Source organism: Vulpes vulpes, chromosome 10 (genome assembly GCF_048418805.1).
Source record: "Vulpes vulpes isolate BD-2025 chromosome 10, VulVul3, whole genome shotgun sequence".
NCBI lineage: Eukaryota > Metazoa > Chordata > Mammalia > Carnivora > Canidae > Vulpes > Vulpes vulpes.
Genome location: NC_132789.1, coordinates 3,709,980 through 3,782,068, shown reverse-complemented (window position 1 = coordinate 3,782,068; position 72,089 = coordinate 3,709,980).

Below are 72,089 nucleotides of genomic sequence, written 5' to 3'. Positions count from 1 at the left end.
ATCCTTCCACCCCAGTTTCTTTAGTCTATTGGCTCATTTGTCACCTTATGCCACAAAATGGCTGCCAGGGCTCCTAGCATCACATCCTCAAACAACCATATTTAAAAGCAGGGTAAAGTCAGGGGTCTCTGTAATTAGTGGAAAATATCTTTGCAGAAGATATTTCAGACTGTTTCCGTCCCCCATCAGACTTCTTCTCTGGTAATTTTGGCAAGGATTCAGTCCCATGCCATTGACAAATGAGGACAGAAAGACTCTCAAGGTGGTGAGTTCTTTTTTTTTTTTTAAGATTTTATTTTATTTATTCATGAGAGACACAAAGAGAGAGAGAGAGAGAGAAAGAGAGAGGCAGAGACACAGGCAGAGGGAGAAGCAGGCTCCATGCAGGGAGCCCGACGTGGGACTCGATCCCGGGTCTCCAGGATCAGGCCCTGGGCTGAGGGTGGCACTAAACTGCTGAGCCACCCGGGCTGCCCAAGATAGTGAATTCTATCAGAAAAATTGAGAGGTAGAGTAGCTGGGGACAGGCAAGAGAGAGCCTTCCATATATTTCTAGACTTGATGAAAGCATCCTTTGCTATAAATCCTTTGACCCATAGACCTCACTAATTCAAATGCCCTTAATTTGAAATCCTTAGTTATTTGGACAAGTAAAAGTTATAAATTAAGAAAATATCTGGTAACCAATGAAAAGGTGTCTAAAATAATAGCATAAAATGACAAAAATACAGAAATACCACAACCTCTCCCAAGAGGTGAATAAACAGGCCCTATTTTTCCGATAAGGCAGTGTCAGTGTGGTCTGTTCTAGTCATTAAAAAGGTCTGAGAAAAAACAAAACTGGGATTTAATGCTGTTCAACCTTCTCTGAAATACCCAGGTGCCATATCAACGGTAATTATATTTGATCTCAAATCGTTAATAATTTAAATTGAAACTAATGGGAATTCGTGTTTCCCCAGTTAGAGTGGTGTGAAATTGTGCTGTACTTGTGATTTGAATTCTCAAGAGTTCTCTTTGAAAAGGCAGGAAATAAAAATCCATAAAATGGGAAACTTGACTCTGTTTTCACTAATTGGTACTTGGTCCCACCGTGCCTGACCCAAGACTTATAAACAGATTTACACTTTGGCATGAAACCTCAAACCCAAGAAGAGGAAAACAAGCACAGAGGTGGGGAGGCAAAGGGGTGGGCAAATCACTCCCACCTGGAAGGATGAGCACCTGTCGTATGTTCCTCCCTGGGGAACAGCCTTACTTCTGCTGCCCTCTGCATCCTGGTTACCACCTCAGATACACAGAATGATGTTGGGATACAGGGATTGTTCACGTAGGATAGGTTAAGCATCTCTCTGGCAAAGAAAGGATATAGATTAAGAAAAACACTAAGTCTTACTTTACCTACTCTTTTAGGTCCTGGGGTCTCTCTAATTTTCTAACTCTGGACTGATTGCCCATAAAGTTTAAGTATATACACCCACACACATCCCCCAAGCATCAGAGATGCAAGAGCCATAGCCAGACCTTCGCCATAACCACTCCTTACCGCGCACCCACACACATCACCTTCTACGGTGCACTGCTTCTTCAGATCAGCTCCAGCTTTTCTGTCTTTTGTCACTGTCATAAGTGCAAGTTAAACACAAAAATAGAGAACAAATAATAGAGCCCACTCTATTCATTGCCAACCCAAAGCCTTTTTTCCTCTTTCCCTGCTAACCAATCCCAGTTCCATGCCATGGGGCCAGACATCTCACCTCAATTCCTGAGGGTGGAAGATGTACGGTGCCATCACCCCTGTTGACCATGATTGGTCTACAGATAAGCAAGGGACCCGGAAGAAGCCAGAGAGGCAGAAAGGGAAGCCAGAAAACAAATTTAAAAAGGTGAAACAAAATAAAGACACAAGCCAAAAAAGGAAAGGAAAAAAACTTTCCAAGAAAGAAAAAAAAAAAAAGAAGAAGAGCTTTTCAAAAAGAGAGATTCTCCTTTTCTTGTTCACCTTCTTCCTGCTTGGAAGGATGACGTGTAAGCATTTCACGTGTGAAGCTCAAACATTGTTTGTGGCCAAGTAAGAAAAACCACAAGTATTGCACAAGCTCAGACCAGGACCGCGGGACCTGAGCTCCCCCAGACCACCTGCTCTGTGAGCTAATCATCATCTGTTCATTCAGATGTTCATTGTAGCTACCCGGTCCAATGGGTACAAAGAAATGTACTTAGATCCTGATTCTCACCCAGGGTGCAGGGTATGATGCACAGGGTGTCTCTGATTAATAGGAAAACCAGTAGATGCTGGAGACGTCAAAGACATTCCATCCTCAAGATGAGACGTTCTCCACAATGTAATGGCAAGGATTGTTGGAAGAAAATCGAAATGGGAAACCCAAGGAAATAAAATTAATGTTTTCTGGGCATTGCTTGAAGTTATATTGCATGTTGCTAGTGGGGCAATCCACACTCTGTAAAGCATCAATAAAATGGGTGCTCACCAGAATCAACACTTTTATGCCTCTGAGTCTAGTTTAAAAATATAAGATGAAGCAGATTTTTCTGGGTAGGAAATATTGAGGTTACTCACCATGTTTTTTTTAGAATAGTTTTTGTTTGTATGCGCCAGAGATTAAGAAACACTTTTAAAACACTGTGTGTGCACTTAAGTATATGTGTCTTGTATACACATATGCATTTGCCCATGAATTCTATCATTTCGGTTCCAAATTTAATAATAAAAAACCAATTGATGGTTAATAATGGCCTGGAATACATCAGGCTGTCTTCAGAAATAATGCTAATTGTGGCAGCAGTTAACCACAAGTGCCTTGGTTGGCTCAAGTGAATTTTGAAACACAGTATTTTGATGTTTGAATCTGCAAAAATTTGTGTGTTTGGAGATTTTCTGCAGTGGTGAGGTGCTGTTGGAAAGAAGAAAAATTTGGCATTGAGCTTATATTGTTGCATATTTTGCTTGCTTTCAAAATTAATCTAAAGGCAGCTTTCAGGTTTTCCTGGTGGGCCTAGTTGCACTGTAGACTTGTTTCTCTCTCAAACCTTCTTTTTTGCTAATCTTTAAATAACACCTATTTTTAATATTCTGTTGAATATTCCTATAATTTTTCCTAAAATCACAATATTTGTACTATTATCTACATAATATTTACTTTAAAAGTCTTATTTTCCTCAAATAAATGCATCTGAAACTGAAATTTCTGAATGGAAACTATGAATGGAAAACCAACCACTTGTCAAAAATAGTAGGTAACTATGGAAATACATAAAATAAATACAAAATACTATGGCCTAGATGCTGCTACCTACATGGGAATTTGAGCATGAGTTCTGTTTCCTTTATGTCTGAAAGAAGATTCTGAAGAATGAGGAAGGATTTACAGATACACTCATGTACCTCAAACAGACCAGAAGGACATAGAATCGTGGAAAGTGAATCACTGAGTCACCATGACACTTATTGTCACATTCCCCAGAATGATGCTTGAGCACCTGGAGTAGAGAGAGGTCTCCACCTCCCCTGACCTCTGTCTCTCCATCCTATTGTAGAGTTCTAGGAGGAGGATGGGAAAGACGATCGGGGTCCAGGACCTTGATGACAAAACCAATTTTGAACTCACCTCCAGACTTCTAAAGTAAAAAAATATATATATTCAGATGGTTTAGGGAACTGTTGGCTGAGTTTTCTGTGCCCCAAATCTGGACACATTTACAATCAATACACTGTCTCTCGTTCATTCCAAGTGTCTGATTTTCTTCATCCCGTGATCCTGTACTCTCCACTAGCATAGACTTCTTCTCCCTGTCCTGTACTAATCTCACACTTTTAGCTTCAAAAAGAGGGTGCAAGGAAAACTTGTATGGGTATGAAATCTCTCGGGATGAAACCGTGATAAAACAAAAATATGACACAAACAATGGGAAAGACATCCTTTAGGATATTGTATCGGTGTACCTATTGCATCCTTCTATGTCAGGAAAGTAGCCTGTAAAATTGTTACAGGTAACGGGGTTTAATACGGGAATTGGACTGTGGCTGGAGCGGGAGGATCAGAGGCTAAGTCACCAGTGACGTCATTCTGAAGCAACAGAGAAAGGCTGAGCTTGAGGAGTCTGCCAAGATGCTTGAGCTTGTCCGGAGCTCCCCGAGGCTGCCACATTTATCTACTTCCCAGTGATAATGGCTTTTGCCTCATTTTCATCTTGTTTGCTCTCCTGTCACTGGAAGACATCTCTGAAAAGTAGTCCTCAGGCTTAGAAGGGAGTAGGGCTGGGGTTAAGTTGGCAAAACAGAAACAAAAACAAAAACAAAAACACGGATGTGTGTGTAGTAAAGGAGGGGGGAAAAGAAGTCTGGAACATTCTTCCTTCCTTCTTTTATTTTGTTTTTGTTTTGTTTTGTTTTTCCCTTCATGAAATATTGGGTAATTATGTACCACATGCCAGTCACTGTCCTATATTTGGGACGGCAGTTGCTATGGGTAGCGTTGTCTTCTGCCCAAATTCCCTAGCCCCCTTGTGATGGCATTTGGGGGTGGGACATCTGGGAGGTCATTAGATTTAGATGGGGTCATGCGGGCAGAGCTCTCATGATGGCATTGGTGGCTTTAGAAGCAGGAGACCAAGCTTCCTCTTGCTCTGTCTTCCTGCCATGTGAAGATGCAGTAAGAAGTCAAGGTGTGGGATCCCTGGGTGGCGCAGCGGTTTGGTGCCTGCCTTTGGCCCAGGGTGCGATCTTGGAGACCCGGGATCGAGTCCCACGTCGGGCTCCCGGTGCATGGAGCCTGCTTCTCCCTCTGCCTGTGTCTCTGCCTCTCTCTCTCTCTCTGTGACTATCATAAATAAATAAAAAAAAAAAAAGAAAAAAACTTAAGAAGTCAAGGTGTCTGCAAGTCAAGAAGAGAGCCTCACGGGAGACTGAATGAACTAGAACCTCACAGTGTACTTGGTAAGGACTCACAGAGACTTTTGTTTCCCTGAGACATAGATTGCATGACCCCTTTAGAGTTGTCCACTGTCCAAAAGCCCATTTTGGATCACTGATGCAAAATTTTATATGTGATCCTAAGCTAGGTGGGGGCTTGGAAGCAGTGAGATTTTTTTTTTTAAGTAAAGTAAAAGTAAAACACTATATGTCCTTGGGTTTTTTTTTTTTTACTTTCTTATTTTGTCCCCTGGAAGTCAGATTTTTGTGGCATCAATTTTCTCTAGGTTCCAGAAAGCCTCGCCAAGACACAAGAGGTGTGTGGTGCTCAGCAACAACTTCGATGTTTATGTGTGATAGAGTTTAGAGGTATCACCTAATGTTTGAACTTTTCTCTATTTTTTACAGTGTCTATTTTCACTGGCAACGCGCTAGCCATGTTGGGATAGCCCAGGATCTAGGCTTACCTGCAGACTAGCCAAGAGAAAATGCACACTCCTTTCGAGAAGAAAGGCGGTCATCAGACTTAGACACTCCTCTCAATGCTCAGGACGAGGAAATTGCACACAGTTCTCAAGCAGGGTTTCCGAGTTTGCTTTGAGAATTTTACATTCTTGCATCAGAGTCTCCTGCAGCAAATGCCTAGATTTAGGTTCAGATTAAACACACAGGGAGGAGGCGCTGACAGGCTGCACATCCTGTGCTGCCGTGAAGGACACATCCCTCTGAATCTCTGCTTTAAGGTTTCTGTCTTAGTGGATTCCTGACACCACAGAGCTGGGGGAATAAATGAGGATAAACACCTTCTAAATGAGAATGGCTGAGGATAGGAGGCTCCTGCCACTTACTGGATTAGCTCTAGAACCTCACACAAGCCGGTGATTTTCATCTCGCTGCGGCGTTGTGTCTGATGCAACGAAGAGGTACACTCAGCAGATGTTCCTCTGATTTCTTCCCCCTTTTTATTCTGCTGGGGGCGGGGATTATTCTAGTCGGTGCCAGAAATGAACACCACGCTCCTGTGGGAAACAAAAACGAAGGGCAGGACATAGAGGTCTTTTGGCCTCCGGACAATAACTCTGTTGATTGAGTTAAGTGCATCTACTTCTGGCAAAGACAACCACCTGCGTGAAGTCATCATGGATCCTAGCAGCAAATGGGAGCATGTTAGCAGCTAAGCTAGCAGGAGAGAGAGATGGAGAGAGAGAGAGAGAGAGAGAGAGAGAGAGAGGCTGGTAAACCAGATGTCCCAAGCTCCTGCGTCTGTATTTTTAGTGTCCTGGAACTATTTGTAGGTATTGGCAGATTGAAATTCATAGATCTCTCCAGCTCACAGATATTGTGATATATTTCCAAAGTCGCCAAGTTAATTTATAACTGAAGATAGAATTTCAGTCACTTATTCTATATAGTTGGAAAGCCAGCTAGTGAATCCATCTGTGTTCCTGGGGGGCATTTTGAGGACATTTGCTGAGAATTACAAATACTTCCAATACTGTTTTTCTCCACATCTATAACCGTGTTAAGAGGAGGCATCTGGGATTCGAGCATCTCACATCTAACGGCATTCCCTCGAATGTCACAGGCCCACGGCCTTCAGACATGATTGCATGACTCTGCATGGAATTTAAGGCAGTCTTTTGCCTTAAAAAGAAGGCTTGCTGCTGAGGAATAAAAAAAAAAATAGCTCTCCAAATTGGCAATGTCATTAGATGTCGTAGACATCATTCATTCCAGTTTCCCACTGCATGAAAAAAAAAAAAAAAGAAGAAGGCTCTTTGAGAGAGACTAAGAAGAAAATGCATACAGGTGATTGACCCAAGTGACCTCAGCTGCATCACAAAGAGTAGAAATTAGGACTGTACCATTGGAGAGAAAAGCAGAAAATAGGCCTTGTGAACTGCACTCTTCCAGCAGAGAACCTCCTCTTCGTCTTCTTCCTCGTCCCCAGGGCAGCACCCTCCTATTCCCCCTACTATGCTCACACAGCCTTGGGGGTTGTCATTTGTTTACGTATCCAGTATTTGTTGCAAAGAAAAGAGCATACCACCCACGGAAAAGGGAAATAAAGAATATTTTCTGGGGTGATTTAATAAATGTTGCTGTGGTCTTTCAGGGATAAAAAGGAAGCTGATATGTTTCTAGCATTCTCTCCCGTTTAAGGCTGGCTGCTTCCTTCATGTGCCAAACCATTCCATACGGGAGCTGGAGAGAGTGGAAATTCGGGGACACTCTAGAAGCAGCCAAAGTATGACCTCTCCTGTAAGACAGATGACTTGGAGGAACTTGTCTTTCCTACTAAGGATATGCTTTTTGTTGGCTTTTTCCAGTTCTCCGGATGCAAAACCAAAATGGGAGCAGAGCAGTTACCTGGTATAAACTGACGATGCTGCGGACCTGAAAATGAGATCAGGGATGGTGTCATCCTGGAGCTTCCAGGGTGATGGTGACGGGTTCTGCTCTGTCCTGTGAGGCCTTCCCCTGTGCCCTGGATCTCATCCCTGTTTCCCCACCAGAGAAGACGCGGGACACAGGACTCCCAGTCAATGGTCACCTCTCTGCCCTAACCCATTCTGTACTGGATCCAGCCATTTCTGACAGACCCCACAGCTTGGGAAACAAAGGATGGAGGGGACATGTGTTCCCCTTCATGGGGCAGGGATCTCAAATCTCAGGATGCGTTACAACTGATTAGCCCTAAGTGAAATAAATCAATAAGAGAAAGACAGTTATATAATCTCACTCATAGTTGGAATTCAAGAAACAAAAGAGAGAATCATAGGAGAGGGAAGGAAAAGTAAAATAAGACGATATCAGAGAGGGAGACAAACCATAGAGACTCTTATCTACAGGAAACAGTCCCTGGGGAAGGGGGTGGGGAGACGGGGACCTGGAGGATTGGCATTCAGAAGGGCATGTGATATAGTGAGCACTGGATGTGATATGCAACTGATGAGTCACTAAACTCTGCCTCTGAAACTAATAATGCACGAGATGTTAATCAATTGATTTGAAGTAAATAAATAAATAAAATTGATCAGCCCCTGGAAATGACAAAAATTGTGACTGATCCTTGGTTCTCCCATGTGCTGAGTCTGTCCTGCTTGCTCTCAGATACAATCCCTACTCTTCTGCTCTGGTCTGCATGACAGGGCTGAGCCTCCCAGACTCTGAGGCTGATGATTCTGTACCCACGTCTGCGTGGGTTTGACCAGCAGAGTCAATGATGGAAGGTGGGAAGATTAAGGTAGGGAAGCCATCAGAGCATTTCTCCCGGCATGCTCTCTCAACTCTGGGAGTCTTTCCAGCATCAGCTCTGCTCTCTGTCATGCCCAGTTCCCCCTGGGTGGCCACCTCCCCCTGGTCCTGACTCCAGCTGGTAGATTTCCCACACTGGATCTGGCTTGGGGTAGGTGCTGCCCTTATTTCAGGGCTTAACCCTCCTTCAGGGTCCCGGATCCTTGGCTTGGTCCTGCCAGCCCTGATGGTACAGGCAGTTTTCTGACACTGTTCCTCTCCCAATTGCCTCACTTTCCTGTGGACTGAGCTTTTATGGAATTTCCTCTGTAATGAGCTCCCATGTAAATTATCTCTGTTGAACTATGTGGACCGGTTCTGTTCTCCCAATGGGACCCCATGAACACATCCGTGCCTGGGATGACAAGTTCATTGTGAAGAGTGGCAGCAATTATAAAAAAACAAGTATGGAATGGCTCATTTGGATTTTCATCCAAGGTTTGCTCCTTGATCATTGGCTTTGGGTCAGCCACGGGAGAGAGAGGTGAGTGAGACTCTGCCCAGGCCTGCAGACACTTTGAGTCAGATGGCGAATGCAGTCATGAGCATAATCCCGTCATAAAACATGTCGACAGCTAGCAGCCATGGGTAGGAACCAAACCTAGCCTGTCCTTACTGGTCCAGTATCCAAAGTTTTTGATGAACAAAAGAGAAGTCACACTGGATACCCACCTCACAGAGTGATTGAAGAGTCACAGGCAACAGCATATTGCCCACCATCGTATACAAATGGCGGATATGTGACGGTCTTTCATCTTGCTTCATTATTGGTATTGGAAAGGCATAAAATGCACACGGTTGCATTCCCCACAGGTGAGGTCACCCTGGGTGGCTGGAATAGAGGATTCCCAGGGAACAAGGGTGTGTGGCAAGACTGGCTGGCGGGAGCCAGACAGTGATGGGTCTTTTGGATGATTGCTAAGCTATTGGTTTTTCCCAGTGGAACATAGGAGCTATAAAGAGTTTCAAGAAGATGATTGGCATGAACATATTAGTGATCCCAAAGGCATCCATTACAGCCTCCAAGTAGGAGGGCTTGGACACGTGAAGTTGTGCCCTTGTCCCTCCTGCCCATGCTGGGCAGCAAGGACAGGTGAACACAGTTCTTCTGACAGGGAAATCATGAGGTCAGGATCTCTTCTAGGCTCTGACGCCTGCCAACCACCCCAGCCAGTGCCCCCCACATCCCCCTCCATTGGGGGCAGCCCACCAGGTTTTGGACACATTTGCAAATATCTTCTTTTGTTATTTTTTTTAAAAAATTGTGCATTTCCTTTTCTTCTTTGCAACTGTTCTTTTTTTTTTTTTTTTAGATTTTTTTTTATTTATTTGAGAGAGAGAGCACAAGCAGAGGGAGTGGCAGAGGGAGAGGGAGAAGGAGACTCCCTGCTGAGCAGGAAACCCAGTGTGGGGCCCCACCCCAGGACCCTGAGATCAGGACCTGAGCCGAAGGCAGATGCCTAATCGACTGAGCTACCCAGGCATCCCTCTTTGAAACTTTCTGTGTGTATACAAGAAAACCGTATCACTTGAATTATACAAGCTCTGCACACCCAGAAAAAAATCCAGAATGTTGCCAGGGCTCCAGAAGACCTCTCAGATCCCCTTCCTGTCACTAATTCCTCCAAAAGTCACACAAATACCCTCCCTTCCAACACTCTATGACCCAACAGAAGAGGGAGCATATAGCTTGAACAGGCACCTCACCAAGGAGGCTACGTGGCCAAGAGACCATGAAAGGTTCTTGACTCTCCCGAGAATGCCATACAACTTCACTCACACCCACCAAGATGGCTAAAGTGTGTGGGAGAAAGAGGCAAAGTGTTCACAAGAATGTGGAGTGAGGACACTCATCTTCTGCTGATGGGAGTCAATCAGTACAAGCCCTTTTCCCAGATTCTTTGGGAATATCTATGAAAGCTGCATGTGTGTACACCCATGACTCTATGGTCCATGTACACCCTGGAAATGCATACAAAACCCCCAAGATCCACACCTTAGCCCCAAATAGGGAAGCATCCAAACTCATACTGACCGTAGAATGGATGGATACACACTCCTTCAGTGTCTGTTCCCTCAGTGCGAGACCCACACCACTTAAAAGGACCCAAACTGTCATCTGCAGTCAAGGAGCAGGTGCTCGGGCATCTAAGCCAAGGAAACTGGGCACCAAAGAAATCATGATATAGGATTGTATTTAAATGAATAAATGGATAAAGGAAATTTTATATCTCTCCCAGAAATGGAAATACTCGCTACACACACACACACACACACACACACAAATTTTCTCCAAATATGTAATGGGTGCAAAATAATGTCACTAAATTTCAGTTTGGTTGGCTGACAAAAGCCCTGGCCTAAGATCACTTTTTCCTCATTAAAAAAGTTTGATGGTTCTTTTTCGAGCCCTGGGTGGCGATGGCAGCAGTGTGTGTGCCCCGCTTCTGTGAGGCACAGCCCTCGGGGAATGTGGCTGGTCACCCTGACCTCCTGGGGACAGTGAGAGTCCCCGGTTCCAAGACCCTCTCTCTCAGATAAGAATGCGTGTTCCTGACAAAAGACAAATGAGCCATTGAAATGAGCACAAATGATTTCTGACCATCCTGTGACCCTACCATAAACCATTATTTCTGAAAACATAAATTAACAAGCTCTTTTCAAATGAGTTGTAATAAAGTCTTGCCCTTGGGTAAAGGAGATGGATGAGTTCACATTTGATGCTGCATGAAGTTCTTCCTTACAATTTCCCCCATAAACTCCATCCTAAACAGAGAAGTCTCTGCTTGCAGGAAACCCATGCCCGGGAGTTGCCAAGGAGGAGGTGGCTTCTTGCAAGGGCTTGGTCAGGAAAACACCTGCTGTCCTTCCTTTCTGCTCTGCCCATCGGATTCGGGCGCCGTCACTACACCTCTCATAAAAGGGAAAGTTAGTAACATTCACCAGTCTCATCTCTCTTCCAGTCTTCATTTTATCTTTTTCCTTTTTTGTGTTGCTTTCCCCATGTTGGGACCCAGAGAATAAGCTTAGGGAAATTTTGAAATCTCAGTTTGAAAACATTTCTAAAAACAAGGCCTTTTAAAGTTTCCTCCAATTAAATAGCAGCTATTTCCATAACTGCGTCTCACTATTTTTATACCAGGCTGGGGTGGGGTTAGGGGACCTCTTCTCGGAATGCCCTTTGTGGTGTTATATGAGATGCGATTGTGGGATGAGGAATTTAAAGCTGTAAATTCAGATTAAATTTCAGATTAAGGAAGAGCAAAGAGAAGAGTAACCTTCATCCTAATAAAACATGCTATGGACATATAATTTTGTCAAGAACGCTATAACATAAAAAAAGAATGCTCTAACATGCTCAAATATCACGTATCAACCCATTGACAAGTAGACTTGGGTCCAATACTTAAAAATAAGAAGAAGGGGCACCTGGGTGGCTCTGCAGTTGAGCATCTATCTGCCTGTGGCTCAGGTCGTGATCCCGGGGTCCTGGGATGGAGTCCTGCATCGGGCCCCCCGCATGGAGCCTGCTTCTCCCTCTGCCTGTGTGTGTCTCTCACTAATAAATAAATAATTAAATCTGAAAAAAATAAAGATAATTTCTGTTACCATCAGGGTGGGGAGATGTCTTATTGCAAGTGTTCAAAAAAAATAGTAAGTGAAAGAAAGAACAATGAGAATAGAAAGAACAAAGGTAGGGGTGCCCTGAGTGGCTCAGGCACTTAAGCAACTGACTCCTAGTTTTGATTCAGGTCATGATCTCAGGGTCATGAGATCAAGACCCATGTCAGGCTCCACACTCAGTGGGGAGTCTGCTTGAGAGTCTCTGTCTCAGGACACCAGGGTGGCTCAGTGGTTAAGCATCTGCCTTCGGCTCAGGGCATGATCCTGGAGTCCCGGGATTGAGTCCCACATCGGGCTCCCTGCATGGGGCTTGCTTCTTCCTTTGCCTGTGTCTCCGTCTCTCTCTCTCTCTCTCTCTCTCTCTCTCTCTGTGTGTGTCTCTCATGAGTAAATAAATAAAATCTTTAAAAAATTTTTCAAAAAAGATATTCTCTCTCTCCCTCTGCCCATCTTTCTGCTCTCATGTGGTTTCTTTCTAAAATAAATAAATAAATCTTTTTTAAAAGGAGAGAGAATGAAGGTGGTCATAGCAAGACCCTCGACAGACATATCACTAAACAGCTGTTATCTCTGGCTCCTCATGACCCTGCAGTGAGTCCTGTGTCCCCAGATTCATCCCCTGCCACTGAATGAGCTTATGGGACACGGTTTTTTCCCAAGGCACCAGTTTGGGGCATCAGGGGTTCAATCACTGTCCTCTTGTGAGCAGATGGCCTCAATTCCAGATGATGGCTGGAAAACAGAGGACCCTGGGACAGCCTCCTGCACATAGTTGGGGGTGGTTGAAAAGCTGAGAAACTAGCAACATGTAAATATTCCTGAGACACTTCACAGGCCCGGCAGGGGAATAGCTTCTGACTTTTTCTGCACCAAGGATGACTTTGATTCTTTCCAGGCATCTTAGCCATGATTTTTTATTATTATTTTAAATATTTTTTTTATTTACTTGAGAGAGAGAGAGAGAGGAGAGGCACAGAGAAAGGGAGAGAGAATCTCAAGATTCCCCACTGTACAGGGAGCCCGCTGTAGGACTCTATCCCATGATCCCGAGATCATGACCTGAGCTGAAACCAAGAGTCAGACACTTAACTGACTGAGCCACCCAGACTCCCCTATTTGCTTCATGCCTCATCATAATGATGGCATCAGTATGAATAACGAGCATCCTTTATTGAGCTCCTTACATGCACCAGGAACTCTTCTTAGAGCTTTATATGTTTATACATTTATTAACTTCACCACAAGCCTGTGGATTGCTCCTATTATGACCCCTGTGCCCTGGTGCAGGACAGGAGGCAGTTCCATGACCTCACCTCACCTAGCCCGCGGGCCGTGGATGCAGGACCCTAGAGCCATCTACACCGTTCCAGACTGATAGTTTTATCTACTCCACACGGCATTGCAGGGAGGGCACAGGGACAGGGCATCAGAGCCCAGGTGCTGGACCAGCTGCCCACCCCCCTCTGGTCACCACCTTGTCCCTTCAGCTCATTGCCTGCAAGACTGGGGTGAGCTTCTTAATTCTCTGCTCCTCAGTCAGTCTCTTTACCTGTAATATGAAGGATCAGTGAAGTAAACTCTGGGGTGCAGTGACTGGCGCATAGCCAGGGCTCTACAGTGTGGTTAATTGCGATTTCCATTTTGTAATTCTGCCTTTTGGTTGCTACACTGATTTACTCCAAAGGGATCACCTTCTCGCTGCTGAGGAATTCCTATTTCCATAAGTTGTACCCCCACCCACTAGCCACACTCCCTCTGCTTCTTCCTCGCTTTGCTCTTAGCAATGGCCCTTCTGTTCCTGATACGCCGTGGATGTTACTAATGCACTTGGTTGTCGTCTGTGTCCCTCGCCTGAATGTAAGTCCCCTGGCAGCAGGGATTTTCCTCTGTCTTCCCTCATGTTTTATCCCCAGGGCCGAGGCAGTACCTGACACATAGCAGATGCTCAGCAGAGAGTTGTTGTCTTCTTAATTAATGTAGCTAACTGTCAACTTCAGGCCAAACCATCCACAACTCTGAGAAGGGAGGACAGTTATGTTCGTCTTGTGCAATCCATCCTGCCTCCTGGAAAAGGTTCTCCAGTCAACAACGGTACCACCCTCTACTGCGTCCAGCACAAAGACCTCTCCAGCACCCCCGTGAATCACACTGTCTGCATGTGGGGGCTGAACTTCACCTGCCTTTGCATCTCCAGCAGGACATCCCCATGTTAGATTCTCCAAGATCATGGTCAGTGCAAGTGAAAATGTTGGCCTGGGATGACATGTCTTCAATTTCTGGATAACCAGGTGGTGATTCCAATATCCTGAGGAGATAAAGTATGGCTATTGAAGACTCAAGCAGGGAGACTTCCGAAACAGGATGAGGGGACCCAACCATGTCTGTAAATGCTTAGCTGGGGGGTGGGAGGTCCACTAACGCTGTCACAAGACAGGGTGATGGTGGGTGAGGGAGAGGTTGAGCTTCTTCCTAATAGGGAGCCTCTGTGGGCCCCTCCCCGTGGGAGCCCACACGTACTTTATCCTTCACAAGGCTTTGGGCTTACTGGGCTTGGAGGTATAAGGAGCCGGCCCCTCGGACCCTATCCCTGGAGCTGAATGCGATCTTGTCTGGCCTCTCCTTGTGCTTCTGCTTCACAGTCAAGCTTAGTTTCCTCATTTATAAAATAGACACAATAATAGCATCTGTTATTATTAGCACCCACTATTAGCGCTTGGATTTGGGGTTGATTTATAACTAAGTATCTAAATGCAGGCTTTTTTCTTTATGATTTATTTGCAGCTTTCCTGTCTCTTGGTTCCTTTCCACATCTGCCCTGGCTTCTCTCCTTGCTATGCCATTGGGGTCTCATGTATCATCTCTGACCCCAAGTCCACTTGATTTTGGACTTCAGCTCCTACCGCTCACTGCTGCAGTGATCCCAAAAGAGGAAGGATCTGCTTGCCCAATCCTGAGGCACCCCCTGAACACAAAGTGAGAGTCATCTCAGCGGTCAGTTGTGGGTTTTAGACAAAATGTACGCATGTCAGTTGTAACATGACCTATTTCTAGAAATCCAGAATTTTAGCCACCAGGAAGATCAGATGGACAGACTGGCTTTGCAGGTCCCTGGAAGGGTGGTTGGGCCCCCAGAGGCTGCGTTCAGACCCTTCCACTGCACATGCACATTGCACACCTCAGTGCCTGCAGCTATCGTCCCACATTGCGGAGGCCTCATCAGTGCCCTGACTGCCCCCAGAGTGTGAGCTCTTGGAAGGAGCAATGCTCTCCCTGGCACAGGGCTGGAGGAAAGGTATCGCCCTGCAAATATCTGTTAAATGAATCAATGAGTATACAGATGTGTGAATGAAATCTACCGCTCCAATAAAACAAACCCTGCAGGGGAGTGGAAGTGCATCCATTACAGGTGCCTTTTTGTGGCTGCCATGAAGGTGTGCCACCTTGATTTCCATAGGTTGCCACTTAGCTGACAGTTCCCACCTGTTGCTTTCTGGATATCCTTTGGTGTATCCCTCTTTCCAGGCAGCCAGCCAATGGCTAAGCAAATCACAGCAAGGATACAGTGACTGGTGCTCTGCCCCATGTGCAAGACTCGGCTAACAGGCAAACTCTGCTCTGGGCCTCCAGCTCTGTTGGCTGAAACTTTCTCAGGCCAGTTTCCCGAATCCTCTCTGCCCAATCCTGCTTCCTTCCGCTTCTAAGTTCCACAGGCTTTGCCCTCCATAAACTGCGTGTACTCCTAACTCATCTTAGCATCCACTTCCCAGAGAACCAAACTAGCAAAATGCCCTTTCCCACTGATACATCAGAGATTCCAAACTAGCAAGGATATTTTGAAAAATGGAAATATTTGACAACATGTAAAATCTGGAAGCCCGGAAACTACAGCCTCCTAGAAGCCAGTTGTGCCCTCCAGCCACACACTCTGGCCACATGTCTGTGCCCATCGGCTCTGGTTATCCCATAATAGGAGACGGGAAGCATGTCAGGGTTTTGTTCACAGTTTCTGCTCCTGGAGATGTGGAAAGTTCACTAACCCTGGACACGATGAACGTAGTAGCCACCGAGCTAACCTGTCTGATAAATCCAAGTTCTTGACTTCAGGGTGGGGGTTCTGCAGTCAAGACTTCTCTGATGAGCTGGAGAACTTGAAACCTTTGCCCAAAGCCTCATAAAAGAATGAGCTCAGAGCATGATACAAGTCATCAATGCACAAAGAAGAAGGTTCTGGAGAACCTCCTTGCCAACGGAGCTGACTTCATCATTTTGAATGAGACATAGTGAAACATCCCATGAGATAGCTACTGGTGAGTGTGGTAGACACAGTCACCCAGCAGCCAGCACAGATCAAGACTGAAGTGAAGTTCCCCTGGGCTGCCAAGGACACTCGGGAGGCAAACCTGGTGAACCAGAATGAGAGAGTGACAGAAGGTGTCTTCCCTCAGACCCTGAGCATATCATGAGCAACGAGGTTTGTGTCCAAACATTCCATCACACTTCTGGTCATTGTTCCCAAACCCAGCTACACACAATGACAGAACTGTGAGTCCATCTCAGACACGGTGGTCCCTTGGTCAACCAGACTCATTGCAGAGGATGAGAGTGTTGTGAAGAGCAATTCATAATGTCAAAGCCAAAGTCAAAGAAGACAAGTACACTGTTGGTGGATTTTACTGGGATTAAATATAAATTAAAAGGGAAAGAGAAGGGGTGCCTGGGTGGCTCAGTGGGTTAAGCATCTGCTTTCAGTTCAGGTAGGTCATGATTTCAGGGTCCTGGGATTGAGCACCACATTGGGCTCCCTGCTCAACAGTGAGCCTTTTCCCTCTCCCTGACCCCTGTTCATGCTTTCTCTGTGTCTCAAATAAATAAATAAAATCTTTTTTAAAAAAAGTCGGGGGGGGGGGGGGAAGGAAACTGCAGTATCAAACTTCCCGTGTTGCCCTTGTAAAGGGATTGTACACCTGCCAGGATCACCAGTTGAAGGGCACCAACTACCTGGCTTCGGGTGAGCTTCAACCAAGTCTTCACTGCCTAGGTTCACACAAAGGCCCTGAGAGTATTTGTGGATTCCATGCCCAGGGATGGGCAAACTGTGGGTTTTCAGGAAATCCCCTACAGCCTCGTGTGAAGCTCCCACAAAGTTGGAGAGGTTCTAAACTCCACCCTCAGCCATTTGGATGAAGCAGTAGCTACAAGTCTACTGGATGCCTCTGTGGAGATCTCTGGAACGCACCTCAGTAACCAGGACTACTTTCTTCATGTTTATTACCTAATTGACTTTGGTCTGCCTGCCTGGGAAGGTCAGCGTTACCACTCAGGGTTCATATCCATGCAAACAGCTACTGATGCTTCTTTCCCTGAGCCAGAGAGTAACTTCAATATCCTACAGAATTCAGAAAAATTGCCCACAAACGTTAGTTACGGTTGTGTGTATATGTGTCTGTTTTAATTTGTAATAAAAAAATGCTCAGTCCCTTGGGGAAAAAAATTGGAAGACCACATGTACAAGTAGATATTTTCCATCTTCTCTTGTAAACATGGACAATCTGGCAACAGGGACTCACGTTCCTGCCTGGCAGCGAGTGGTGAGTGTGGGAGATGAGGTGGCCTTCACAAGAGGTACCTCCAGTGTGCCCAGGTCCCCACTCCTCACTGTTTACCCTGATATCCAGGGTGAGTGGAAAGTACATTTTCCATGATGTTCACACTATGTTATTTCTTGTGCAAGTGTTAAGAGGAAATTCAGACTTTTTTTGGAGGCCACGTCTTTATCCAAAGTGGGAAAATGAAGGATAGAAGAAGGGGACCTGTTATTTCTAGAGAGATGGGAGAGCCCACACTGGTTTGGGGAAGCAGTACATGCAGACCAGGAGGTCTCCCAGCATGCTCCATTCCTTACCACCCACCTGATCTCATGACTCCTGGTCATCCAAGCTTTCTATTTCTACATGAGGTGGACCCCAACACCATCTCTGGGCCATTGATGAGATGAGGTTGTTCCAAGTTCCCTGAACATGTTGGCCAGGTACCGACATGGTGGTGGACAAAAGGTTAGGTCAAGGTTAATGCTTCCCCACCCTTGCTCTGGTTGCTCTTCAAACCTGGAGGGATCAATCAAGTCTCATTTAGGAAAATTGTTTTATTTGAACACAGTGTTGGAATGTGATCCCAGGACAAGCTCACAATGGCAGCTGTCTCCTAGTCCAGAGTCTGGACAAGCTGGTGTGTCCTCTCTCTCAACTTTACAGAGTTCACCATATCTGGAAACTTGCAGAATTAAGTATTTGGCTGAAGGCTTTATTTCATTACATCTATTGATGAACATTAAGGAAGAAAATTAAACTTGGGTAAAACTCAAAACTCTGATTTCACTAATGAGAGACATCTGTTTATTGCTTTTTGGGGTAAATGTACATTTGCTTAATAGGTCCTTTAAAAAAAAAAACACCACCACCACCAAGCAAAGGGGTGCCGTGACTTTGAAAAATTTATCAGAATCATGGCCATTTTTGTCATTAAACATACGTTTAGCAAAGCTGCTGATGTTTACTGGGAGGAGGAAGACAGAGGGAGGCAGGAGCAGGTTCAGGAGAAATTTGGGGCTTAGTAAGGTGTGTCTCTGTGAGAGGCAGAACAGCGCCCCTGACAGATGGTCACGTCCCCATCCACATGTGAACGCTTTACCTTATGAGCCAAGTGGGACTCTACAGAGGTAGTTACGAATCTCGAGATGGGACAATTATCCTGGTTTGTCCACATGGGACCAATCTAATCACAAAGGTTCTTAGAAGAGGGAGGTGGAGAAGATGTGATGATCACAACAGAGGTCATAGAGATGGCAGAGCAAGAGCCCAGGAGTGAAGGCAGGCGCTAAAACCTGGAAAAGACCCCAACACTTTTCTCCTTGAGTCTCCAGATGGCATGTAGCTGTGCCCAAACCAGGATTTTAGGGCTTCCGATGTCCAGAACTATCGGATAATACATCTGTGCGTTTCCTGAAACTGTTGAGTTTGTGGGGGTGTTTGTGATAGCAGCAGTCAGAAGTGAATCCTATGCCTAGGATGCTAGCAAGGAGAGCCAATATTAGAAGCGTGTGCTAGCAGAAGGACCAGGAGGAGTACAGCCATTCACAGCATGCTGGAATTATCCTGGAGCAGGATAAGGGCAATCAAGCTCACCTCCACGTGATGCTTCTCGTGGATCCAGGTGCTCCTACCACACTTTACCTACAGCAGCTCGATTAGTCCTCACAACAAATGTGGGGCATGATCATCATCTCCATCCAAAAAATGAACAAATTTAGGCCCAAAGACTCAGAAATGTCTGGTCCGTGTCCCCTCTCTGAGGTGGCTGCAGCTTCGTCAAGGCTAAACAAAGACCTGGATTAAAAATACAGAGTTGTGTTTTTTTTTTTCTTTTAAGATTGTATCTTTCTATTTGACATACAGGGAGAGTGAGCACAAGCAGGGGAAGCAGCAGGAAGAGGGAGAGAGAGAAGCAGACTCCTTGCTGAGCTGAGAGCTGGACAGGGGACTTTATCCCGGGACCCTGAGATCATGACCTGAGCTGAAGGTGGATGCCCAACCAACTGAACCACCCAGGTGCCCAAAAAATTCAGAGTTTGTTTATTTATTTATTTATTTATTTATTTATTTATTTATTTATTTATTTATTTATTTCAGAGTTTAAATGAAACTTCCCCTTCACGTTGCCAAGAAGGTTCTCATTTGGTTCAAATAGTTGAGATCAGCCTTGCATAGCATTTCACCATTTCATGGTACTGATTTGTCACATCCACATTTGTCTTCATTAAAATCTTGCTTGGGCTCAAGGAACAGAGGGAATTTCCTAGGCTCTGGGGTGGCCTCAGGACACTGGGCAACACACCACCTCCGCTGTTCATCTCTGACAGGTAACTCTGCAGATTTGCTGGATGACATCCTTTGAGCTTTAAAAGGAAAGTAACATCCTATGAGACAGATCTTTGTTCTGTGCATCAAAAGCCAATGAAAAACCCTTTCCCTCTCTTGTTCCCTTAATTCTGGAGTAAGCATAAGCTCTTTGGGAAATTCAAGTATTTTCCTCACCATCTGTGCTACTATGGGCACCATATACCGGCCCGGGTCCTCACCATTACTGAAGCATCTTGGCAATGATCAGCTGGGAATTGGGGACAGTTTCTGTCTATGCAGGATTTAGGGAAATTGGTTGCCTGTTATTTTCCCCAGAATTTTACTATATCCTATTTTGCTCAATTCAATTCAAGCAAATTCTTAAAAACGATTAAATGACACCAAGTCTGTGCCTGGCTTTGTGATAGGTGCTAGGGACACAGGGATCCTCATGGTCTAGGCAAAGAGATGGCCACGGAGAGAGGGAAGCCCCTTGGACTTGCAAAATCCACTCTGGAATTGTCGTAGGCTCGCCAATTCACTGAGGGTGAATTTTTAAGTAGTTATTCTATATTTCTAGTAATTTATCTTTGGAGGCTCAATTGGGTAAGACTGAATGTCTAGTAAATTAGTCAGTGCCAATATGACAAGACACTGTCAAGTTCACAGTAGGCCATCTACCATTTGGGTCATTGCTATCAGGTCTTCTTGACCCTTGTTCATTGCTTATAATTAATTACAGATCTTAAAACCAAAGCACCTATCAGAGAGATGAGTAACAGGAACCTTTCTGTTGGAGTCTCTATTTTTATGTGTGTGAATTCCCTTCCCATCCACCAGAGAGTTCCTGGACCGAGTCTTTGTGTGCAAAATCTAATTGTCATTCTTAGATCTCATAAGCCTCTTTTCTTCCTGCACCAGGCAAAATTCTTATTTCTTCATTACTCTCTACTATTCAAACACAAAAGAAACAATTAAGTGAACAATGACCTCAGCATGAACAGAACATTATCATTGGGGTAAATGCCAGAGTGCCTTCAGATGCCATCAAAGAAATGATTGTTCTACTTCCAAGTGCAAAGTTGTGCATAAAAAAATAAGAAGAAGAGGAAGGTACCTACCATTCAACCACAGAGCTGGAATAGGACCAGTTCTGGGGACTGGCTTTCTGAGAAAGGGTGTTCTGCTAAGAACTGAGGAAGATTCTCATGCTAACGGTCTTGTGATTTGTGCTTTTGATGTAAGGGCAGAGCTATGTGAAGGTGGCTGATCTTGAAAAGTCAGCTTTTGATCCGTGAAGAAACTCACTAAGACCATTAGATAAGAGATAATTGATTTATGGGAACATGGTAAAATTCCTAGTTCTCGTGGCAATTGGGGTGAAGTCCTGAGCATGTTCTTCTCCTTCTCTGGACCTCATTAGCCCTCGTTGGTAAACTGAGGGCCGGGTAAGACCCAGGTTCCCCATGGAGATCAAAGCTCTTCTTGCACAGTCAATGCAGGGAGATCATGTGTGCTGTACCCCCTCTTGGAGTTTCAGGAGATGTAATAAAATAGTAATTATTCCGAAAAGCCCTGCTGATTCTTCATTGGTTTATCTACTTCTTTCTCAAGTATCTGCTAGTCGTTTAAAAAAGTATGAGAGAGAACATATGCCCACAATGTAGTTATTTACATCGTTTAAACACCTGACTTCTCATACCAATCTGAACACAATTGTTATAGCTTTGGAGTGGCCCCTGTCACCAAGGCTAACTCTCAAGTGGTGGTCTTGCCAGGAGCCGGTGACCACAGGTGGAGTCAGATGGCAGGGACTGAGCCCCAAGTGACATTCTATCTGCGGGAATTATTAAAAGGCATTGGATTTAACAACAGCTTAGCACCCCAAATGGGATAGAATACCCAAGAACACAGCATACATTTTCTTTTCTTTTTTTTTTTTTTTAAGATTTTATTTATTTATTCATGATAGTCACACACAGAGAGAGAGGCAGAGACATAGGCAGAGGGAGAAGCAGGCTCCATGCAGGGAGCCCGCCGTGGGATTCGATCCAGGGTCTCCAGGATCGCGCCCTGGGCCAAAGGCAGGCACTAAACCGCTGCGTCACCCAGGGATCCCTGCAGACATTTTCTTCCTAGTCACTATTATTCATTTAAGGGAATGAAAAATTTGAAAAAAAATTTATATCTGTAAATTATGGCCGAACTTGACACTTAAAAATTCTTTCTCAGGATGCCTGGGTGGCTCAGCGGTTGAGCGCCTGCCTTCAGCTCAGGGCCTGATCCTGGAGACCCCTGATTGAGTCCCACATCGGGCTCCCTGCAGGGAGCCTGCTGCTCCCTCTGCTTGTGTCTCTGTCTCTCTCTCTGTCTGTGTGTCTCTCATGAATAAATAAATAAAATCTTTAAAAAAATTCTTTCTCAGACAATAGCTCTGGTGAGCCTTTTCCATTGTTTTTTCCATATTTTGAGATCTGAAAAAAAAATGTCTTTATCCCATTCTGGATTTTTAAGTGACCACATCCTTTTAAGATGAAATACTAGTTTCGGTTATCTTCTGAATAATGGTGCATTCTGGTTTTTCTTCTTCTTTTTTTCCCCCTTTAAATGAGCATTCTGTTAACATCAAAATCGCATTCATTTGAATGGAACCCTCTTTTCTGTCTCCGTGTCTCTCCTGTATCATCCATCCCTTGAGACATATTTGTGTTAATTCCTCAGAAATGATTCAGGAATTGGGGGGATACAAAATTTTTGAACTCTGGGTTCTGTAGCATTTCTTTTCCGTGTGTTATAATATGTAGAAAAGTAATATCCAAACCATCCTTAGAACATCAAGTTCTATGGGATTCTGATTGAGCAAGCAATGACCCAACACAGCTATCATCTGCCAGGAGAAGTTCCATGCCTGGCTATCGATGTTGAATTTATATTGCTGAGCATAAAGTCATAAAAAGTCCCAGTTGCACTGTTTTATCAAAGAGGTGTTTCTTTATTGGTCTCTCATGAACGATTAAACTTCAAATTGGCATCAATTCACAGGGTAAGTGGGATGGGCCGCTCAGTAACTGAGACTTAATTATATCATCTGGTCCATTAGATGGCATTATCTGAAGTGATTTCCCGGATACATCTAAGGCATGTACCAAGTGGGAAATCTACTGTCATACATTTGGGAAGCTACTCAAAACGTTTCTAGATCTTGTCAACTGGGAAATCAGTAAAGTGTGTGTCACAGGGAAACAGCTGCTCTTCCTGTTCTGGCATTAAGAGATCACTTGCAAAGGATGAATGTTCAATTAGAACCAGAGAGTTCCTTTTGTGGATCTTTCCTGGCAGAGCTGGAAATGTACAGCAGTTCAGGTTGTTCACTGAGTAAGAGACTCCAGGTGAAGGGGCAAGGAAGGACTGAGATTTAAGCATCATTGTATATGCTTGAACAAAAGTCAGTTTCAAATTCTTTCCCATCACTCCTATGGAGAGGTGGGGTTTATGTCCCTGAATTTTTAATCTTGGCCGACTCTAGCCCTTTGGCCATTGGTTACGGGGGAGTGATTCTGTTTCAGTTTCCTGGCCTAGGCATAAAGAAGAGCTTCAACTGTGTCTTGCTTGAGACATTTGTCCTGCTGTTGAGGGCAGCTCCCAGGGATGTTAATGCCTCAGCACAAACTGCTGGATCTAGGATGTGAGTCAGCAAACATTTTCTCTAACAGGCCACAAAGCATGTATTTTAGGTTCTATGAGCCACATATATATATATTTTTTGTTGTTGTTGCTTCTTGTCCTCCCCGCCCTCTTCTTCCTTCTCCTCTGTCATCAAAGTTGTTCCCTGCTCCTCTCTCCACCTCTTCCTCCTGCTCGCCCTCTTCTCCTCCTCCTCCTTCATCCTGTAAACATTGAAAATATAAATAAATAGGTAGACACACAAGTAAATAAATCTGTGTGTGAAGCTTCACACACATGGAGCTGTACAAATGCACAGAGATACCCAAGAGCGATTTATCGCCAGAATAATAACAAAAACAGCCATTTCTAACCCCTGGGCACAGTATGATATGATTACTTCTCTGCCCCATGCCTTGTGTTTCATGCGGCTGAGACCACCCAGTCGGTAGCCCAGTGGAGGAAGGTAGTGTTATTACTATCACTTTGCAGGTGGAAAAATTCAGGCCAAGAGAGGGGGAGTGAGTTCCCCCAAGGTTTCGGGAAAACACAAGGGATGGAGGCAGGATGGATACCTACCTCATTCAGACCCAGAGCCCATTAAACCTAGACATCAACGAACATTGAGTTCAAAATGGCACTGGTCTTCCTTCCACCTCCAGACACAGAATCGGGGAGTAGAAGGTTAAGCCGATCAGATCTAGTAGTTTGCTAGAGTAAATTTGATCCCATTTTGGACAACGTTATTATTGACTGCTGGGCAATGTTTTTAAAGCTTTTTGAACTCCTGTGATAATTCTGGGTGCATGAGAGGTAGTAAGTGATTCGTATTTGGAGAACATTAGCGAGAACAATTGAACTAATAGTTTCAATTGGGAGGAAGGGTCAATTATGAAGAGCCAGAGATTGCAGGAGAGAAACATTTTGGTGTTCACACATTCTGTGCTAATGCGACAGATGATTTGCTCTTTATAGCTTAATAGAGAGTAAAGTAAATTGCCCATAAAAGCAAAGCAAAGATTTCCTCTAACAAGGAATGTATTAAGTATGCAAATATTTGAATACATAATGGAGCAGACAATAAAACGAGTTTGGTGCATTTCTTGGTGGAGGGCTTATAAGGCTGTTATAGAAATTTTGGCTGGTGTTTCATTTTTAAGGTTTTCCTCCATCAAGTTCTGCAGCCTCTGCTTCTACTGATTCACGCCATAATCAATGTCGTGATGGATACTTAAACATTGATAGCCAAGATTTGGGGGCTGCTGGAATTATCTTTTTAAATAAAATACATCTGGACCTTCCTTCCTTTCTTTTTTCTTTCTTTCTTTCTTTCTTCATTGGAAGTGAGGCCTTTAATTCACCCTGGAGACCGCATTGCTCCGACTGGCAATGACTATCATTCACAGCTGCCTTCCACTAATGTTGTCTGCAATAAAGCTAAGTCCTGCAATATTAGCTGTTGAAACAAAATAGGCATATTTTTAGTCTAATTGTCTACATGGGTGGCGTGATGCTCTGTTTCGCATAGCCACCTGGGGCTCCAAGCCTCCCACTTTATGGCTCCTCCATCCTCCATGATGCTGGCGGGGTCCTCTGTGTTGGTCAGCAGATGGGGAGAGAGAAAGAGAGAGACAGAAAGCACAGGACAGTGAATTATTTGGGCCAAACCTGGGAGTAGCCTACCCAGCTTCTCTCCATAGTCCACTGGCTCGAACCCAGTCCCATGATCGCACCTAGCAGCAATGAGGACTGGGGAGTAGAGTCCATGCTTACATCCAGGAATAAGGGAGTTTAATTTTTTAGATCCATGTATGTTTTGCTCACTCCCTTACTGTGAATCCATCTTCTCCAGACAAAATGCAGCAGTAACCATCACAATTAACTGTCTTTACCAGAATCACTGCCATGATGGGCAACACCTGGGACTTGGAACACAACGACCAAGCACTTCTGCATGAGACCAGCAAGGATGTCACCTACCTGAGGCAACAGACAGGTGAAGTGCAAGGAATCTATTTGGTGGATGCTCCCCATCAACCGCAGCATAGGATGTAGTTTGTTCCTTGATTTCCACAAAAGCCTCATTCCACAGGGGAATTTTGTGATGTCGGGGACTCTCCTGAAACCGGGAGGCAGTTGGTGAGGTGCAGAAGAAAGGAAGGGTTTCACTGTGGATTGCAAACAGCTTCGAATTGATCGATAAGCAAACATATACCTACACCTGCTCTTAGTATGCCTTTGTTTCTCCTCAGTCATGGAGACGTTCCCCAGGACACCAAAACGGAGAGGTGCGCTCTTAGGAGGGTTTTTGCTATTTGCTATTGAGAGGACACAAATTTCACTATCTTTTTCATTCTTATTTTTTTCTCCTTTCATAACTTCTTCAGAGTTGCCCTTTTTTTCTTTAAGATTTTTTTAAAAGATTTTATTTATTTATTCATGAGAGAAGGGGGCGGGGACAGAGACACAGGCAGAAGGAGAAGCAGGCCCCATGCAGCGAGCCCGATGTGGGACTTGATCCAGCATCCTGGGATCACGCCCTGGGCCAAAGGCAGATACCTAACTACCAAGACACCCAAGCAACCCTAAAATTTTATTTTTTAAGACATCTGTTCAGGGCAGCCCTGGTGGCTCAGTGGTTTAGCGCCGCTTTCAGCCCAGGGTGGGATCCTGGAGACCTGGGATCGAGTCCCATGTCAGGCTCCCTGCGTAAACTGGAGCCTGCTTCTCCCTCTGCCTGTGTCTCTGCCTCTCTCTCTCTATATATATCTCTCATGCATAAACAAATAAAATCTTAAAAAAAAAAAAAGACATCTGTTCATACACTCAACGTGGGTGAGACTCAAACTCATGACCCAGAGATCAAGAGTCCCATGTTCCATCGCCTTGAGCCAGCCAGGAGCTCAGAGTTGCCTTTTTTTTTATCCCCTCTTCCTTACTGGTTTGGAAACTTTACATGCCATTTCTATTATTTCAGTTGTTGAAATTTCCCCTTGTCAGACCTAAGTGTTAATCGTCTTCCAAAATGTGGTTGACTGATGATCAGTCCCAAACTGCCAAGGGCATTTCTGGAGGAATGGGGGGCAGCATCCAGATATTTTCCCCCGAGGTGCCAACAGCCCAGGAGAAGAAGCTCTCTGCAGAAGCCCCTCCTGGGCTGTCTTCCTCCCACATTCATTTTAGTTTGCTTCTTGGTAACACACCACTGGGCAGAGCGCCACACCTTCCACTAGGCTGAGCAATCACCTGGAGGGGGAGCCGCTCACATTCACGTGCCCCAACCTCACCTGCCCAGCTCATTAGGACAGCGCTGGTCAGCCCCATGCCCCGTGTTTCTGACCCCGTGGCCCTGGGTAGGGCCTGATGATTTGTCTTCCTAATGCCTTCTCTGGAGATTCCTGTGGCTCTGGGGACCACATGCCGAGAACTGCTGCATCAGAGAAGGGCCTTCAACATTATTGCCCGAGATCATAAACCTTAAAGACGCTTTTGAAGAAGCCTGCGTGGAGACACTGCCTTTATACCGACGCTGCACTTTAGGACTTGAAATAAACAGTAGAAAACATAAAACGAACTGCATGTCCACATGCCTCCAATGGCCTCTTCCCTCGGAATTGGGCATCTTAGGTCATCCTACCTGAAGTCTCCACTTGCAGAGCCACCCGGGACTGCCGACTCTGGAGTGGGGGTGAGGGCATGGGGCTGTGGAATAGAAGTGAGCAGTGGGCATCATGTCCTGCACCTGCGTGCATGTGGCCAGCTGTCCCCTCACCCCCACTTCTGTTTTGTCTTCTATCTTTTGTCTGTCCTTGCATGTCAATACCTTGAAAATAAAACAGCTTGCTGCTATTTTAGTGGCATACGAAGAAGAGGTGAAAATAACGGTTTATGTTCATACTGCCACCCTCACCAAACACAGATCTCCTGAATTAAAAAAAAAAAAAAAAAGTCTGAATTAATTTAACTTCCTTAAACGACATTACCATTAAATGCAAAATTCAAAGTGTCAATATCCCTCAATTCCCTTTAGAGTTATTTTCGGGCCCCCAGAATTTATTGCCAGCCTCTTGATTCGTCCTGAGTGATTTCCTGCTCTTTAGTGCCTTCTATTCAGTGACACAAAAATATAAAAAGTCAGCACGGTCTACTTATGATGATAGAGTCACTTTTCCACTCACCCCAGGTTGCACACAGCTGGAAAGAAAGCCAAGTTTTATGTAAAAACAATGAAAACCATTTTCAAGGAGCAAGCAAGAAAATAATGATCTGTTACTTTCTCGGCCCAGCCTTGCTGCGGGAATTTTTCTCCCTGCCCATCAATCTGCAAATAGACTTCTACGGCTCAAGGCACCTTTATAATGTTGTCTCTTGTGGTCCAATGGGGCAGGAACAGAGGCCAGAGTGGTGTAAAATGTGAATGTCCCCTTCTGAATTTACACTGATTGGACAGGCTTCTGGGCCACCCCAACGATGATTAATCCCTGGGTCTCAGTGTGCTATGTCTTGTAATGATTGATGGCTCAGACTAGAAGATGGGTAACATTTGCATTTTTTATACAAAACCAATTCAGCAGGGAAATAAAAGAGAACATTGGATGTGTGGTTTGGCAGACAAACAAACAAAAAACCCTTTTTACCTTGACATTTCAAATGATGACTATATACTATAATTCCCTTTATCTTTTTTCTTTCTATTTTATTCCCATTTACTACTATATTCCTATTAGCGTTCACTCAGTTTGTGCAAGACGATACTATCCCTGCAAGATGATAGTCTTCTGGTATAATCTAAATGGTTAACGCTAAATGAATCTTGTGTAAGTGATCATATTTTTTCGCCCTCAATATATCGGGGACAGCATTTTAGGAAAAAAATTTTTACTGCACTTTTAAAATATACTCTTTGCTTGTTGGCGTGTTTTATAAAAAGATTAAGAGGGAGAGATTTTAAAATATACTCGTTGCTTGTTGGCATCTTTTATAAAAAGATTAAGAGGGAGAGACAAAGAAAATGAACCAAAGCAGGAAAAATTATTACCAGATTGAGATAATTCATCTTTGTGAATTACATGGTAGACATCCTTAATTTTATATTTAGTATTTGATTTTCCCAAAGTCACACATTGTTTCACTCTGTCAACTTTACCCTTTCCCTAAGGCCATATTCTTCTATTTTTCATATTCTTAACTATTTTTTTCTAAGAATTATCTTTTGGGGGTCACCTGAGTGGCTTCTATTTTTCATATTTTTCATATTGTTAACTATTTTTTTCTAAGAATTATCTTTTGGGGGTCACCTGAATGGCTCAATCAGTTGAGCATCCACCTCTTGATCTTGGCTCAGGTCTTGATCTTAGGGTTGTGAAAGCAACCCTGTACTGAGCTCCATGCTGGGTGTGGAGCCAAAACAAAACAAAACAGAACAAAAAAACAGATAAAAAGAATTACCTTTTTTGTACTTTGCTAGAAAGACAAAGCTTTATCTTAACCCTGTAGTGATCACTCATTTGGAGTTAAATGAACTAATGCCTAGGAGGAGCTAATAAAATCACACAGGAAGAAGACTAATTGCCTCCAAACTGGAAGACACGAGCCAAGCATGAGACGAGCCACCCTCAGCCTGCAGAGGCCACCGAAGCGATCGTGTTTGTGGTGTCAAACATCTGGGTGTTTGTAAGTATCCTCACGCCGGGATGGGCAAATTAGACCAACCATCTGGCTGTTTGGGCGAGATTTACAGCATTCACATGTACACATTGTAAGGGTGTCATAAAGACAGTTCCAACCCTGCTCACTTCTCTGCTTTTTAGAAGCAGCAAGAAATGATATAGGAAACGAGATGGTATTTTTAAAATGACCTCTCTCTACACCATACTTGCCTCTGCTTCATAATCTCAGAGCTCTGTTCTGGATCTAAGTTTTCGCATTTAACCCCACCTGGCCTTCAGGATTGCTTTTTCCCTAAAGTTCTCAAGTAGTAAATTAAGAGCTTTGTTTATATGACCGTAGATACTACTCTGAAGTTCTGGATGGGGTTTCTCTGTCCTGGACTTTTTTTTTTTTTTTAAATAAAACATTTTTTTTTATAATTTCTTTTTAAATTTTTATTTATTTATGATAGTCACAGAGAGAGAGAGAGAGAGGCAGAGACACAGGCAGAGGGAGAAGCAGGCTCCATGCACCGGGAGCCCGACGTGGGATTCGATCCCGGGTCTCCAGGATCGCGCCCTGGGCCAAAGGCAGGCGCCAAACCGCTGCGCCATCCAGGGATCCCTCTGTCCTGGACTAAAACTAAGCTCTATTCCCCCCCCCCCCCCCCCCCTCCACTGGGAGTCTGTTCCTGGAGACAATTCCTTGTTTCCGGACAGTTTTGCACTTGTAAGCATGCTCTGAAATGCCATCAGATACTGAATCACATGTGAGGAAGAGGACCCTTTTGAACACATCTTGCTCTGGTTTCAAAGAAAGGGAGTAGGGGAGGTGGGGCTCCCAAAGCCATGGCTGATGCGCATGGAGACAAGACCGGACACATCGAGGCTGCAGCCAGAACTGCTGGGTTTTGTTCTACAGAATATTTTGTTTGTGTGTGGAGCTGAGGTTGCGCTCCAGGTCTTGAACTCTGCCCTCAGGAATGAAACATCGGTTCCTTGTTAGCTACCCTGCTGGCTCCCATGCTGCACCTTATTTCTGTTTTTTGTTTTTTTGTTTTTTTTTTTTCAGATATGCTTCTGAAGCCCTGGTGAGTGCATCTCAATGTCTTTGCACACCTCAGCTGTGCACCAAGGTGGATGGGGGAGAAAATCACTTCTGAGTTAAAACCAAAGCAAAAAACCCCGAAAACAACAACAGGCAACAAGCATCTGTGCAGTGCTGTGGCTGCTAAGCAAGCAAAGACTTGCCAGATCCTACTAGAGAAAGATAGGATTTCTTCACTGAGGGTCATGGGTGATTCCTTTATGCATCTAACATTGTGTTAATTTCTCTTGGAACTTTTTTATTTTTTTTAATGTTTTTATTCATTAGAGACACACAGAGAGAGAAAGAGGCAGAGACACAGGCAGAGGGAGAAGCAGGCTCCATGCAGGGAGCCCGGCGCCGGACTCGATCCCGGGTCTCCAGGATCACGCCCCGGGGCCGAAGGCAGCGCTAAACCGCTGGGCCACGTGGGCTGCCCTCTCTTGGAACTTTGTAACTAATTCTAGCCATTTGTATTCTATCTTTTCAAAATGAGTTCTGCCTTTTTGGTGTCTGAAGCAGAGCTCACTGGAGACATGGGTGTGTGTGTGTGTGTGTGTGTGTGTGTGTGTGTAATGTCATGACATGGGCAGCATTGGTTATTTTATTACTTTGGTGTGTGTGCACAGCATTGCTCTATGGAGCTGCTCTCTACACCTACTTGCTCCCTTTTTACATGATTTCCTACTGACAAGCTTTAAAAACATATTTTTAAAAAATCTATTTCCTGGCTCTGTGCTGTAGCTTTGTGCTCAGCATGCTCCTTTGGTTGATCCCAGGCCACGGTACTGGCTTCTTGCGTAGCTCTGGCCTAGAAACCAGGCACCCTCTTATTTCAGGAGGGAATCAGACTAGCTCGTCCGTGGTCATCCGTGCCTCGCCCACAGTGTACCACAGAGAATGCCCACTTGGTATTTGCCTCATGAATAACTAAAGTCCTGTAGTTGATGTAAAACAGGAGGAAACCCTTCCTAGAATCCAAAGGGCTCCCATTTTCTTAACATGTACGGATATGAACACAGGGACTCAGTGGATTTATTATGCCTTCGAAGGGACTCAAACCAAAATACTCTCCTGATTGTTGACAGTGTCATTTGTGAACGTACCACTGCACATCCATAGAGAAATGTATTTTGTTGGCTCAGGAATTCTTACTCATTTATTCTGGGGAATTCTCTTCTTCTAGATGGGACTTCTAGACAGATCTGTGTTGACCACTCTTTGGGAAATCTCCCATCTGACATGCCACTAGGGGATTGCTGCATGGCCATGATGCAGCGAAATCATGCACGCACATACTCTGTCCGCATACCATGTGCTTGGCTTCCTCTCCTTTCCTGATATTCTATGAGTGCGCAAATTAGTGAGCCTCATTTGCAACTGCTTGACTTCACTTATATCTCCAAATTATCAGGGGCCACCCCTTACTTCACTGGTCATTGACCGACACAGGCGTGAAGGCTGCAGGACACTTGAGAGTCAAATGCTGGCTTTCTTCTATACCCTGTGCGTCACTTCTTGGAGAAACAAAGGACTTACATTATGAGGAGGAAGTTGACAGGCTGTTTTACTCAGTCTTTTCTATTTGTTGGAGAATGACTCTTTCATATGAATAATCGTATTATGGAAAATAGACCCAGGTAATCCACAGCCAGATTGCAGTGATAAAACACTTTAGGATAGCAATTTGCATCGCCAAAAGGAAGGCTCTTCTTCAAATATTTTTTGCCTGATGAAATTCTAATGATTTATTTTCCCGATTTCATTTTACAACCTTCAGAAATCTCCTTAAAGTTACCAAATGACCCCGTGCCCACCCCAAAACTCTTTGCCTTTGGAAATGTATAATGAGCACCTTAATATCTTTTATTTGAAAGGGAGTTCTATCTAGTAACAAATGCTTTTGATTGCTTAGTTCCTACAAAGTATGCTACTTTATTTACACCCTATAAGATATTCTCTTGAAACATTTGAAAATAAAACATCCTTCATAGGCAGGCATATCGGGTTATTAATATTACCTCCTTATAAATTCTCGTTTCCCAAACTGGCATTTATTAAATACTTTAAATATGATTTTATATTGGAACTTGGATTATGCATAAGTCTCATGTTTGATTTATTTTTCTTGGAGATTAAAGGTGACAGATGACAGTTATGAGCCGCTGTTATTTAAAATATCTTCTCTCTGTAGCTCATTCACTGTCAACTGACAACTCTAAGAACCAGGGAAAGCATCAAGTTGGAAGGCATGTTGATGCGGATGCTGAGCGTGTACACACACACACACACACACACACACACACACACGGCCAAGAATAAGAGGCAGGAGAACTATGGGGAGGGTGGGCAGTGGGATACCAGAGTCAGGGAAGCTTCAGATGTGCCTCTTGAATGCCTAGGAAGGGAAATCACTGTTTTATGTAGGTCAGGGGAAAAGAGATGTTGCTAGATGTTGCCTATTTTTTATTATTGAGTTACTTCTGCTGCTCTGGTTTAGCTGCTTCATTTTCTGTCTGGTTCAGGACCATGCAGTTCTGGCCTCACCGGGTAGGTGGTGTCCACTTTGGGCTCTGGCAGTGCTGCAGTGTGGCAGGGTGAGGGCAAGTGAGGTGGGATCTCTGGCGTTCAGACCTGTGGCTACATGACCATCAGCAAGGTGTATGGCTGGGGTTGCATACCTGGGGCGGGATCAATGAGGTCAGCCTCCAGAACCCTACTGGAAAACTTTGGGAAACTATGAGCCAATGAAAAAAAAAAAAAGAAATAGTTAATAATAGTAATAACTAATGGTAAAGATGGCTTAGAATATTCAAGGGTTCTGTGCATGGAAGATGTGACCTTTCCCAGAGCTCCACAGCTGTCTCTCCACAGCTCCTAGCATATAGCCAATAAAGTTTGATAAAATTTTATACACTTTAGAAATTTGTAAAATTCATTTATTTTATTTTTAAATTAAACTATTTAAAAATAAAAATAATTTATTTTTATGAATTTATAGAGTTTGTAAATATTTACTGAGTCAGTATATATAAATATGTATATGTATGTGCATAGATAACTAGATGGATCATCAGACTATTTTATTTTATGAAATACAGGAATGTCCACTATGTGGGTGCATGTGTGTGTGTGTACGCACCTGTGCATGGGTGTGCTAGGTACCACAACACCAGCTACTATACCAAATAGACCCAGAACCACATAATGGCTCTAACATGATAAAAGAGTATTTCTTGCTCTTGTAGAACCCTGTGTAGTCATGCCTGCCAATCAGCTGGCTCTCCTCTGAGTGGTGTTTGCAGTGCCCATGCTCATTCTCTTCCCAGCAGGAGAGGACAAGCAGACCCAGTACACGTACATGCTAGGTCTCTAGCACAGCTCCCTTATTCTCACACTACATTGCTGAGAATAAAACACATGGCAACACTGTCCCTACTTGGTGGCTGCTTCCAGTGATAACACTACTCTGGATGGGGGAGCACGGCATCTGGTGGACAGCCTGCCATCTTGGCCACCACGAGGTATGTTTGCTGAACCCTGAGTCCGGTCCAGCTCTGCTCGAGTGCTGTCCAATCTGTGTTCATCTCTGTGTGTGTAAAGCAATAGGATCCCTATTTTTTTCGAACTTAAAAATATATAGTTAGGCTTGCAGTTTATTTTCAAGGATATAAAATTACTTCTTTTCCTTCTTCACTGATCCATAGCCAGTCTCTGAATATATAGAACATTCACATTAACTGGTTGATTGTGTTTATTGTAATTATTTAAAAATCAAAGTATATAGCCACATTAAATAATATTTGGGGAGAGACGTTCTTGAGGATTTTGATGAAAACCTTTCCTTAAATACCCAGACAGATTCCAGGCAACTCACTGGTACTCAAGAATTATACTTATTAAATTAAAATACATTTTTCAGTATATAACATTGGTTGGAATTCTTAATTATGTTGGGTGGACACAAGGGATTTGCTGAGTTCAAAGGAAGTGGGTATGTTGGGTGAGGCAGGTGCGGGTCATGGCTGCCCTGGATGCTGAAACGCCACAGAGGTCCTGTTCTGGAAAGTTCTAGAAAAGGAATAACTTTGTACCTGGAATGGACTGCAATTGAGGACATCCAGCTGCTTTGTCCCTGTCCTAAAGCAGCACCTCACTGGGTCACGGGCCCATACACCAAACACAGGTGAGAGTCCATACCACGCAAGCTTCACTGGGATCCCACTGCTGGTTGCAGCAGTAGAAGACACGGAAGAGCTGTTGGTAAAGAGAATTTGTACGGAGACATCCGGAGGAAGACAAAGTGAATGCCCAGGATGGTCACCTTTTTTTATTCTTGACTTAAAGCACATAGGCCTCTCAGAGATGGGCACTCTTTGCATAACAAGACCTACCAACTATCAGAGCGGAACATGCCAAAGGAGCTTGGCCTCTGCAGATTTGCTGCATGACACTGGCCCTGCCCATCATTGTCTAAACAAATTCCTACATCACTGTTAGTTCAAAGAAGGAAACCAGCAAAATCACCAGTGCTATTGATTTGTGATCTGTTGCTATTCTTTGTGAATTAAAGCAGAAACCTACCATATTACAGCAGTTATGAGAGAACAAAAGGTATTGATTTCACTTATTAAAAATACGATAATTTTGAACTTAGAAAAAAAAAAACCAACCCAATCTTAAGTGAAACCTCTGGTTTTTTTTTTTACTCTTTTAGACATTACAGTTTTAGCCTCAGTATCCACCACTACAAACAAGACCCTATGGATACGGGAGAGCTTAAACCTACCAGTGTTCCTTTGGCACATTTAGCTGAGCATATGAGCTGAAAAAATGTATGTGATTTTATTCTACAGGTTTTCATGAGGTAACAAAGGGCAAGGGCTGGGGACCTTTTAGCACCTCACTCCACTGGGTTACGATCAGTTTACTTCTGGATCCACTTTCCTGCTCAGATAAGAAACCGAATTCCCAACTGTTCACTTACATCTGTACACAGGCTACTCCTGCTCAACTGCCAGTTTATTCCAAGCTCATTATCATTCTCCAGGATCTGCCCCTGACTTCACCTGCTCCTCCTTCTTCCAATCTAACCTTGCCGATCGCTCCCTTTCCTTCCGTGAGGCATTACCCTCACCTGGAGCACTGGCGGTCACGGTGGCCGCTCCCTGCTCCTCCCACGTTCTTTATTCATCTGCTCTAATTTCTCTTGCATTCACCACCAGTGGAGTAAACATCTTTGGGGATTCCTACCTGTTATTTAATTGTAGGAAATAATCAGATTATTTACAAATAAGAAGAACGAAATGTGAAAATTATGAAATGTTCATTCTTTGAAAGTCCAGTTGAATGCATTGGATAGACTGGATAAAAGACTAACCACTAAAAACTTGTGTCAAATTAGGTATAATAGATGACCAGCATTTCAAGAAAATCTTAAAAATGCAGAAGGAATCTTTGCTCAGATTGCTTCACAATATTCATTTATTTCTTGCCGCGTTGGAAAAATGGAAGAAGGAATTGTAGCCAGGTGGGAGTGTTGACTCTTGAATAATATGGGGGTTAGAGGCACTGACATCCCCACACACCCAAAAGTCCATGTACAACATGTGACTCCCCAGAAACTTAGCTAACTGCCTACTATTGACAGGGAGCCTTGCTGATAACACATACATAGATTTCCTAGGTTCTATGTATTACAGACTATATTTTTACAATAAAGTGAGCTAGAGAAAAGAATATGTCATTAAAGAAAATCATAAGGAAGAGAAAATACATTTATAGTACTGTACTTAGTGAAAAACTGTATATAAGTGGACCTACACGCTTCAACCCTGTGTTATTCAAAGGTCAACAGTATTCAGTTCTGCCTTTGTTGCAAAAGCAGCCAGTTACAATATGTAAACAAATGGGCAAAGCTCTGTTCAAATAACATTTTATTTACAAAAATAGTCTGTGGCCTGAATTTGGCCCCAGGGCCATGGTTTGCCAACCTGTGTGTAGCAGCTCCCAACAAGGTGAAAGGGTGCTTGCGCATCCTATCTAAATTTCCTGCTGCATCCACATACTCCTGAGAGTCTGCCCAATATTCACAAGTATTTTGGATATCCACAGACCCTATCCATCATAGGATGGGACGCAAAGGAGTCCATGACCCCCTGAGAGTAGGAATGGCTGCACGTCAGGAACAAGACACTGATCTGCAAAGGTGCCAGCTGGCCCAGGGCAGTGAGCATTGTATTACCCTTTAGAAAATTAGTCAAAAAAGTATTCTGGATAATTTAACATCATCAACAACAACAGAAAAAACTCAAGCGTGGCTTTCATAAATCTCTGTTTTGCAGAATTGCCTTCAGATAAAAAAAGGAAAAAATGCTTGCATTACTAACATTTATTTTTTTTAATTCAAAATTAGACCTTACCTGTTGATCTGCTTTAAGTTGGAGGAATAATATGCATAAGCATTTATATGTATTTTGATTAGGAAATTATTACTATTGCTTTGAGCCAACTGACTCTTTGTAAAAACACGGTATAAAGTGTGTGGGTATTTTTATTTTATTCAATAAGAGCAAATTACAAATATTCTTTAAACCACATCTTTAAAAGCAATGCTGTGCTAGCACAATTGCCTAACGTGAAGTCCACTGGTCCATCTTCAGAAATCCCCTGCAGAGCTGCTGAGACACAGGTGCTGATATGCAAGTGATCTCACTTTATTACAATGTCACAAATGGAGAGCTCACCCTGTCACCTATGTTCTCTCATTAGCTTCCCCCAGCAATCCAGTGAAGAAAGTAGTCTGACATGTTCACATCTTCAAATGAGGAAACATGAGTTTCTTAAAAATTGAATTTCATACTTAGTAAGTTGTAGAGATAGGAGAGAAGTTGCAGCGTGTCTGACTCGGGGATTGTGCACTTCACGTCCTGGGCGTGCACTGATGTCATTTTGTGGGGACCCCAGTATGGGGCCCCTGTGGCTCTTTGCCAGGGTCAGCCAGCGCATCGTCACAGAGCCACACCCAATGCCCAAGACGACCAACAGTCATTAAGCAACCTTCAGACCCACTTCTCTTACCGGACAAAGGGTGTAGGGTGCTGCAAATAGTTTCACCAACTATCTAATCCTGACATAACAATACGTTATAAACAACATATGTGATGTTTTGTTGAGCGTTAAAAGTAGTTTTGGATTTAGAGAATATAGACTTAGCAAATGTAAGCACTGGAAATGTTCAAAACACTCAAAACAGTCTCTACAGTTCAAATAATCTATGCTGGCGTTGTCATATAAGTAGATAAAAAGATACACACACGTGTATATACATTCTTGTGCCAAATACACGCCCACATATATATACATATGCGTATGTATTTATAAGATATGGAAATTTGTATATTATGTATTTAAAAATATATACTTTTTATATTCGTTAATATATAAATACTAAACATATGACATCTAAATGCTTACACACTTATATGCACCTGCATATATATATACACACATTTATACCTGTTTTATATACCTATGTCATATAGCCACATACAGACTATACATGTATAGCTAAAAATGGAATTAGCTGGGTCGCTTACACTTCCTATTTTTTTTTTAAAGATTTTATTTATTTGCGATAACAAGAAAACACAAGCAGGGGGAAGGACAAAGGGAGAGGGAGAAGCTGACTCCCTGCTGAGCCTGGAGCCTGATGCAGGGATCATGACCTGAGCCAAAGGCAGACACTTCATCCAGGCACCCCTCGTTTACACTTTTGACAGGACTTATTCTTACATAAGTTGCAACAGTTCCGAATATTAACACTCCCCTAAGGACAGGGAGCATTAATGAGGCAAGAATGTCTTCACAGCGTGGAGCCAACCTGGGCATGTCAATGCTTGTGGGTCCCAACCTTCCATATTCACAAGCACCGACAAACAGGAGCCCAGGGGAGGGCAGAGTGGTCCGCAGAGCACAGCAGCACAGAGAGGGCCGAGGGCAGGAGGCGCCCCCTCCTCTGCACTCAGGAGGGGGCAGCGGAGAGTGAGGCCAGGGAGGTGGCAGGCAGGATGACTGGGCCTCGGTGCCCAGACCTGGCCCTCCCGACCTGAAGACACCGCGCCCGCTGCCCGCTGCCCCCTGCCCCCTGCCTGGGCAGGTGAAGGCGCAGCTCTTGTGGCTGCAGTCAGAGGCACTTGCTGGGCACCTGCCTGTGGACACAGCTCACAAAGACCCAGGCCCTTGACAGACACCCCCGGCCCATATTTTGTGCTGTGGTTCCCGTGAGCCTCACTTAGACTTCAGGCAGGCCTGTGTCCGTCATGGTAACGGTGGCTTCCAGGCCATCCAGATAACGGCGGGCCACGGCAGCCTGCAGGTGCAGGCACAGGTGCAGCGCAGTCCAAGGAGAGATGCTCGAGGAATCCGCTATTAAGTACTTGTGCTGCTTTTGTATTCTTTAAAAAGGATAAAAAAAAAAAAAGGATATTATTTCCTAGGGCTGAGTATTCTGGCAAAGCCTCCGATAGCTTCCGAATACGAAGAGCATTTTGAAAGTTTAGTGTTGTTTGAATCAAATATTGCCAAAATAAAACATTTTTCAGCCTCTCAATTACTGAAAAGCGGTGTTTCTCCAAACGACATATCCTAGCAGGCCGCATTCTGTTTTCTAAAGAATATTGGCTTTGGTTTCAAATGTTTTCCGAAGGAAATGCTGCGAACATTCTCTGAGGATTAAGCGAATATTTTCCTCAGAGCAGAAGCTATAGCCAAAAATCCTGGAGATTTATCCAAAACTTTGAAGGAGGGCAGCGCCCCCTGGTGGAGTAGCCGGGACCGCTCCCGCCAGCTCCTCCTGCGACCCCGGAGGTGGAGCATCTCTCGGCAGGTGGCTTGAGCCATGACCCTACGACACCCAAAGATGCATCAAAAAACCTAGAATAACCATATATTCAGAGGGGATACAAAATAATGTGTTTGCCACCCAAAATCAAACTAACAGATTTTTTTTGTTGTTGGATCAAGCAATGTAAATTCCGCTCGCACTTTCCATGACCCCAATGTGCAGGCCAGTTATTCCTCTAAACTCTGCTCATTTCCCTATATTTTTATTTTTTGACCATATTGAAAGTATCGCTGGCAATACTCTGCCACCGGAGAACAGTACATGAAGTCAGAATTATCAAAACCAGTAATTAGAGGCAAATCATTTTTATGTTGTTTGGCAAGCCCTGCCACGTGATGGAATTAAACACCTTGTCACATCTGAAATCAATGATAATTAGAACTGATGGATTGTTTGCAAGAAAGCCACGCAAAAGTAGGTAGAGTAGGCCTGCTTCCAAACTTGAGGATAAATGCACGAACAATTTAATATCGACCAATTTTGTATGAAGTCCGGGTCAGCACTGCTGGGGGCATGGGATTTATTAGAGTAAGTAATATAAGATAGGATAAAGTAGATTAAGTCTTTTTTATGAAATAATGGGGCCCATTAGGTTAGGTAACTGTAAGTCTAAATGCGAATTCTCTTCTTTATGGACACTCTCATTTTGAGCTGCTGTGGGTGCTCTGCTTAAGCTCTCATGCTGCACACAGTCCTGAGCCCCAGACTGAAATATCCACTAAGAATGACAAACTAGGTTTAGAAAACTGGTTATCTGCACATGCAGAGAAAGGATTTGGGAACCTAGGGAAGGCAACTTAGGTGTCTGCAGCTGCTTTGTAATATCCAACCATTAGGGCGTTAGTTGAGGTCTTCTGAGAGTATAGGGGTGTTTTTAGTAACCTGCTTTCCTTTTCAAGAGAGTTTGTAATAAAACAATAATTAAATGTCAGGGAAGAGGATGCGCAGCCAATAACTCATGCAGTGACTGGCTATGTTGGTGTGACAAAGGGCCTCTGTGGTAGCAGACAGAGTGGCCAGTTAAAGACCTACCTGGAGATGCCTGGATGGTTCAGTTGGTTAAGCATCTGCCTTCAGCTCAGGTCATGATCCCCCGGTCCTCAGATGGAGCCCCTACATCAGGCTCCCTACTCAGTGGGGAGTCTGCTTCTCCCTCTCCCTCTGTGTCTCTATTGCCAATAAATAAATAAATAAATAAATAAATAAATAAATAAATAAACTCTTAAAAAAAAAAAAGACCTACCTTTAGGTAGCAGAGTTCCAGAGACATCTAAATGCTTAGCCTAGGCAGGTGTGTTGTGCAGAGATTGGGACACTGTTGATGAGATCCTGACCTCTGAGCATGAGACAGGAACATCTGGGGGAATGCCAAGGGTCTCCCTTAATCAACCTCTCACCTATCTACTTGATGTTGGTTTCTGCCCCCTAACAGTTGCTCATAGGCTGTTTTCATGAGATGTAAAGTTTATAAGCAATCTGTACAAATCTCATGGGGAACATTCACTAAACCTTGACGAATGCACACACGTGTGTGAACAAGCTCTTGTCTGGACACGCAAGCTGGCCCTCACCCCAAGAAGCTCACTCAGGAACTGGGCAGAAGGGGGCAGGGCATCAGGGTGAGCTGCAGGCAGGGAGCTGCCTGATTTGCTGGGTGTGGCTAGGATGTGGCTGCTGGGTCATGGTACGCAGGCAACATGTGGGACCAGCCGTCCGCAGGGACAGACCTGGGAGTGGCCTGAGTGGGTATATCAAAGCACGGTCTTGCAGGAAGGTGAAAGGCAGGTTGCATCAGGGAGGCTAGAGGGATCCCCAGCTTCCAGGCTGCAAATCTGGAGCTGGGCTCCGCCCCAAGCAAGATCCAAGCCAGGACCTCCGGCAGCCAGATCAGCGGTGTGCTGGGCTTGAAGGTGGGCAGGCTAATTAGTACGAGGTGGGAAGCAGCCCAGAGGACAGGCAGGGAGAGGGAACCATCTAGCCAGGAAGGGGTGCTTAGATTTTCTACGTAACTAATTTCATATCTGCGAATAGTGACAGTTTTTCTTGTGTTTCCCCAATATTCAGACTTTTATATCCTTCCCTTGCCTGTTTTGTTTACTCATGGCATTGGTTAGGAAAGCTAGCAAAAGGTTGAAAATTATTAGCAATACCGGAGATCTATCTCACATCTTTCTATGCTCCTGGTGGATTCTGTGCCAGGTTTAAGAAATTTATATCATTTCTAAATTATTGAGGATATATGACTTCTGTTTATGTTTATTTATTTTTTATTTTATTTGTTTGGGGTAAATGTTTTGAATTTAAACAAATGCACCAGTATATGCTTTCTTACCTCTAACCTAGTTCACATCAGTAGCTTTTACTGAAGTTGTAATGTCTTTGCGTCCCTGAGAGAAGTCACCTTTTGTCACCAGGAATAACGTTTAATACGCTACAGGACTCGATTTTCTGCTAGGATTTAACCCTTGTTACCTGTTTTATAGATAAAAAGGATCACACTCTGACATTCTTTTGAGAGCATTGATTTTTCCACACTTTGTTGAGCACAGTTTGTAATCTGTGTTGAAGCAGAGAACCCTTCTGTCTCCTTCTCTGAAACATCCCTTTTTCCTTCTCCACCCAGAATTCCCTCAGAAGAATCCTTCTCCCCTGGGGACATTGGTTTCTCTGAATGCTTTAGATGGGTGGCTGGTTTATCTCCTACCCCCTTGCACTGGTCAGTTTGCGGCTAAGGCGATGCCCTGCTTGCTGCTTGGTGACATTGCTTCTGGAACCCGGCTTTCACCCTTCCTAAAATGCCCCAACTTTGAAACTCTGGTCCTATCACCATGCCCCCTTCCTTGTTTCAGCCCCCTGTGGGTCCTCCCTGATCATTTGTCCACATTTCTTGAAATTTTAGCTCTTGGCCACTTTCATCATGCTCTTGATTTAATGCATTTCCCTCTTCAAGAAGCCTTTTGCATTGCAGTTTGTGTGTGGAGTGAGGTAGGAATCCAAGTGCAGGACTATTCATGTATAGAAAACTAACCTAGCCATGAAATTGCTCTTATTTACCAATTCAGTTCCATGGCCAATGCTGTCAAATATCAAATTTCCATACGTGCCTCGGCAGTCCGATTACTGCTTGGTCAGTTTGACTACCCTCGTCCCCACACCACAATCCTAATTCTAAGAAGGAAATAGAGCATCTTGATAATGAGCAAAAAGTCACGTTTTTGGTGTTCATTTTAGTAATTGTCTCAGTTATCCTGGGCTCAATAGAGCCCACTCCTGGGCTCAGTCTTGACTCTAAGACAACACTGCTTGGAGCTACTTTCTGTTCAGTGCTAGGACCTAGGACCTATGAAAAGCACACAATGGTCACCAGGTAAGCGCCCCCGGGCTGTGGAACGTGTCCTGCCTCCACACCTCGCTGGCAGGAAACACCGAATCTGTGGAACTGAGTGTGATAATAGGATCCTACGATCTGCACCTCTTGAGGAAAGGTAATGCATTCTAAATCACTTAGCCCATCGCAGGGACGTAATAAGTGATAGCTGATTTGATTGTGATGTATGACAGTCTGGTGTGATGTTGATAGTGCCCCCTTGGGGTATCAACCAGGATTGATACAGCTCATCTACGTAAAGACCCAGCAAAGAAGTCATGCCTGTCAAATATTAATTTTAGGTAGCTAATACAGGTGAATTTCCTCCACTAATTTGCTTTCATAGTCTCTTATCCTCTGCTTTTCTCTCTTCGTATATCCATGCCATATAAATAAACTGGGCTTTAGGGGACAAAAGTATCAGAAATGAATGTATACCTGCTATTAAACAAACAAACAAACAAACAAAGAAAAAAACACCAAAAACATAGACACACTTTTGGATAGCAGCAAGCTTCCCAAAACTTTACTTGATCAAGTTCCTGAGGGTCGTGTCTCGGTGAAATATTTCAGCAGGGAAGGAGTGCTTTATGTGGAAGTTTGGGACAAGTCAGTGTGTTGCGTTATTCTGAGAGAGAAGAAAACCACACAAACACCCAGAACTAGTCTTCAGGGAAAAATAAATGAAGGTTGCGATTTCTCTCCAGTACTATTTCCTGAGTTTTCTTTTTAGCAAACTTGAAAATTTTCCTCTCCTTGAATGAGCATCTGTCAGCAAATATAGCAGCTGATTCAAATCCACGTTGCTAAAAAAAAATTTTTTTAATTAAAATGCCACAAATAAAGATAGATCCATACTTTATATTTCCTCATTTCTCTCTGTAATTGATACTTCATTTTAAAGCTTCCAAAATCTCAGGAGCTTTGAATAAAGCTTTAAGAGGAAAGATGGATCAATGGAAACAACACACTTGGCTTATTTTATAAGGAAGCTAGAGTAGCTACAAATGGGCCACGTGGCGGTGCATTTGATAGCATCCTTGTTGTCATCTCTGTCTTTATAAAACATAAAGCAGGGAGATGGAATGAGGAACGCTGGAAAGATCAATTTTTCAGAGGTGCCACGCAAATGTCTGACATTTATGCACACACTTAGGTAACAGCTGCATACAACACTCGCACATGTAAATAAGGGTGTGCACCTTATGGGTTTATAATCCCGTACAGCAAGGTCACCTTGCTGAAAGAATGGATGCACCTGGTATGAAACTAATTTGAGGAAACTTAAATCTCAAGCTGAGTTCCAGATGCCACCCCTAATAGAAGTGAATTTATTTCAGGTGCCCATATTAAGGACCGACTTGATTGCCAGGAAAGTTAATCATGACTAACTATGATAGCAATTTGCCACACAAACTGTGTATGTACTTTAAGTAATGAGCTTGGGATATTGCCAGGCATTGGTAGCACATGACCTAATGGTTTCTGGAATTTGCTGTGATTTTGGATACTAAATGTAGGGAATTAATTTTTTAAAATAGATTTAATTTTTATTAATAGATACATTTTAATTTTATTTTTATTCCTGGATTTACAGGAATTTCTGTTTCGGGCCAAGATGAAATAACTAGTCTGAATTTGCCTTTCTGGCTTAGACAAGTTAAAATCTATGAAATCGGAGTTTTGGATATTGGGCATCAGACGGTGCAGGGTAGAGATCTCTGGGAGAGGAGAAGTCACTGAAGGGAGCTGCAGCATACTGCGTACCACCTGAGAGGATTTCCAGCTTGCAAGGTAAAAAAGAAGCCCAAGCAGAGGACACCCACCGCTCACCTGAGGAGCCCTGAGATACCCAAGTGTCAGGACTCTCAGGCATGGGAAGCTGACAATGGGGGAGCTGCAAGGGTCAGCATCTGTACCCACATTCCCCATTGCACTGGGACATGAACTCGACATTAGTCATAGAGCCGTGCCATTCAGGAAATTCAGGAGGCAATTTTGTAAGCTGATTTGGAAGGCAACGTGTCCTTTCCTACCCCAGCAAAATATTAATAAAATCAGGTAAAAAATAAAATCATGCATCCGACTTAAAAAAAAATGAAGACCTGCTCTCCAAAAGCCACGTTTAAGGGAATAGACATGACACAAATACTCTGAATTATGCATGCCTCTGACAAAGGACTCGCGTCCACAATATATAAAAACTCCCCTGTCCCAAATAATATGAAGTCATGGAACCTAACAAAAAAAAAATTTAAGGATGTAAAATTATTATCCACAAGGGAAATGCAAATACTCCTATTAGTATTAGAATATCTCAAAGTAAAAATAGTGACCATGTCAAATATTGGTAAGGATGCAGGACAGTGGTGACCCTCATACAGTCCTTGGGAGAGCTGTAAAACTGCACTTTCTTCGGAATACTTGGAATCAGGTTGGCAGGTTCTTTTTAAAAACCTGATGACTCACCAATTATAGTCCAGGGTACTTACCCAGGAGAAATGAAAGCCTGTGTCCATACAACAACTTCATATGAGTGTTTATAGATTGGTAAATGGAAACGTCTCCAAGGCCGGTGGACACGTACATAGATATATCGTAGCATATGCCCCAGGATGGACACAGCTCGGTAGTAAAAAGGGATAAACACTTGCCTCTCCAACAACAGGAATGGATGTCTAAGCCAATATGCTGAGTGAAAGAAGGGAGACAAAAGGGGCTGCATGCTGGAGCATTCCATGTGTATGAAACTTTAAAAAATGTCAACGAATCTCTAGTATCTTAGTAATAGAAAGCCAGTCAGTGGTTGCCTGGAGCAGAAGGGAAGAATCTGGAAGTAACCCAGAAGGGACATAGAGAAATTTGGGGAACAATGAATACGTGTGTCTTCTTGATCGTGGTAAGGCTGGGCATAATCTCAGGGCAAAGCTGATCTGGCCACGCTTTAAATACATAGAATTTATTATATGTCATTTATCAGTCAATAATGCTATAAAGGGGCAATTTTGAAGGATGATAAAACACCACTTAGGTGGGAGAAAATAAATTACTCTAGGTAACAGCATCTCTAACTAGGTAACTAAATTGCTTATCTGCCATGCAAATGTGATAAAACATGTAAGGTTGAAAGTATTGCTTTCCTGGAGCAATTCATTTAGCAACCTATCAGATTCAAATTTTTGATAGTCTGCACATTGCCTCAAGGAAAACAAAGTAAGGATTAATCATGTAATTTTTAGCTTAGGGTTGAGTTGATGAGTTTAATTTCCCAATTTATTTTCTGGAAACATGATTTGCATCTATGAATACATGTTCAGTGGCATTTTTAATATTGTCTTTAGTGTTATTTATGCATAAGTAATGAGAGATCTGTCATTCCCTTTGGTCTCTGGGTGGCAGCAGCTCTGGTACCTGGTGCTACTGGTGCTCTGAGTATCACATGCTAGACTCGGGGTTGTGAGCATTTTATGGTAGAAGGAGAGGCTCATTACTGGCTTTATATGTATCCCGTTAACATGGAGTTTTTTTCTGTGAAACAAAAATGATTTAGGTTTGCTCCTACAATGTCAGTAAAGATGCATAATTGCTCTTGTCTTAGCATGGTGGTGTAAATTTAGGGCAGTAACTTGTGTGGTAAGCATACCATGCCACCCCTCCTATACCCGTAGCAGACATCAATAATCAATCCCGACACTCTTACACAAAGCTCTGCTCTCTGATTCCCCTCACCAGGTTACCTGAGACAAGCCCCACCTCTGAGGGGTGTGCACATGGCAGCTGAGCCCAATTTACTGATTCAGCTCTGGAGAATTCGGCAGACATAGAAAGCTCTGCTCACGAGCAGTCAGTATGAAATGTGCAATATATGCCCAATAATCAGGAGCCTTATTTAAAATAATAATAGCAGGGGACACCTGGGTGGCTCAGTTGTTGATCGTCTGGCTTCAGCTCAGGGAGGGATCCTGGGGTCCTGGGATCGAGTCCGCATCAGGTTCCCCGCAGGGAGCCTGCTTCTCCCTCTGCCTTTAAAATAAGATAAAATGGGGATCCCTGGGTGGTGCGGCAGTTTAGCACCTGCCTTTGGCCCAGGGCGCAATCCTGGAGACCCGGGATCGAGTCCCACATCGGGCTCCCGGTGCATGGAGCCTGCTTCCCCCTCTGCCTATGTCTCTGCCTCTCTTTCTCTCTGTGTGACTATCATAAATTTAAAAAAAAATTAAAAAAAATAAAATAAGATAAAATAACAGTAGCAATGCACTCCCACTCATATAAATATCTTTTTTAGGATAAATGTAACACAGATTCATTAGAAAAAATTTTCAAGACACCAAAAACTACAGAGAAATTAATTAATTATTGTACCTAATCCCACCATCCAGATAAAAACAGTAACATTTTCTTGAAGCAAAGTTTTTTAGATATTTTGGAATTCACATATAGGGGGTATTATTGTCCAAACGAGTGTCTGCCTCCTGAATAGTTTATATTTCTTCCAACCTCAGTGGTGACTGAGAAGGCTACTTGCAAATGACTCAAGAAATCAAATTTGTCTGCAGGATAGTGGATCCCTGTCTGTGAAGGAAGAACTGGGTCCAGGGAAAAACACACTGTACATGCAGGAGCCCCCGTGCACCCTGCCGGTGAGTGGACAGGGCTCGGGGTTGCTCACATGCTCCCTTTTTGCAGTGGATGAGATCAAATGCAACAGGAGAGGTATGGGAAGGTGAGGAGGTTGTATCCTGTCATGAAGGAGAGGTTATTACAACAAAGCAGTACATTGAAAAAAATGTATTAAGTAAAGACATGTTTGAGTAAAACATTCACCTCCTGTGATGTCAGGTGACAGCTAGTTCAAGCACACTGGGCTCTTCAACATTTCGCAGCCATTCTTACCAGACACTCAGTCCCTTGAGGTTGGAGGCCACCTTGTTTGTCATCATATCTCACACCTAATGACTAGTGCTTGTGTCTATCAAGATGGGTGATGTTGTGCTGTATTAACAACCCTCAAATCTCCCCAGCTAAATGAGGGTCTTGCAAACTATGGCCTGGGAGCCAACTTGAATCCACCCACGGTTTTTATTAATAGAGTTTTGTGGCAATGCAACCATTCCATATTCACTATTGTCCCAGACGCCTTGCCCACTGAGAGAACAGAGGTGATTGGTTACAGCAGAGACCATCTGGCCTAAAAGTCTAGAATATTTATCTGGTGCTGTAGAGACAGATCTGTTTATTTGTCTATACTTCACTTCTAGAAGTTTAATTTGGGTCTTTCTTCCCATCTCTACTGACACTTAGGGATTCCTGCATCTTCTTGGACATATGGAGCACATTTATAACAGCTATTTTAATCCCCTTTGCCTACTCTATTCTGTGTCATCTCTGTGTCTATTTCTATTGATCGGTTTTCTTCTCCTTATGGATCGTATTTGTCTTTGCATAATGAGAGACATGTGGGCATGGCCAGTTGTCAGCAGACATGAGTGCATGCCTGAAAACAGCCCATGCCTTAGGAAGCATGGACAGCTGTCCCAGATGAATGGGGGCCAAGCCACCAACCTATAGAAGTGTGATAAAAAAAAAAAAAAAAGAACTGTGATCAAGTTAATGATTGCTGTTATATGCAACTTAGGGTTTGGTTGGTTAGCAAAAGCTAATTGAGATACTCAGTAGTTGCTTATGAAAATAGTGAATGAATATCTCACCACTTTGAAAGAAAAAAAATTAAAAAGATTTATTTATTTGAGAGAGTGAGAGCGAGCAGCGGGTGGGCAGAGGGAGAGAGAGAGAGAGAATCTCCATCAGACTCCCTGCTGATTGTGGAGCTGGACGTGGGGCTCGATCCCAGGACCCTTAGATCATGACCTGAGCTGAAATCAAGAGTCAGATGTTAAATCAACCACCACACAGGCACCCCTGAAAGAAAATTTTAAAACGGCACCCTTCTATATTATTTGTGTTTGTCTACACATGTGGAAAGTGGTGTAGATTTTTACGTATTTGTCTCCCTGTGGTTCACAGCACAGTGCTTCCTGTACTGTCTTGACTGCTATGTGGCCTTCTAGTATTCTGTAAATATTGCCTTAGCAAATTATGATTACAGATATTTCTAGCTGGAAGAAACCTAAAGTATTACCCATACCAGGATCCTAAATTGAGAGATGAGATCTCTTAGGGACGAGAAGGGACAAGGTGACTTACAGGAAGCCACACGGTCACTTGGAGGCAAAGTAAGGATTCAAACCAAGAGATGGGGCAACAAAGCTATTCTTATGGGCAGACCTTTGGGAGAAACCTGAGGACAGAGACAGGTGGGACTGGTGGTAGTGGTGGCTCTGGTGATGGGGTGGGCGGCAGGGATGGTGGACATGATGGTGGTGGTGGTAGTGATATCTGTGTTTGTTCCAGTGCTGGCCTTGACCTTGACAGCCAAAAAAAAAAAAAAAAAAAAAAGTGTAAAACTGGGATTCTGAGGTGGCTCAGTTGGTGAAGCATCTGCCTTTGGTTCCGGTCATGATCTTAGGATTCTGGGATCCAGCCCCACACTGGGCTCCCTGCTCAGTGGGGGGGGGTCTGCTTCTCTCCTACTTCTGCCTGCTGCTGCTCCTGCTCCTGCTCTCTCTCACATTCTCTATCAAATTAATTAATTAACTGATTAATTAAAAAATATCAGGAACAAAAAAAAGGGGTACCCATGGAAATAGGTATCTGGGCATAGCTCAGGTCCACAGAAGTGCAAATAAGGCTATCCTTGTCATTCCTTCAATGTCAAAACAAAATTTATATTTCCCGGCTCATTGCCAGGAACACTTCCATGCATCTCTTCAAGTGAAAAAAAAAAATAGGAGCAAGAGAAAAAGGAAAGCGGAGTTACTAGAAAACAGCATCTCTCTTCATTATTTAATATAATTATTTCTAGGCACTTGTTCAGCTTTGCTTTAACATCTGGTACTACTTATCTGTCTTCATTTTACTTTCTTTAGGGTCCCAGAGTTTATCTTTTCTTTTTTTTCAGCGGAAAGAATTTTTATTGTCATGATGGCATAGTGGAGAGCAGCAGAAAATCACATTTTGTCCGTCCTCATAATTCCCATCGGTGCCATGTGTGTGATAAATAAGTTCATGTCTTTGCTCTTTACGTTTCCTATAACTAGGGAAACTGGTTTCATTTCTTATTAAATCTTTCCATATTGAAAGACTGACACAGAAAGCCCACGCAATATAAATAATTGTACATTCAGCATTTTTGTTAAAAAGGTATCAGTGAGGAAGAAAAGACATGGAAGTCACAGTGAGAGGCTCAAAAGGTAAAAGAGCTGCAGCCACCTGTTCTCCCCTTTCCAAAGAAAAGGTTTTTGTATGTGCCATGAATTAATTTGGCAGGAACAAAACTCAAGTCTCAGTTTCTAGGTTTTACCAAAATCCACTCCAGCCCGACTGTGTGCCTGTTGTAGGAATGGCACATGGTCACCTAGAACTGAGCAGAAGTGAGGGGCAGCAGATGTCTGGGTGGACCATTGCAAATGACAGGAGGCTTCTCACACTGAGAAGGGCCAGAGAATTCAAGGGACGAGTGGAAAATATTGATTTTTAACAGAGGAGACATGGTTAAAAGGTGTTGACTTGGCTGTGAGAGATTCTAATGTGGCTTGTAAAACCGAGCGCGGAATAGCCCCCAGTGAGGCATAAGCTTTAACACCACTTCCAATGGGCACAGAAGGCATGACCAGGCTGTGTGCAGTTGGGTCTGTAAGACACAGGTGCAGCATCGAAATCTGGGCCCAATACCCATAAGTAGTAAGTCAGAGAAACACACTATGTTCCTTCATTTTTTTCATGTTAAGATTGATTTGGAATTACACCTTGTGTATGGGTGATACCAATGCTTTAGCAATGTTATTTGCAACCGAAATTATTAAACAATTTAAAGTAAAATCATCATAACTCTTCGACCCTACAGAACTCCATATGGAGAGTTTTATGTGTAGGTGGAAATAGATGAAAATATTTGAATATTCTGTTCTTGAAGCACCATAGAAACTGAGCAGTTTCACTTAATCTTTATTTTTTATTTACATGTTCTACTTGTTTTTCCTTTTTTTTAAAAAAAAATATTTTATTTATTTATTCATGAGAGACAGAGAGAGAAAGAGAGATCGAGAGAGAGGCAGAGACACAGGCAGACGGAGAAGCAGGCTCCATGCAGGGAGCCTGACGTGGGACTCGATCCTGGGTCTTCAGGATCAGGCCCCGGGCCGAAGGCAGACGCTAAACTGCTGAGCCACCGGGGCTGCCCCTACTTGTTTTTCCTAAAACAATGTGATTTTTACATGGCACATTATATTATTAATATAACAGTAATACACATTTTCACATTTAATATTTTTGGAAATGAGTGTTTGGCTGCTGTGGAATTGCCCTGTTCAGATCTCCCTCAAGGAAAACCTTTGAGAGGAGTGCAGGGTGCTGAGAGCTGTCACCTGCGCACCTGCATGCACAGCCTGGGGGTTGAACGGACCATGTCACCCAAGCAGAGGCCTGTCCTCAGGGCTTCTGTGCACAGGATCCCTGGCTGGGCTGGCCGGGGCTTTGTCAGCACCATGTTCGGGTCTGGGGTGTACCCACCTCACCATGTCCTGGGGTGGTGTCAGACATGCACAGTGCTAAGCACCACCCCCTTCCCACTGGGGTTCCCTTTGTCTCCCCTTCACAGATGTCACTCACAGTGGATCTCCCCCTGCCCTGAAATCCGTTTCCTGAAGGAATGAAGCTGATATGGAGGATGGACTGCATTTATTTCAAAGGGATCCTCCAAAGGCTTGTCATCTCTAGTGGCTGTGCTGTCCTATCTGTCTTCTCTATTGTAACTCAGTCTGATGGAAAAAAAGAATGGGCTTTGTTGAGGTGATTAACTCACATCTATTGACCTTCCTCTTCCAGGACTCATCACTCACTCAATCTCACACCCTTTAATTCCCTCAAAAGTTTGGAAAACATGAATTACTCTCAAGCAATTCTGGAAGGAAGGATGTTGTTTGCAGCAGAAATGGACAGACACTGTGGTCACTTCCACCTGAACACCATCCTTGTCAGCCAAGAACCTTCCCGGTGAGCTCTTCCTATCACGTCTGCCTTGCACACCCATGATCACTGGTGTGGTTCCTGTAAGTGCAGGGCCGCCGAGGTATGTGTACTATGGGCACCTACCTGTGAGGCTGTACCAGATGGGTCTGAGTGGCCCCCTGGGAATTTGCAGTAACAAGTCACAGGCAAAAGCAACATGATGGAGGCAAAACCCACTAAACTACAGGAAAATAGAGTGGGCATGTTATTTTTTTAAATATTTTATTTATTTATTCATGAGAGACACAGAGAGAGAGAGGCAGAGACACAGAGAGAGAGAGAGGCAGAGACATAGGCAGAGGGAGAAGCAGGCTCCATGCAGGGAGCCCGACGTGGGACTCGATCCCAGGACTCCAGGACCATGCCCTGGGCCGAAGGCAGGCACTAAACCGCTGAGCCACCCAGGGATCCCCGAGTGGGCATGTTAAACCACAGTGTGGGCATTGTTTCAAAACAGTGATTGAAGTATTAACACAAATGTAGGTGGCCTTGGGGAAGCTTCCCATTTGGGTACAATTCATCAAACTTCTTCTTTTCCAAATTGCAGTAATGCTGTCTTGGGAACTTAAAAATATCAAACTGATTCTGGCACTGTTATTTAGCAGTGTTTTGTGGAATGGTGTGATAATTTTCACTAGGCACCTTTAATCTTTAATGGTTAAGGGTAGTGTTAATTCTCTATACATTGGATTATACTAATGCACATTTAGATATCTCTTCTACTGTGATATATGATAGTTAATTTTATAATAACTTGTCATGAAGATCATACTTTCTACTTTTGTTTCACACCTAGTGATTTATTATCTGTAACAAAATTTCACAAATTTGAGAAATTAGAATTAATTTCCAGAACAATACACAATTATAATGCATTTCCAGAACACCTAAAAAAGCTGACAGGATTTAATGAACAATCAGTTGCATTAAATAAGAATTCATTTTTGAGCCATTAAATATTTAATATAAAATAATCATTGACTAGAATCACAACTGCATGTTGAAATTATGAGAAAAAATACAGAACATCAGTTGATGGTCATGCATGGAAAGCATTGCAAATGATTTTTATATTCTCCATGAAGTCATGGCCTTTCTGGTTAGAGTACATCATTTCTTTTTTTTTTTTACATTTGTTTCTATTTAAGTTCGCTTTGCCAACATATAGTGTAACACCCAGTGCTCATCCCATCAGAGTACGTCATTTCTTAACAGCAGAGTGTAACAACTATAATGAAAATATGCACACATATGTATACATATACTCACATATGAATATATGCACATGTGTGCATAATACATATTTATCATGTACATTTCTATATACCCTTATGCAAGTATTCATATATGCAATAATTTATACGCCTTTATATGATACACACACATATATATTCAAAAGTAAATTTTTCCTCTTTAAAAAATTTTTTAAAAAAGATTTTATTCATTTATTCATGAGAGACACAGAGAGAGAGAAAGAGAGAGGGAGAGACACAGGCAGAGGGAGAAGCAGGCTCCATGCAGGGAGCCCGACGTGGGACTCGATCCCAGGTCTTCAGGATTAGGCCCTGGGCTGAAGGCGGCGCTAAACCGCTGAGCCACCCGAGCTGCCCTAAACTTTTCCTTTTTAAACAAAATTTTTATTTCTACATCACTAATCAAACTCCCCCAGAATACATTTGGAAAACTCTGATCTCTGATTTGATTTTTATATGCATCTTTCAACTACACAAACATTGCTCAGGTATACAATAAATCCTATGAGAGCAGAGTTTTAAAATTTTGTTTATATAAACAGGAATGGAGGAAACAAACTATCTCTAATAGTAGAAGATATGGTCATTTATGTAGAATATCTCAAGTATTGCAAAGAAAGAAATGAGTTCAGCAAGGTTGCAGGATACAAGATCAATGCACAAAAATTAATTTGATTTTTATATATTAGTAATAAATGTGTGGAAGCTGAGATTAAAAACACACTGCTATTTGTGATCACTCTAAAGATGCAACACAGGTATATACTTAACAAAATGTATACGGTATTTGTACACTGAAAATGATAAGAGGCTAATAAGAGAAATCAAATAAGACCCAAATAAGTAGAACAAACTGCCATGTTCGTGGACTAGAAGACTCAACATAAGGAAAATGTCAATGTTCTCAAAATTGACTTGTAGATTGAATGCTACACCATCAAAATATTAGAGAGGGAGACAAACCACGAGAGACTCCTAACTCTGGAAAACGCAGAAAGGGCTGTGGAAGGGGAGGTGGGCGGGGGGTTTGGGTGACTGGGTGATGGGCACTTGGCGGGATGAGCACTGGGTATTATACTGTATGTTGACAAATTGAATTTAAATTTAAAAAATGTAAAAAAAAAAAAAAAAGGTCCTACCAAGGTATTCTAGCCATAGACACGCCTATTCTAAAATTTATGTGAATGGCTCATGCCCTAGAATAGTTTAAATAATCTGAAAAAGAAGAAGAAAGAGGGAAGTACCACTGTCCCCAATATTAAGGCTTACTATATAGCTTCAGTATTCAAGACTATGGTATTGGCAGAAGGCTAAATACATAGGTTGATGGAATAGAATAGCAAGAAACAAAACCCAAAAAACAAATTTAACCCACACAAATGTGCTTCACTGAGTTTTGTGAAGGTATCAAAGCAATTCATTTAAGGAAGAATATGCTTTTGAATAAATTATGTTGGAGCATTTGAACAAACAAAAAATCTTGACCCAAGCCTTTCACCCACAAAACATTTATTTTAAATGGATCACAGGCTTAAACATAAAATGCAAAACTATTAAAAGTCTAGGAAAAAAAACCATTATAGTCAGAAATGTTCAGCAGCATCTAGGGCTAGTGAAGAAATTCCCGACTTGACAGTAAATGTTCAACCAATGAAAGGAAAAAAAAAAAACTTGTTAAATCTGATCTTATCAAATCACAAATATGTACTCAGTAACAGTTCATATGAAGAGGATAAAAGACAAGCTACAGACTGAGAGAAAATATTTGCAAACTGCATTCCTGATAGAGGCCCAGTATTCAGAATATCCCTCAAAACCCAAAAGTAAAATAATAAAATAAAATAAAATAAAATAAAATAAAATAAAATAATAAAATAAAATAAAATAAAATAAAATAAAATAAAATAAAATAAAATAAACAATCCCATTTAAAAACAGCCTGACCACTTGAGCAGACATGCCACCGAAGAAGCTACATGGATGGCACAGAAGCCCGTGACAAGAGGCACAGCATCATGAACCATTAAGAGAATGGAAACTAAAACTAAGGTAAGATACTACGAGACATCCATCAGAATGGCTAAAATAAAACAGTAAGGGTGTGAACACCATGTGCTGGTGAGGATGCAGATAACATCTCTCCTGCGAAGCTGGCGGGAAGGCAAAATGTTAGTCATTGTGAAAACAGATTCTTATAAAACTAAGTAGACAACAACCACGCAAGCCAGCAATTATACCACAGGTCCTTCATCCCTGGGATATGAAACCTGTGTTCAGGAGAACACGGGCACAGGCAGGTTCATACCAGTTTTTTGGGGGTAATAACCTTCCAACTGGAACCAGTCTAGATGCCTTTGAGTCAGGGAAGGGTTAAACCAAGGGAGGATACATCCGTGGCATGGGAGAGTTCTGGGCAACAAAACACAACAGACTCCTGATACACCGAGCAATCTGTGCTAGGCTGAGGGGAAGTAGCCAGTCCCCAAGGGCGACATAGCACATGATTTCATCTGTAGAGCACTTTGTAAGGACAGAGCTGTAGAAATAGAAATGAAGAACAGGCCAATGCTTGTGGGGGGTGAGAGGCAGCTGACGTCGGGGGAGGGTTGTAGATGGGCGGGAGGAGGAATCCTGGTGTGATGGGAAAGATGAGCATCCTGCGGTGGTGGGCACGTGAATGTATACATGTGAACAAACCACACCTACATGCACACACGCACGCACCTACCCACACGGACTTGGAAAAACTAGGAAATCTGAGTGAGATTGGTGGCTTGTATGGCTATACCGAATTTTGGTGTGCTGTTACTTTAGTTTTGCCAAATGTTGCCACTGGGAGAAACTGGATACGGTGCATACAGTATTTCTCTGTATTATTTCTTACACGTTCATGTAAATTTATAATTGCCTCAGTAGCAAACATATCCATTAATCAGGAAGGATTCTTAAAAAGGCACTAATCCAAAATATTTGAAAAAGCAATTCTGTGAGTAAGTTCCTTGACAAATCCCAAAGGGGCGGTTCCTTCCACCAAGGTACAACTCCCCGGCCTCCCAGCTGTCTTCCCCGCTGCCCACGTGTCTCCCGGGGTCTCTCAGCAGCTTCCTTAGCTCATGAGTCTCTGGTCTCTGGCAGATTCACAGGTGAGGATGGATGAGATCACACAGCCCATCTCTCTCCCTTTGCAGCAGAAGAAACTTCCTCCTGGGATGGAGCCCAGACCAGACTCCCTGGAGCTCACGATTCTCCCCCGTGTCTGCCGGTCTGTCCTCTCTCTGTGGCCCTCTGATCGTCTTCACGTTCCTCCTTAACTGACCATAATACAGACCTGAAAAAAACATGCTTATCATTATTGAATAGTTCCCTATTTCTTGTTCTTAAATATGTACACAGGGAATTGTATATTTCTCTAAGGCTATGTGAAATTATTATTGCTTTGCTTATAAGAACCATCATTTCCTTTTCTCATAGTGAACGATCCTAGAACAGGATAAACATAAATTTGAATGCCATCACTAGGTATGCCATCTGTGTACTCTTGCAAAAAAAACCACAACACAATAACAAGAGTTACCAAGTTAAACAGGACAGCTCTGGGAAGTGTACACCCAGCTCCGGAGACTGAGTTCCTTTGTTCCTCCAAATCAGTGGATTTTGTCAAATATTTAATTTCCAATAAATAAGTGCAATTTGGCTTCACTGAAAGACTTACTTGAAGAAAATGTCACTGCTCCAAGGTGAACTTTACTGGTGAAATTTGCAAGCAATTGTTCAATGGTATGCGGATTATAATCAGGGAATTCTGTCGAAAGTGGCAATATGACTCTAGAAATCAGTTGTGGTGAAAACCAAAACCACTACTTTTAAAAATAATTTCAGCAGTTTGGAAAAATGAATATGGATTCCTTCTTTGGTTATTGATGTCAAGAAAGTTAAAACACTAAATGAGTCTGAAGTATGTAAGCTCCAGGAAGAACTTTCCTCCTGGCAATTATCTCAGATTTACAGTCCAATTTTCCTTGAAACAATCTTTATTTTTTTTTTAATTATTTATTTATTTATGATAGTCACACACAGAGAGAGAGAAAGAGAGGCAGAGACACAGGCAGAGGGAGAAGCAGGCTCCATGCACCGGGAGCCCGACGTGGGATTCGATCCCGGGTCTCCAGGATCGCGCCCTGGGCCAAAGGCAGGCGCCAAACCGCTGCGCCACCCAGGGATCCCTGAAACAATCTTTAAAACACTAGAACTAGCGGGTCAGGAACGTGCATCCGTGGAGGGCAGGCTGTAGCCTGTTTGAAAGAGAAAGGGGTCAGGGTCCAGCGGTCAGCAGACGGGCCATGGAATAGCACAGGGTGTGACGCCGGCAGGTGCCCGGTATCTGTGTGTCTGTGGGCAATCACTTAAGCCCCCAGCCTCTATTTCTCAGCCTGTAAAATGGGACTGTTTAATAGGTACCACCTCTGGAGGAATGTCATAAAGATCAAGTAACAGGTGCCTGACACAGAAGAAAGAAATGTTTTGTAATATAAATGCTGCCATTGTTATTTAAGCAGATGACACTAAAATAAATCAATGTTTATTGATAAAAATATAATCTCCATGATAAAAGGAGATTAAACAGTACAAAGGAGCATACAGGGTGAGATGAAGAACATTTTTAAATTTTCTTCACCTTATCTGACAGCTTCTCCGGAGAACTATCTTGTCTCCATAGATAGTCATTATTAAATTGTGTGTGCATGCACAATTCCAGAGCTATCCGGTATATATTCAAGTATTTATTACCCTTAAAAAATATGTATGGAGCACCCCCTACCCTTAGTTCTGACCCTCACTTTTTCTCGCTCAATTATAAGTCCTAAAGACTGTTCCATATCAATACGTATAGATCTACCTTTCATGGCCTTTCTACTCTCTTGAATCTTGCTCATTATATTTTTCTTGGAGGGAAAGGGAAAGTTGCTTTCTTTAATCCTCATGATAACTATTGGTGTGCACATCACCAGTCTCCCCATTTTATAAGGAGTAGAGTGGGGAAACAAACGTTTCTTTTAAAAAAAAAATTATCTATTTACTCATGAGAGACACAGAGGCAGAGACACAGCCAGAGGGAGAAGCAGGCTCTCTGCAGGAAGCCTGATGCAGGACTCGATCCAAGACCCCAGGATCACGACCTGAACCGAAGGCAGATGCTCAACCACTGAGCCAGTCAGGTGTCCGCAAACAAAAGTTTCTTAACTCATCGAAGGTCAGTCGGCAGTAACATTCAAATCCAGTTCTACTTAATTCCAGAATTGTCCTATTAAGTGTAAGTTAATAATGCTTCCCAACAGGGGTGGATGGATGCAAAATTCTTGGAAGTTTCTTCCATCTGGCTGCTCTGAAAGCTCTTGCCCACGTGTGTGGGTGCATGACAAGAACAGAGCTGCATTTTGGGGCAGAAACTTTCAATTTCTAAGGAGAAGAGGCACTGAGAATTTATTGCTATTGCATGACTGACCCATTGCAATTTTTGGAGTGAATAAAATAAAAATGCTCATTTAGAATATCTATCATTCCCAAAATCTTTGGAAGCAAACTGGCATGAAAAGAACTACAGAGAAGAAGACTGTATTTCCATTCTGACTGCATTGACCAAAACGAGGAGCTCGATTGGTCCTCAGGATGGCTCTAGCTTTATGTCTGCTTTGCATTTAACAAATACAAACCCCGGAAATCCCAGGGACTTGGTTTACTTATTTGTAAATGAGTGTTCTTGTTGAATCCACTTCACGATATTATTAGGAGAGAAGGTCCTAAGATAAGAGATATAAATACACTAATTGCTTAGGAAAACAAACATAGCTGGGTAGTAAAATTCACATACAAAGTTTTCTTTGCTTTGACACATGCAGAGAAAAATTAAAGTGTAAATATAGGACCTCACGAGAGCAGAGAAAGAGGATCCCAGTGCTTGAATGGCAAGAAAAGGCAACAGAACCAGATTCCACTTGGTAAAAAGTCAGTTTTCCTACTTTGCTCCAGTCAAAGTACCCACATGTGGAGGGAAGGGAAGTAGGAAGTAGAGCAAATTTTGGAATCGGGAGAGGATTTAAATCTGAGTGGAGAACACCTGCTTGCTCAGAAGACCTGAGGACCAGATGTCTTAGCACCACTTCTCTATAATCCTAGACACAGAAGAGCAGGAGGGTGACCCTCGAAGGGCGGAGATGGAGTTCCTGCCATCCTTGGTGGAAGGGGCTCCGAAGAGATACTAAGATGTAGAACAAAAGTAAATTGTCCTAATCCTGGATTTGTAGAGTGGGACCCAAACCCGCCCTACAGGTGAGCATCCGAGATCCTGACGGGATTTGAGGATCCTGGTTTCCCTAAGCAGCAGAAACAAGCTCTTCTTTGCTGCTTGCTGCTAATCCTGCAAGCTCCAGCACAAATAAGCAAGCTGATTATCTGATAGCAGGAGACAAAACCTGGCGGTAAACAACAGGAAAACCCTTGCGTGAAACTAAATCCTTCGTTTCATGGTCCCTTTCTTCATGTCTGCTGGGCCATTTGGTAAGAATCTTGCTGGTGGCCTCAACCCCTGTCCCCCCAGCACCTCTTTGTAAAGCACAATCCCAGGTAGGGTCCTCCGCAGCCAATGTACCTGTGGTTCCATTATTAGGATGATTGCTGCCTCCATAAAGCCAGCCAGAGCGCACTGTTTGTTATAATTATAGTATCGTAATAAAAAAGCATCTTCAGTGAACAAAGCTGTCACCCATGTCTGCTCGGATGAGATTTTATGTCAGGAATTAGCAATGACCAGCATTCATCTCTACCCAAGTACTCAGAGAGCCAAGCATTCAAAGACCAGATCCAGGCATTAATCATTGTAGATTTTTTTGTTCTCTTTCCCAAGATACACTTATTTTTTTTCCCACCTCTTCAAGAGACCCCCAGATTCTCACACCGTCATTAACATCAGGCTCTTGAAGGTCATTGCTGGTGAGACCCTAATAGTCAAACTCTGTGGTTCGGTCAGGTGTCTCTACAGGGATCAGAGTTTTCTGGACATTTTCACTGTTTCAGGACATGTTCACTGAAGTCTTCCCACACCAGGACCCAAGGCCTGGAACCTGGAAAAATGACTGTGGCTGTGAAGAGAAGGAGCCCAGACTAAAGTATATTTTCCTGCCTCTAAATTGCTCATATGTTCGTGTTCATTTCAGGACACCTTTGGAGGAATAAATAAACATGCTACCGTGAGAAACGATAGTAACCTTTTATGCAGCAGAACTTCCTTATTTCTGAAAAGCTGTTAGCGAATCAGTGACATATTTGCTTCCCATAACCTCTGGATGAGACTCATGGGAATGGTCTGATCCTCAGTATTGGTGCTGGCCTCATCGGTGCTCCCGTCTATCCAATGGTCCTTGGATATGGTATTTTACCTGCTGCATTTTATCGATGTCCATTCTGAGGCTAAGAGGTGTGGGATTTTTCTGAATCAAATATCTAGACATCGATGGGCTCACAGAGCGACCTGTGGGCCCCATTTTCGGGACAGGCTGATTTTTGTTTATTTTTTTTAAGATTTTATTTATTTATTCATGAGACACACAGAGAGGCAGAGACATAGGCAGAGGGAGAAGCTCTCTTTGAGGAGCCTGATTCGGGACTTGATCCCAGGACCCCAGGATCATGACCTGAGCCAAAGGCAGACGCTCAACCACTGAGCCACCCAGGTGCCGCCGGGACAGGCTGATCTTGCCACACACCTGGATCCGTGTGTCCAGACAGAGCTGTTAGAGCAGCTGAGCCAGTCCGCCCCAGGGTCTTGCAACGCCTTCCCCAATTTTTTACCATGTCTCTAGAATGTGATGCACTTCTACGTTCCACCTACAAACCAGAGTCTTTTTTTATAAGTCACCATTGACCTGATTATTGGAAAAATGTAAGTGTTCCCAGAGGCGGATGGGTGGAATAAACAAGCCATAAATAATGGATTTGTTATTTAATTAGTTTATTCTCCCACATGTTTAATGGGGGAGCTAGGAAGCCAAGTGAAGCTGATGTAAACGCGCGGCTCACAAATAAAGGACTTACTTAGCTGGTCAATTAATTAAAAGGCGCCGGGGCTGCGCAGGGCTGAGTGCTGTGTTTGTCTCAGAGGAGGAGGGGGAGGCAGCCCCAAGTGCAGCCAGGCCCAGGTCACTGCTGGGGAGCACTGTTTTTAGGAACACGCTCTTCCTAGTTTCTATCTGCTCATGGAAATCTCCACTTCTGATGACTGTGGTCACCAAACGTGTTGGGGTTTTTCTCCTCATCTAGCAATTCTGTGACATGCTGAGCGATTCTAGCTCCCAGAGCTCAGGAAAATAATTTTGTTACTGGGTGGCCGATTTCTTATGACGGACACAACTCAGCAGCATGTGGCTGGAAGAGACGCATGGAGCAAGGGGTTTGGAGCTTCCATGCTTCCTGGGTGCTCCCCTCGCCTCGCATACCCACCTGCTCACCAATCTGGAAGCTCTCTGAACCCCTCCTTTTGTGGTTTTATGGAGGCTTCATGGTGTATGAATGATTGATCGAGTCACTGGTCATTGCTGATCGATTCTGTCTTCAGCCCCTCTCTCCTCCCTGGGGATGGTTCCTCCAGCAGCCAGCCCTTATCCCTTAGGATGTCTAGGATCTTTCCAAAACTGAGCTCATTAACACAAACTCAGGTGTGGTTGAACGAGGTTTGTCATGATTAACAAAAGACTCTCCTTTGAGCTTTACTGCTCTGACACAATCTCAAGAACTAAGGACAAAACCCAGATACTCTAAACAAGATGCCCCTAGTGCTCTAATCAAGTAAGGAATTGCAAGAGGTTGGGGAGCCTGTGCCAGCGATGGGGGATGAAGATCAAATATCTATTTCTTATTATAAATCACGATATCCCTAATACATCATGTGAACCTCTGGGAGTTTCTCTCAGGAGCATGCAGTAAACGGTAACTGAGCAGAGCTGCAGGATCTAAAGTCTCATAAAGTCAGAAAACATCCCATTTATTGGGCTCCTGCTGTGTGTCAAGTGCCAAAGAGAAGTGACACGGGATGCTTGTTAAAAATGGTAAGACAGCTTGTACTCAGACTATACTGCAGGAGGGGAGACAGGTTTCAGCATAAAGTGAGCTCAGCTCCCCTGAAGCAAAAGGCAGGTGGCCTTTTAAATGCTTGATGCACTTGAGTGCAAGGTGAGATGCCACCTGCGTTTGCTAACTGGCTCTGGACGGGAGGCTCCTCCCCTCCCACAGGGACTGGGCCACAGGGGCCCCATCCTCGTAGATGCTTCCATCTCCAAGACTCTTAGGTCCTTGAGAAAGATGTTCATGGACTGTAAAACCGGCAGGGGGGTGGGAGATTTGTGTCTCCAAGGGGCAGAGAAAGCATCTACAACTGTAAGCTTTCTAAGGAAAGGCTCTGAGAAAGGAGAGCTTGGGCCCTGTGTCAGGACTGGACAAAATCGGCTGAGCCCCCGTGTCCTTCCCTGGGGGTCTGAACTCAGGCAACTGCAAGTATGGGGTAGGGTTCCCCACAGTTTAGTATGCTGCCAGTCAAGGACAAAGAAGGATGTTTATGGGCAAAACGGAAGATGAGTATCTTGAATTCTCTCTTTGTCATGCACGTCTTCAAGGCTATTTGTCAGACATGTAGGCGGACTGACAATGGAACCTGTTTTCTCCACTTGGATGAGTTCCATCTGCATTAGGACTTTCCCAAAACGTGACTGGCCATTGTATCAGTGACTGTCATCCCCCAGATGGAGGGAACTTGGTACAGCATCAGGCATACAGCGAGCAATTTTTCACATGTTGTACTGGATTGATGAGTAGAGAAATTGTAAAATGTTTTCCTCCTAATCTGTTGATGTTGAAGAGCCTGGATTAACCAGAAGGAATCTCCATTAAAACAACTGACTTCTTTTTCTAAAGCGCCTTCAGGGTTTTGAGCATTGGAGACCGGGGCAAATCCCAGCACGTGACATTCCAACATCCTTTCTCTGTTTATCAAAGCCGGCGGCATCCTCCATTAGCAGCACATTGTAAAAATTCTGAAATAATACAAGTTTCCAGCAAAATGGCTCAACAATCCAGGTCGCCTCTGCTCCATTGCCCTCAATTCATCTCTTAATTATGAACCTTCTCAGACTCTTAACAACTAATGGGTTCTTCCTCTTGGTGTTCCTAAGAGGATTGTACTCTGATTTGGAATGGGGAAGCCAACATCCTTGGTGCATGTTATTTATCACCAGTTGGGATAAATCCAACGCCTGGCACTCGCCAGGAAACAGTGTTGTGAGTATCCATTGGGGGGAAATCTTAACCCACACGGAGCAGCAATTGTTGCTTCTGTATACTTCACTGCCCCTTTCAAAGTGGCGACATCAGAGAATATCAGGATTCCCTCTGAACTAATGCTTCTGTTTCTCTGCCCCTTGGTTTCATCCAGATCAAAGGAATTCCAGCCTCCCTGGATCATTAACAACAGGGTGGCCAACTCATGCGGAATGCACGGTCCTTTCTAATCATAATCAGCCGTTCCAAAGTTATTCTGCTTGGGTTTTTCAGCTGGGCTGCAGAGCAATGTCTTTGAGGATCCAGAAGGAAGACAAGCATCACTTCAAAGTAGTACTTTAGAAAGGCCAGGAGTAAGACAGGGGAGAACACTTGCTCCATGCTGGGGATGGGAAAGATTAGTTGATGGAGACTGTCTGATTTTACTGTAATTCCTCTTCTTTCTGATGCTACAGAGATCCCAGGGGATCTCTCTGTCTTCCCGTCCTTCCCTCCTCCTCTCCCTCCTCCCCTCCCTCCTTCCCTTTCTTCTTTTCTTCCTTTTCCTTTCATTCTCCTTTTTCCACAATTGCTTGCATCTCTTCCTTGGGGAGCTCTCTGCTGGGTACTGGGATCAGGGCCATCAATCTGGCACACCCCTGTGCCCTAAGGACCTATGGCTCAGGTAATGCGTGAAGTTCTTTTTCTGATATTAACTTAAATTGCCTTCCTCTTAATACATAAACAATTCATGTATATTTGAGATAAACCAGACAATTCGTATTTCACAGATTCATCTACATCCCATGTCACGTCTTGCGTCGCCCTTCCCTGTGGGGCTACCGCGCACCCTCACCTTCTTGAACTTGGGTGTGTGCATGCTCTGGTCAATGAAAGAGGCATCTGACTAACTTGCATTGCTTTTATGGAGAAGCTGTCAGAGGTAAAGTGTGTTCAGCTAGGTCCTCTTTTTCCCTGGCACAATGACCAGCAGCAGTCTGGGCAGTGGCTGCTCAGCTATCCTGGGTTCTAGAGAGACAAAACTGGGAGCTGAAGCCATAGCTGACTCACAATAGAAGTGCAATGCAAGTTATCTTGTGTTGTGAGCCATTAAAATTCAGCAAAACCTAGCTTACCCTGACTGAGTGGGTGGATGCATAGAAGAACGGCTAGCAGTAATCCTGCCATAGCCACCGCTCTGATGTCTTCTCTGGAGCTCCTTCATCCCTGTTCTACCTCTACGACTTCATAGACACTTCCTATACACACATGTTGTGTGTATATGTAATATGTATCAAGCCACATTATATATATATATGTATATATATAAATATATATATAAACACACACTATATAATATATATAATATATATATTATATATATAAACACACTACATTCGCGTGTGTTTGTGTATGAATCTAGGATACATACGTGTTGAGGGAGACATAGAGCTATGGACATAAAGGTAGGTGTAGCTAGACTACAAGCAGGTCGGTAGACACACAGACAGGTATGCAGGAAGATCAAGATCTGTACTCTCAGATCCCATCCACACTCACACCTATTGGCCCTCAAGAAATTCTTATTGAACAAACACAGTAACGCTTGACTCCTAGGTACGGAGGGCTGCTTATGCATTCATGAGTGTGCACTTGCTCCAGGCAAGGCAAAATATCCATGTGTTCTTTCCTGGTACGTGGCTTGCTGATTGACCCTGGAAGCTTACTTATGTTGGATGAATATTTATGAAAACTGCTTTAATTAAAATATTAAAGCCTCAAGCTAAATTAATTGGGCTCAGGAAACAAAAAAGAAAGCGAACCACAGACCACTGGCATCCTAGAAGATAACAAATGAGAGCAGAGGTTGTCTTTGTTCAGAGCCACAGCAAAATAACTCAGGAGTTACAGATTTAGGGAAGGGACTTACCCTGAAAGCATTTCTAAACCAACAGACTTTGAAAGCACATTTGCCATCTTGACCATTGGCCTGAATCACCGGGGGTGGGGACAGAACTGGCTTTAAATGAACATCCTTACACGCTCCTACTCAACAGGCACTGTTGCCAGCCAAAGGGCCACATCCCACGGGCCTGGATGATACCGGCTCTACTTTTGTTTGGTCCCCGGAAACCTGCAGGATGCATGAGGAGCCTTGTTCCCTGGCCTCACAGAATTAAGTCAGTTTAATCTCAGTGCCAACCATATTTACCACCAGCTTCCCTCTCTACTCATTTTTGGGAAAATAAAATCTAAATATCTATTTAAAAAATATTTTATTTATTTATTCATGAGAGACATAGAGACAGAGGTAGAGACATAGGCAGAGGGAGAAGCAGGCTCCCTGTGAGAAGCCTGATGTGGGACTCGATCCCAGGACCCCAGGATAATGACTGGAACCGAAGGCAGACACCCAACCACCGAGCCATCCAGGTGGCCTGGATCTAAGTATCTATACAGGATTCATAAAAAAGGTGAATTGAGGGGAGTTCTGTTTTTCTTTACCCTCTGTGGCTGTTATGTTGATTTTAGATCTTATTCTCTCATCAGAGTCCCAGACCAAAATCTCCCCCCATAAAGTAGCACAAAGCCTCCTATGTCCCGGGTGCTGAGGTGGGGGTACCTGTCACATGGACCTTCTTGTTTTTCCCTCATGGATCACAACTCTGAGAAGGTAGACGTGACCTTGGAGTCCCCTGTATTTCCAGTCCAAATTTACATTTTGAGATGGTGGATTGAGTCTTCTGTACCTGGCCTATCAGGGGAAAGCCAATCGAGCTCCATTCTAAGCACCCCTTCATTTGCCAAGCAACATCTATGTCCTCTTCCTGCAGGTCTCAGCACATGAGGGTGCTGGAGGGGGAGCGGTGATGCACATGGAGACTTGTGTCAAGGGCACCCACAGTGTGTGCTCGTAGGGGCGGCACCACAGCCACACTGGAAAGGTCTCATCTCTCATTTCAATAAAGATGAACCTCATATTTCGTGGCTCAATTATTTATCTTTATTGAATTTGAGGCTTCACGTACATAGAAAATTCACCCTTTTATTGCAATGTTTGAGGATAATTAGAAGGCACTAAACCAAATGAATGAATCATCACAATATTTTTAATTAAATATTACCATGTGGAGACACTTGAGAGGATTTTCATTATTTAGAGACACAAACGGGCAGAGATTTCAATTATGTCTAACAATATCTTCTACTTTCGACATTAAAAAGTGCCATTGAGATAAAAATGCAATTCGCCCTATTGATGCGATTTTGAGAACAATTCGTTTGCTTTTCATTCACTTTATTGTATCCCTTCAAAATTCGTTGTTGGCAGTCAATTAAAAGTATTAAAAGACTAAAATTTTAGGTAAGAAAACCTAACCATGGTGGCTACATGCAAGCGTTCCAATCCTCAGAGGAAAGAAAGTTGCTTGAAATCTGAATGGCAAAAAAAAAAAAAAAAAAAAAAAAGAAAGAAATCTGAATGGCAAGATAAATGAAAATATACAGCCGTGTAAAAACTGCACACGGATGTCCACTGCATCACTCACAATAGGCAGAAAGTGAAAACAACTCAAACGTCCATCATGGCATGAACAGGTAAACAAAACGGCATATGTCCACGCGACTTAAAAGGAGCAAAGCTCTGACACCTGCTACAGCATAGATGGGCCTTAGAAGCCTGGTGCTCAGTGAAAGAAGTCAGTCATGTAAGCTTGCATGGGCTGTGTGATCTTTCTTATGTAAAATGTCCACTCGAGGCCAATCCCTAGAGATCAGAAAGTGGGTTAGGGGTTGTCAGGAAAATGGGGCGAAAAGAGATTCAGGAGTGACCCTCATGGTTAGGAGGGTGAGCCTAACGATCTTCTTCTAAAGTGATGGATATATTCTAAAATTAGATTGTGGTCTTGGTTGTACTCCTTGGTGAATTTAGAAAAAAAAAATTGGCTTGTGTTTTCATTGGGTGAAATTGTATGATATGTGCCTTATATCTCAACAAAGCCATTTAAAATGGTATTGACAGACAATGGTAATCATAGTTATCCCAAATGCCACATATAACTTTAGAAAAACACATTACCTTATTTAATTTTTCAGCAAAAACCAAATCTAATCATATATCTTTCTTCACATTCAAAATTAAAATGTCAGTTATGGTGTATTTGGTATTGCTTGTGCGGGTTTTACTTTGCTCTGTCTCTTTCTATTTCTATCTCTACCTTTATATATCTATATCTATCTATCTCTATTTCTTTTAAAAAAACATTTAAAAAAAGATTTTATTTATTCATTTGAGAGAGAGCATGAGCAGAGGGGAAGAGGCAGAGGGAGAAACAGATTCTCTGCTGAGCGGGGAGCCCTATGCAGGACTCCATCCCAGGACCCGGAGATCACGACTTGAGCCAAACGCAGATGCTTAACTGACTGAACCATCCAGGCACCTCTGTCTTTGTCTCTCTATCTCTGTCTCTATCTATCTCTATCTCTATCTCTATCTCTATCTCTATCTCTATCTATCTCTATCTCTATCTATCTCTATCTCTATCTCTATCTCTATCTCTATCTCTATCTCTATCTCATCTCTCTCTATCTATCTCTATCTCCATCTCTCTTTCATTTCTTCTCTTGGCAAGGATTCCTTTGATGAAAACACTATCAGTGGGTCTTTGTGGCTCAACAGATAGAAGGGTCATACTTCTTATCTGCAGTGTTTTTTCTATGGCTTTGATATGAGCATCACAACAGGAATGACCTTCATGAGATGAAAACAAGGACTATAGATCTTTACACGTGTTTATGTCTGAGTGCTAGTGTCACAGCCTCTCTACACTGTTTCTAGGTCCTCCTGAAAATAACCCAGCCATGAGAACTTGATTCTGAACTTTGCAACAAAATTAAAATAATTTATTAATAATAGCCTATACTTCTAAAGCACTTATAAACCACAGACAGTTGAGTCAATACTCATTTAATTTTCAAAATAACTTTATTAGCTTTATCCTATTATTGTGCCTACTTAAGTGAAGATAATTTGGTCTAAATTAATTTTTGAGAATTAAGAGAATTACATAGAGTTGCCCTATTAACTTGATGGAAAGATTTTTACAGACAATTCATTGCTTTTAATACTGCTTTTTGACTCAGTTAATTTGGGATCATATTAGTGGGTTTCTTTAAACCAAATTTTCTTTTAGTGCACATTTGATAAATATAGATTTTAGCATGTAGATATTGATTTTCTATCATTTAAAGCAAAATGGCCTAGCTACTCATTCAGTCCAGTAAGAATTTGCGTTTGCAATTCTGAGTAGGATTTTTCATTGACACAGGGGAGATGAGAAGATGGCTCATCTCCCCTGTGTACATATTGCATATTGTGTATATGTATTGTACATTGTGACACATGTCATATATTGAGTATATATATAGTGTGTGTATATATATATATAGTGTGTGTGTATATATATATATATATATATATATATATATATATACTACATGGGGAACCTAACCTCAGAAGTCTTCAAAGTAGTCAATACATATTTGTCCCATGGCGGTACATGTTTTCTGTACCCAAACATCCCTGGAAAGTATCCATCACATGTCCCCTCTATCCCCAAAGGGATTGGATGCAATCTTATTTCATACCAGAGCAGGTGGTGGGCAGGAAATACTTAGCATACACAATTAGCAACTATCACAAAGTAAACCACAGCTGAGAATGAGTAAACAGGAAAATATCTTTCTACTGCCAATGAATCAAATCTGAGCAGCCAGTTGCAGACTTGCTGTCATATAGAAAAAGAAAACCACTATTAATGAGGCCACTTCTTCTGAGGGGTCCCAAGCAGGGCAACTGAGCGCGTCCTGATGTACAAGTGCGGGGAGCAGCCTCTACCTTCAAGTTTGGCTGCCTGGGTCTCTGTGTGTAAAAGCTCTTTGCCCAAAAGAAAGCTCTTTGCTCCAGATTGTTCGCATGCTCTAATTTCTGTTCAATGTTTCAGAGAATTTACAGGTGCGAAGAGTGTTAGGTTCTCAGAGACCCAAAGAAGTGAGGCTGCTGCTGGAAATCTGTGCGTCACAGCTCGATTCTGATGTCAGGAGGGCATCAAAGACTCCAAAACCCACCTGGGCAATCAAGCTTAATGAAGTCAAACAATAGAATTGCAGTTTTTCTCATAAATAAACTATTTTATTCCAACATTAAACTGTGAGTATAAGCAGAAAATGGGTAATGCACAAATATGGCAGATCCTTGTCATGTTTCCCCTGTGATGTACTTCATTGCCAAATTTCTTGGAGGGCGTTACGCGATTGCAGGGACATTAATAAAATTAGACAAATCTTTTAGACAAAGATTGCCAATTTTCAAAATATACACTGTGTATATATGTACAGTTTGTGCCCAGGGCGCTGACCTTTGTGAGCTCCCTGCAGACTGTACTCACTTTCTGGTTTCCTGTTGGTTTCCACCTCTGGGGGCTTCTGCAGGATCAAGGTAAGAGATGAGGGCCCTGGAGCAGGTCAGCTCCCATAACGTCACTGCAGTCTTGTGACACATGAGAAATAAATGTGTGCTCATCCAGATGACCAAAGTCTGTCTCTCACTCACGTCTGGGCTTTGCCCCTATTCCTGGCTCCCAGCTCCCAGAGCTCTTGGGCCACAAGAGCCATGGTGCATCTTTGTTACAGGATTTGGTCCCCTGTCCTCAGTTCCTGAAGTCTTGCAGAGCCGGGAGGTGAAGGGGGTGTCTTGTTCCTCAAAACCAGCCCCTTGCTCCCCAGCTGGGTTTCTGTTAAGGTGATCTGTGGAACTCTCCTGAGGATGAGCACCAGCTGGTTGCCAGGGGAGCCAACTGGATGGAGGTTTGGAACTTCCCATCCCACCCGGTAGTTTCCAGGAGAGCAGAGGGGCTGGAGGTTGAGTCAGTCACCAGTGACCAGGGACTTAACCCATCGTGCTCATGTAATGACGCCCCCATAACAACCCCAAAGGAGGGGTTTGGAGATCTTCCATGCTGGGCAACCGGACTGCTTCCACTGCTATGGTGCATGGCCCCAAGCTCCAGGGAGACGGAAGCTCTTTCATTCAGAGCCTCACCCTAGGTCTCTCCCCATCTGGCTGTTGCTCTGTATCCTTTAACGTCCTTTTTCATGGATTGGTTACCTAGTAAGTAAACAAACGACTTTTCTGAGCTCTGTCAGCTGCTCTAGTGAATAAATCAATCCCAAGGTTTGTAGCTGGTTTACCAGAAGCACAGGTGGCTACCAGGACCTGCGACTGGCACCTGCCGTGGGGCAAGGGGCATCCTGGGAGACAGAGCCCCTCACCTGTGGGATCCCATGCCACCTGCAGGTGGACAGGGTCAGGATTGAGCTGAATTGTAGGACACCAGATGGTATCAGAATGTTGCTTCGATGTGTGGGGGACCCTCCCCCATTGGAATTTGTGATCAGACCCCTAGGAGTCTGTCTACCTCCCTGCGGTCCCCTCCTGCACCCAATCCCACAGCTCCCAGGCCTACTAGGCCCAGGCTCATGGTTTTTCTACACACTGTGAACACTTTACAAATAATCTCCTTATTGCACTGTCTTCATATTTTCCTCATTTGTACCAGAGATTTCCTGTTCTTGCTGGAAAGATTGTAGTCATCTTGAGTGTTTGGTTTTCTGTTCCCCAAACGTTACCACAGCAGAGATGTAAATACTCGTTGCAAACCACAATGACATTCTGCTTTCCTGTTAACATAGCCTTGAGGAAGTCAACTGCAAATTCTGATTTTCATCCTGCAGTGAGGGTCTTAAGTCCTTTTTTACATACCAACAAATCAGCTTTATAGAGACGTGAAATACCATCTGAACACTTTCAAGACATTGGCATCAAAGCAACGCGCAGTTTACAATCACTTAAGATACCCTTAAAGTTAGCAAAATTGTTATTTGTAAGAGAGGAAATTGTGTCCAAAGTATACATAGTTTCTCTGTAAATTATGGGAACAAAAGTTATTGCTACTATGAAATAAAATCAAAGTGCACAGTATCTGTAGAACTGGAGGGTACCTCTGGGACGAGGTGAGTGGTCTGGCTCCGGGCGTCTGGAGACCATATTGCAAACTCTGAGCTCTTCCAAGGGACGCTTTGGCGGCTCCTTCTGAATCTGGCTTTTCAGGTTGCTCAATCAGGCCAAGACTGAAGGATACAAATCCTTCCTCTAAATATTATGTAACCTGCAGACAAGTCATTCATATGTTTTTTTATTTTTTTTTATTTTTATTTTTTTCATATTTTTTTTAGATGTTTGCCAAAAATTCCTTTTTTTTAAAGAAATCAATTTCAGAGGTAGAGTTCAGTGATTCATCAGTGGCACATAACCCCCAGAGCTCATTGCCTCAGTGCCCTCCTTAACATGCATCACCCCACAGAAACGATTGCGGACACTCTTGATCAGTCGCTATCAGCGACATAACTCTGTCCTGCCCCTGCAGGTGGCTTCTGGTCTTCTCCTTCTTCTCTCCTCCATCTGCTGCCCTTGCCTTTCTCCCACTCGGTATCATCACACCTTTTGTGTTCATGTTGTGCCTTAAATGTGTTGGTGTTATTTTCTTGAACTTTCTGGGAATCCTTCCTGATGTGAATTTTTTTTTCTTTTGGGGCAGGGAGATGGATGGTCCCCTGGAGACAGTTAGGAAGGCCTGGACTGCCTGCGTGTCCCCACCCTTAACAGGCTGTCAGACTCCAGGCCAGTTGCCGGTTTGCTGGGAGGTGTAGCTCCTGTGCATGAAATGGGGCACATCGATCATTTACAGGGTTTTTATGAAGATGAAGTAAAGCAGATTCCAGTTGAACATGGAGGGCTTAACACACATTTTCACTCTCTCACCAGGGACAGGGAGAAGTTGACAGGGGGTGGACATACCAACATAGATCTGCCAGGGGAGGTAAAGACCAAAACACCTGGACAGTTGGTCTAAGGAGGAAAGCCTGTGCCTGC